This window comes from Pempheris klunzingeri, chromosome 18, assembly GCF_042242105.1.
Source record: "Pempheris klunzingeri isolate RE-2024b chromosome 18, fPemKlu1.hap1, whole genome shotgun sequence".
Lineage (NCBI taxonomy): Eukaryota > Metazoa > Chordata > Actinopteri > Acropomatiformes > Pempheridae > Pempheris > Pempheris klunzingeri.
The window spans coordinates 17,118,636-17,190,724 of NC_092029.1; the positions used below are offsets into that span (position 1 = coordinate 17,118,636).

Here is a 72,089-nt window from a genome sequence, read left to right on the forward strand (position 1 = left end):
ATTTTATTTTATATGATGTTTGAAGATTGTATGAAGATTAAGTAAGGATTAAGTTTAAAGAGTTTAATTGAGAATTAAAAGTAAAGGAGGGAGTTTAATATTAGGATTAACAGATTAAAGTAGATTTATAGGTTTAGAATCAGTACATTTATTTTAGGATTCGGTATAATTTGCGATATTAAGGTCAGTCTTAATTTAGATTTCAGTGTTTCTAATCAAGACTTTATACATTAATCAAAATCATATTCATGATGAGTTGCCTTTGATGCCCTGAGATGCCATTTCCTGCCACGTCTCCCACCCCTGGATGTGGAGTGCGTAGAGCGGCCTCTGATTGGTGAGCTGCTGTTGTTCACCTGGACACCGCCGCGTTTCCTCATTTGCATATTCATCAGATGGCTCATGAATATTGATGAGCTGGCTGCGGGCGCAGTGGGTGCCCAGTGGCTGCAGGGCATTGTGGGAAATTAGCACCATCACTAATTGTGATCCGTCGCCCCTCGAGTGTGTCAATCAAAATCCGGAAGGATGATACTTTTGGGGGCACCTGTAGCTTCCAATATGTATGCATGAAGAGATGGAGAGAGATCGAGGGAGAGAGGAAGAGTGAATACGCGTGTGTGTGTGTGTGTGTGTGTGTGTGTGTGTGTGTGTACATCCCGGGCCACAAGACCACTCCGTTGCTATGGTAACCTCTACCATCAGAGCACATGAGGCTAAGGCCTCAGGATCTCAGAGAGAGTGATGGAGTGAGACAGAGAAATGAAATGAGCTATAGAGACGAGATGCTATCTCTCTATCTATCTATCCATCTATCCATCTATCTATCTATCTATCTATCTATCTATCTATCTATCTATCTATCTATCTATCTATCTATCCATCTATCCATCTATCTATCCATCTATCCATCTAACCATCCTGTTACTCTGAAACAAAGACTGAAGGAGGTGAAGGACATGCTTGCTTTCTCATGTATGTTCAATGCCACCCCCTTCCTTTAATGAAGGTTTCCTCTTGACCTCTCGGACTGCTTGCAGCTCCAGTTCCTACACACATAATACTGATTCAGTACCTGAACTCTCTGGGAACCAAAAGCAACTGGTGGCAATGGCTTTACATGTCTAGATAATAGTAAATATGGAACAGATTCAAATTAGGCCTGCTGTCCAGTGATATTCTATATTTTTCTCAACAAATCACATGAAAGGACCAAAACCAACCATTAAATAATTGTCTGTTTTTGCCTATGAAACCAAATTGGGGCTTATTCCTCTGTGCCTCGCACCTCCACTGTTGTCCAAATGACTGTACATGGTGAGCTAACCGCTAGCATGCTGGCAGGCGAGGAATATGTTAGCATCAGTCAGTAACAAAAGTTCTATTTTCTCTGTAGTGGGTTGGTGTCTGCCCCTGGCACTTTACTCTCAGGACCGCACATCATTCAATTCAATGAAGAGTAACTAAAGAGCTGGCTAGCTTGTTAGCTCAGTCGTTAAGTTAACGCAACATGTTTAAAAGAGGTGTTTGCATAATCAGAACTATCAGACCATTCCTCTTCTGTGAGGCAGGTTACACTCCCGCAGAGGGATGTGGATGTTGTGCAACACAGCTGGTGAGCTTCTCTATTCTTCTATTCTCTATTCACTCAGTGGTCAGCATTGTCCAAGATGGCTTGCTATTGGTGAACGGTGCAATTTGGCATGTAAAAGTTCATCAAAGTTCAACTGAACTTGAAAAATGGATTCACTTCAACCAGATTTTGTTGCAAAATTTGATTGCAATTGAGCGGGCCTTTAGGAAGTTATTTTACCTGTTTTGAAGCATATATTTGATTTCTAAGATTTAGATCTTTAGTAATAATCAACAGGCTTGGGTATGTGTGCCACAAGCAACAGCATTACATATTGATAATAATAATAATATACTGTTAAAAACATAAATCATGAACATCACCAGCTACATCCTTTAATCTAACAGACTCAGTATCATCTTTCAAAACGCTACATTGTTTACACTCCCGCTTTGAAATCTTCAGCAGCAGCGATGAGCGAATTCAAGACCGGATGCAAAGAAAGCCTTCTGAATTAAGAATAGGAGCCTGCTGTTCTGCTTTCCCTGATAAACTGAGTGATTCTCCTGGTGTGAGGATACACAGGGGTTCATATGTGGGGCAGCATGCAGCACTTACACTTAGGTTAAGAATAGACATGCTACAATAAACAATGCGCTTAGATATGCATGTGATAATCCAGCATGCATTCAAAAGCTATGACTAAGAAGATAGTACCATGATATATTTATACCTTGTGTTCAGTGCTTCAGTATTTTCTTGCATGCAAAGTCTTCGCTGTAATATTTACTCCTGAATAACAACATTTGTGATTGCACCATATAAAATCTTAAAAAAGATATACATATGCCAAACTGTTAAAAAAAAATAGCATGACATGTGTTAAAGAAGTGCTAAAATTACATGCCATCTTGCATTTTTACCACTTGATGTGACGCTTTTCGACATGTCTGTGTGTGTGTGTGTGTGTGTTCAGGGACAAAGCATTCAGTGTTATTTCACCACTTCCCTTCTTTTTTGTGTGTGTGGAAGTTTCCAGAACAGTGTCTTGATGAATTGCATGGCCCGGTGTTGGAAGTGCAAGATACAACAGTGTATTGCAGGTGAGTGAAGTCATTAATATTTCCTCTGTATCAATATCACTGGTGGAATGGTGTGTGCAAAAAAATGTGTGTGTGTGTGTGCTTCAGATTGACAGGTGGATGATCTCAGTGAGTAGCGCACCCTGGGATCGACTGCATAATCAGGGAGACAAAGGAGCAGAGGAAGAGACGAAGAGAGGGAGAAAAAGAGAGTGTGTGTGTGTGAGAGAGAGAGAGAGAGAGACCGAGCGAGAGAGAGAGAGAGAGAGAGAACGAGAGAGAGAGAGAGAGGGATGAGAGAAGCAGAGAAGTGCAGAATAGTAAAATTCCCAGAGGGGTGAAGGGGTTGTGTGCTCTCGTCTCTGTTTATTTCCCTGCATTCGTTTGAAATGGTTTGTGTGTGTGTGTGTATATGTGTTTCTCTAGGCCTGTGTGTGTGTGTGTGTGTGTGTGCTGGTATATGTAAACCATCAGCCTCTGAGTGTGTGTGTGTTTGGCAGGTGTTTGATGGTTTGCAGCAGTAAATGGGTTCATTGTGAGAACAGCAAAGGTTCCACATCAGGAGACTTCCCTGGTAATTATACAGGAGCAGTCAAGTAACCACATACACACAGATGCGCACACACACACACACACACACACACACACACACTCATCCCCCCTTATATGCTTGTATCAGTGTTGTTGTGGTGCGTTTCCTGTGTATTGCGGTGTGTGAGTGTGTAATGTGGGTGTTTGTCTTGCCATAAAGCAGCAGGTCTGTGATCTCAGGTGCATGCGTATGCGCTGCGGTTGACATCCACGCTGGTTGTTACACAGTAAACAGGATTTCTCAGGCAGCGGATGACTTAAGAAAACAGCGCAGGAGCTTATGGCCGACCAAAGGCTCAAAGCTGGAGGAGTCTGTTATAATTGACCAACTCTGCTTTCAACTTTTACAGCATCTCTCTCAGTCCTCTCTGCTCGACTTGGGTATTGTTTCATCTCCACTTTTTCTCTTTCAGATGTGCTTCTGTTACATTTAAGGATAAACAAAAGCATTAAAGGCTAGAGAGACAATGTGAGACAGTTGAGTTTGACAGTGTGTGTGTGTAGGGGGGCGGGGATCAATATGGCTAATGGTGGCCTGTGAGGGACAAAATGGAAATCCTTGGTCGTTTCAAAAAAAAAAAAAAAGGCAGGGATTTCAATATATTTTTGGTGTCACTAGCCTGATGAGAATATTGTGTTTGTGTTGCTGATGTTCACTTTACCATCAAACTTTCTGCGCAATAGGACATGACAATAAAAGTGAAAGCTATAAATACTCTAACTTTAATCTGTTCTCTGTTTGGGATATCAGGTATCTGAAGATGCTGACTAGTTTAAGGGAATATTTTGACACCTTTTCACTCTCTTATTGAGATATAGATGAGAGGGTTGATACGTCTCTCATGTCTCAATATGTTGCTTGACCTAGCAGCTGCTTGGCTTAGCTTAGCATAATGGTGAAACATAGTGGGGAGACAGCTAGCCTGGCTCTGGAGCGCAGACATTTTTGTAGCAGACTATTTCCTGGCTCGGCTAAGCTAACCAGCGGCTGCCTGTAGCTTTACATGAATCATACAGACATGAGAGGGGCATCGATATTCAAGCCTAACTCTCTACAAGAAAGCGGCAAACACACTTCCCAAAATGTTGAACTATTCCTTTAAAATGTGGAATTTTTTGGGGGGTGTCAATGCAGCCTAATGATTAAAGCCTGCACCACATAGCCGTGTCTATAATTGGATTCCACCCAGGGACCTTTGCTGCAGGTCGTACACCTGTTTCTCTCCCCCATGCTTCCTATCTTTCTACATTGTTGACTGTCAAGTAAAGGCAAAATGCCTAAAAACCTGCAAACAGTCATAGATATTCATAAGATGACTGTAAAAGGTTTGAAGGTTTGCCCTTCACAGTAATAGCTTGTGGCCGGCTTGTCAATTTTCTGGATTCAAATAGAGAAATATTGGTCAAAATGTAAATAGAAACCGTACAAGCCTCTCCTGCAGCATAATGCACTTTGACTTTGTCCAACAGTATTGCTCGGTATGTTCTGAACAGTACGTTGGGCAACATAGCTAAATGTCTGACTTTTAACCCTCATTCTTTAGTTAGCTTGTGAACAGTAGAACTTTTCCATTGGTCAAGACAGTTGTATCACACCTTGCTGATTGGCCTCCCTGACTTTGGTTTGGCTTCATTCACTCATGATCCCTTATTAATTAATTGGCTCCTTCTGTGGGAGTCAGGCTCTGTAAGGATGAACATGGCAGGTTGTGCTTTAAGCCGTGTAGACTAAGTGTTCAGAGGATACTGAGCAAATGAATGGACAGCTAAGAAGCGGGTCATGCTGCTGAGGTAGTTTGATAAGTTTCTGTGGATGTTTTATACAATTGAATGTGTTGGAAACCACGTGAGAAACTTGGCATCGTTATAATGTTAGCATTAAACAACTCTGAAGTGTCTCAGTGTCATAAGATAAGACTGTACAAAACTGGTTCATGCTGCAGAGTCAAGATTATGTTCAGGTGTCCGTGTGTCAGGAACACTACTCGCCTCATCCTTGTCCTCCTTTCTTGATTTACTATATGTACAATTGCCTTTACTTTACATATTGCATGCTGGGCCTCTCCCTACCACCAGGTTAGAACATATAGTCACAGAAGACAACGGAAAATTACTTTAGACAGTTTCTTTTCATCAACTATCCGCAGTAAAACTTTTTTACAGCCACGTCTACGAAAACATACACAGAAAGACGGAGTATCTTTAAGTCACACTATTGAATTAAAGTAGCTGCCACCTCTTCTTCCTGCAAGATCATTTAATTCTGTGTAATGCTGAGTGAGCACACTAGAATGAATGATTAAATAGAAATTGAATACCACTGTTTTAATAAGCTTTACCAGATAATGCCTTTCCATTTGCCATCACAGGGTAACAATGGCATGCTAAAGTTAAAATTAGATCACTGCAACTGCCGTCAGTCATGATGCAGCAGCAAAGATTTCCACTATATGTAAAGATTTGGATAAATACAGTCGGGTGCAGCTCCCTCAGAGAGAAAGAAAACACATAGAGCTCAGAGGTGAAGTTCTCATGTTCAGGATTTATTTTGTATTTATTCCATATAAACATACATATTGTCTTTATCTTGTAATGCGACAAATAGAAAGAACATCAGTGACGTTCATAACACAGAACTTCATGATAATAGAAAAAGGTCAAAAGGTCAAAGTGTGCAGCCGGGAGGCCTTCGCGGCACCTGAAAACGTTGAGTGTGAAGCCTGCAGTGTCTCCTGTGGACTTCTGAACGCTTCACATATCTGTCTCCGCTCCCGCTTTCAAAGCAAAATATCTGTCCATCTGCCTATCAACACTCAAATCTACACAATGGAAAAAGATGCCCTTGACTGAACACTATAAGATATCTAACTCTGTGAATGTGGAGGCTCCAGCTCGGTCTATGTGGCTGATCAACCCCAGCCTGGATCTGCCCGTTCGTCGCCGTACTGGAGTGAAAATCTGTAAGAGCGACTGACCAGATCATTTGATTCTCAAAGATTTTCTTTTAGCAGCAGTCTCGTCCCCCACTTCATCTTGTTAATCCGATGTACAGTACGCATGCCGTCACACAACTGCAACATACATTCAAACAGCCCTGCTTTAAAAGATTACAGAGATTACGCAGGAATTACACGATCAAAGTCATTGAACCTGCGTCGCCCCCCCTTGCATGTGTATGCTTACTAGCTTTGAAAGGGGAGAGAGGGTGTGGATCTGTCTGAGCATGACTGTGTGCGTGTGTGTGTGTATATATATGTGTGTGTTCCTTTTCCTTTTTCTCAGAGACCTGCAGGTTAATCTCCCCTCAGGCTGCTCTGCCAAAGCGGCGCACTCTGCTGGCCGGGACAAGAACAGCAAACGAGGAAAACTCATAACTGCATAAAAACAACAATGAAACTCTCTAAAATCATTATTTTTTTCATGTTAACAGCAGGGGACCATTACAGATTGTAAAAATACATGAAACATGTCCAGAGGAGGAGTTTGAACTGAAGACAGGCTGTGATAAAAGTGAAAAGTTGTTCTTAGATCTCTTCTTGCCCAGCTGCCCAGAAACAGCTGATCTTTTGTGGTTTTCAGCACAGAACCAACACCAGCACGTGTCGACTGGTCAAACAGAGTCGGCTGTTAACGTGTGCTGAGTTGTGAAGTAACAAAGCCCAAACTAGGGTGAGAAAAAAAAACACTAGAAATTACTAAAGACTGAACGGGAAGGAGTCTGTAAAGCTGAGATGAGCCTTGCAGGTCTGAACGCTGCATTAATAAAAGAAACAAAAAAATTCAGTATGTGTCCTGTACTTTTCCCTCACTGCTGGGTTTTTTTTGCGTTGCACCTGTAAAGATTCTGCACATTATACCCTTTTTGTTGCTTTACTGAGCTATGTAACATAAGTTCCAGGTATATAAATGGCATACCTGTATTTTTATGTGCAAAAGCAAACCTTAGTTGAATCATCTGAGTTCAGGCCATTTAAATATCTACAGTGCAAAGTAGTTAAAGAAGCCCTTACAGCTGTGGTTCAAGGGTTCACAGGATAAACCTGAGAGGTCAGAGGATGGCTACGATGATACAGAAAACAGAAAATACAGCTCTGCTTCATGCGCTCTTCTAATATTTGTTTTCTAAAACATCATCTGTTAGGTTGATGTGGTCACAAGTGGAAGACATGTGCACTAAGTGATGGGGGGGGGGGACCCCAGCCAACAAGGTTGTGAACTACTGCCTCACAGAGAATGATTCTTTAGCAAACTTCCTGATGGATAGAAATTCAGCAGGGTAACTTCACAGCCCCATTCTGGGAACAACTGCAGAAAAGCCATTAAAACACATTGTAGGCAGACTTGTGGGGGGGCACATGGATGTGTTAATATCCCACCAATACTCCCCCAATTACAATTACGAGCAAGAAGCTGCATTCACTGCCAAATCCGACCAGCTGTGGTGGTTCGGTAACTTTTCCTTTATGTGTTGAACCATTTGATTACATCTATACTGTAAATATATGACGGTCTTCCATTGGCTGACATCAAATGAAATTGGCTGCAGTGAGAATAAAGCCAAAAGGCCAAAGGCCCACATAACTGTTGGCAGTGAACTCACCACACAGAAGAAAGCATTAGAGCCTGGAGCCAAATCTAAAGCTATCTAAAGCAATCACAGAGCAGTTTACCATTATTCTATCTGTTTCTAAAGCACGGGCATGTTTGAAATGTCACAGACTCAACCAAGAGACATCATCTATCTAAACATGCAGCATGTAGAAGTTATATAAGTTTGTTTTACTGCCTGTTGCATCTCATGTATAGCTGCTGGATTGAAAAGCTGCAGAATCTCAAAAGCAAGAAAAAAAAAAAAACAGTGAGGAAGAGGAGGAGGGAAAGGAGATGATGAAAATCTGAAAGTACATTTTGCTCTTTCCTCCCATCTGTGCATTACCCCCCCAAAAATTGGATGGGAAATAGTCAAAAGACTTTTAGCTTTCGTGTGATCTGCAGGAGCACTTCAGAAACTCTTGAAAAGAGAAGTTAATGAACATCGATCGACGCGCACACAAACACACACACACACACACACACACACACACACACACACACACACACACACACACTAGGCTTACTGATCCAACAGCTGCTGAAGTTAAGTTTGAGAGATCAATTTTATAGCATCGGTTATGGCCGAGTGATGTCGTCTATTTAAAATATAGAGAATCATTCACGGTAGAGGAACATTAATTGATTGTGTGAACAGAGAAGAAAAAGCTCAACAGACGAGGTTCAGGCCTAACAGCCATTCACTGACTCTGTTTCCAAGGCTTTTACTCTCATCTTTTTAAAGGAAAAATATAATAAGGTGGGTTTTTTGCTTGTTTCACAACTCAGTTCAGAAATCTTACAACCAGAGATCGAAAGAAAATTGCCCCCCCCCCCCCCCTTTTTTTTTTTTGAATTTTCTTTTTTTTTTTGAATTTTCACAATAACACACCAATGGGGTCATGATCCAAAAAACAGAGGGCTTGTTATTTATAATTATTATCGCCATGTAGGCCCACAGGCCGAAGGATTAGGCTATATATACCCAATATGTTGGTGAGTGGCTGTCCGTTGGCAGCAGATTGGCCTTTTCTTTAGTGTTTTCGCAGCAGCTGACACGTGTCTGTCCCGGACTGAACTTCTGAATTGACTTCAGGAGTAATTACGGCAACAAAGAACAACAATTAAACGCGCTAATTGACAACATAAACCGGCGATGATACCCGGTGGCTGCCTGTTATGGCGGGTAGAGGCTCAGCACCGGCGGTATCCCTGCATTCAAAAGCAGAATATAGTCTGCTGGAGAAAACGAGGGTCCTTGAAGTGGCCTAAACGTCTCGCGGCTCTGCGTGTGTGTGTGTGTGTGTGTGTGTGTGTGTGTGTGTGAGGGCGGGTGGGTTGGTTGGTTGGGGTGAGGTGGGGGAGGAGGGTGTCACCCCGGGGCGATAATAATTAAATGATGTAGCCTATGCACTTGACAGGACGTAGATGCATTTTATATGATATTTGTTTTAATCCCTTGGAAGGAGGGTAAATCTGCGAGGGAGGGGGGAAAAAAAAGAAAAGAAGAGAAGTAGGAGAAATAATCCAGATTTCGGATGGTTTTTATTTTCCTCACTGTGGTCTGTTTCTCCCTGACTGTCCATTTACACCAGCGACCACCTGTTTCCTGCCTCACCTCACGCACTGCATGGGGAGAAATTAATTTGCTGCAAATCTTGAAGGCTTAAACGAGGCAGTGACGCCCCGGCCCCTCCCCTCCCCTCCCCCCTCCCCACCCTCCCCTCCGCAAACCGACAAGTAAATCCCCACAATTAGCAGATCCATATTAGCATATTAACCTGTGCTTCCTTCCGAGGCGCATCCTTTATGTAGGTCAGACACCATTTTCTTAATTGCTTCGGCTGTTGATGGAGGACAAACATCTTCTGGGCCGTTTGTTATGGTTGTCTTTATTATGCCAGTCGTTATTTTGGCTGGAAAGGTGCAGGCCTGCACACACACACACACACACACACACACACACACACACGCACAGATCCAGGACCGAGTTAACGGACGCTCTTGGCCATATGAGGTCGGTGTCTGACCGGGGCTGATTAAAAAAGCACAACAGACTCATAAACAAGGCCAACACATGTGCGCATAGGCTGGAAGCAGACAGCGTTGGCAGTCTTTACTTATTTAACTGCTCTTTAACTTCACACCGCAGATGATTAGACGCTAATGAAAATTAAATGTGCAAACAAAACCGCTTTTTGGTCCGTTTACAGGCAACGTTGTGAGCAAAAAAAGGGAAATAAGCGCCAGACTGCGCAGCCTATAGGCCCCATTGTAGCTCTGCGTGGATCCCTGCAGCCACTAAATGCATCATCACTTGCCATAAGTGTTTCAGTCTGACACACACTTACAGAAGCTTTAAAGCCTATAAGGGGATTAAAGTTTGCTCTGGTAGCAATAGGCTAAATGACTGCAGGCTGTATAGTGATCTATTATAGATAAGGTGCTAATAAACCAGTTAAACCAATCAGGGCTGATAGTAAATCCAGCAACAAGAGGGGTGACATCCCGCCCGGTGGCACATGGGAAATGTGGGTTATTAATTTATTTATTTATTGCCATTATTAACTTTTAAGTGAATTAGGATTGAATTAGGATTACTTCCTTCAAACTAAACCCTGAGCTGCATTAACGTCACTTTATTCAATACTTATGTGAAAAATGTGTTTGACAAATCAAGGAACAAATGGCACTAGTGACAGAGGCACTATTTTAATATATATATATATTTTAGAAATGAGTAGAGGTCTTATAGACTAATGTACAGCATTTTGAATTCACAGGGAACTGAGGTCTCGGATTCTCCCCGCTCACACATTTCTTTCAAGCAGATTTCTACGTACCCCCCCAAAAAAGGACACATTTGCCACATAAGGTGCGCAAATGCCACATATGACACATGCCCACATGAGCTCAGCCCTAATCTTCTGCCTCTCCACGCTGTCTCGTTTTCTGACACTGGCTCTGGAAAAAAAAATGACTCCAGGCCCCCTTCCTCGCTGCAGGAGCAGCGGTCCATCCAGAAACCTCGGGGCTGATCTAAATTCTCGCCTCTGGGCTGAACCGTGCGGGGTTTCGGGCCTTTCCCTGCCTCGTCAGGCGGCAGATGGGCTGGCTCCTGTCCGGAGATCAGCGCGCATCTGGTGCGGCGCTCCCAGCCCCGGTAAAGCGGGGCCACTCGTCGGCATTAAGCCCTATTAGGACCGTCTACCGTGCAACTGGTGCCTCGGGTTGGCGGCGACGGTGGCTGCACACCCTGCATACATATACATCTGTCCCAGGCAGCAGCATCCACCAGCAGAACCTCCTGACATAAACAAACTAAATGGGGCTCGGTGATGTTTTACGCAGTGTGCAGATTTTGGGGGCAAACCTTCAGGCTGCATCGCTTCTGGTTGTAAGAAACTCACCAGAATGGCTTTAAAGTCAAATGACAGCGCCAGGTTTCATGTTTTAATGGAGGCTGACTTGGATCTACCCTTTTTCTCCAACCTACAGAGCGATATTCTCCGTTAAACCTCAGCCTTCTGATCCAATCATGATGATGAGGACTGAGAGGCTTGAAGTGCTGAATCCCACTGAAGGCCTGTTTGCCAGAATGATTTCCTGCCCAGAGCTGAAATCAAACCTGCACCCATGTGCCACTCCTGGCGTCATGTTCTGGGTTTCTGCTTTCAAGACATACATTTTTGAAGGTTTTTCTTGATATTTTGGTCCAAAATAAGAAAAATATTAGAAAACCACAATCATATGATCACATTTAGAATCACTTAGGGAACCTTAATTGACACCAAAGCTCTTCCTATCTCTCTCTGCCCGGTGGCCTTCCCATTTATCCCTCCTCCTCCACACACACCCCCCCTCCCTCCCTCCCTCTCTTTCTCTCTCTCTCTTTCCATTTTTTAATACCTGGCGTGCGACAACCGGCCTTCACCGGTCTCGTCGTGCAGAGGTTTCACGTCGCGCCCCGAGGCAAAACAATCGGTAACGGTTAATTAAAATATAAAAGGCCTTGAGAACTTTTTAAAGGAGGCTATTTAAGGTGGCCCCTGCACCGCCTGGGTCTCCACCTGGGCCGTTTGTGTTTGTTAGGAGGAGTTTTTGTGACTCCAGGACTATGGACTGAAGAGTCCTGATGAAGAAGAAAAGGAGGTCTTTTTTGGAATCTGTGATTATTTTTTTTTGTTTTTAGCTCTGTGACCAGTGATGGAGAGGGAAATGTATTTTCAGTTAGAGAAATGGCACCATATGAAGAAAAATCAATAACTACAATAAAAGGAGCAAAGATGACTTCCTTTTGTAATATATTAAAACATTGTATTAATAAGAGCGTTATTGTTGTAATTATCATGTATTATTTTTTATTATTATTCTAACCGACCAGGACACAGAGAGACGCATGCAGTAACAGATGGGAGGGGAAATAGTTGCTTAATTAAAGTGCAGACTGCAGAGTCAATCCCGGCGTCCCGGCGTCAGCACGGTCACAGTCTGCACTTTAATAATATCAGGGAGTCGCTTTGGTTACAGTTAGAGCTGAGCAGGGGAAAAAAAAACATCCAAAACAAGACTGATTAGGGCTTATCTCTGCTCCGGGTTACTGCTACTGTTCCCTCTCTCTCTCCCTCCCTCTCTCCCTCTCTCTCTCTCTCTGTGAGTGTGTTTGTTTTGAATGGCAGGAAATCTGACAGACTCTCCTCTCCTCCTTCAGTTTCCTCTCCTCCCCTCTCCTTTATTTCCCCTCGCTCCTCTTCAGGCTGTGACCACAAGCTTTGGGCTTCTGCGTTTTTGTATCTCTGTTGCTTCCCGGGTGGCCTAAGGGCAAGGCAGCAGTGCTGTGTATTCTGTCTGATAATATATAGGCTGCTCACTCACTGTGTGGCTCCCTCCACCTGTTAGCCTGCCATGTGGACCCTATAAAACATCAACAACAACAAAAACAATAATTAACCTGTGTGCTTTTTTCGCTTGACTGCATTATTTAATTTCTCCCAAAAGCCTGTAAGCTTTAGAATAAAATAGAAACAAACAAACAAACAAAAAAAAAACCCTCCTCCTTCATTTTCCTCTACAGCACCACAACGGCTCCGTTCAGCTGGGCAGGACCACCCCGAGGGCGCGTGCTCAGGTGAGTTAGAGCACGAGGAGAAAGGCAGAGAGACAGAGGAAGAGAGAGAGAGAGAGAGAAAGAGAGAGAGAGAGAGACGAAAAGAGACGGGTCACGAGGCTGACCGACTGACCGAAAAAAATAGTCCCAGTTCTGACCTGCCAGCCCAATAATAATAATAATATTATTATTATTAATAATAATAATAATAATATTAATAATAACAATAATATTAATAATAATGATGATAATAATAATAATAATAATGCCAGCAGCATTCGGCATCATCCATTCTTCCATTCAAGCTTGCACGCGCCTCTGGTCACACACACACACACACACACATAATGCTAATTTGAAAAGAGAAAAAAGGTCTCGTGCTTCTGACGGTTCTTCACAAAGGCAACACTCGTAGTAACCCCCCCGCCTCCGCATCCCCACACAAAAAGAAAAAATAATGAAATAATGCTGATCAAAAGCTGTTTTCCATGAATGAGCAAAAAAAAAAAAAAAAAAAATAGCGAAAAGGGAGGAAAAGCTCAGCATTGTCGATTTAATTCAACACATTTGTACAAAGAAAGGAAACAACTGAAAACAGAATTAGCGTTATCTGCTTTTTTTTGTTGTTGTCTGCAATAAAAGCATTTTAATTCCCAACACCGTCCATAAAGGAGAACACCTAATCGATTCCGTTGTGGTTACATCGAATGGATCTTCACTGTAAAATGTGTGCACACGTGTGATTGTTTCACTATGAAATCCGAACACAGCACAGTATTAAAAACAGCCTAAAAGCAGAAATCATGAAAATGCATTTAAAGACATCTAAAGCATGCAGAAAGCATTAAAAAGAAACAGCCCGTTTCCAGGTGAAATTCCTCATCGAAGCTGCCTTAAATTCACGACAGGCTTCTTCTAGAAATCAGAGAAATTCCATTTTTATTGATAATTGTCGAAATTGGCTTTTAGAATATTTCAAAGCAAAACTTACATTTCCGTTGAAAATCCGCACATTTTTTTTTTTTTTTGTAAAACGACTTAGCCGATGCAAATGAAAAATAATAATAATAACACGACGAAACCGAGCAGAGGACCTTGTGAAAATACAAACGGGTCAAAAAGGAAAATGTCCACAAAAAGCGTAGAAAATGTTGAAAGAAGCACTTGGTTCCTTATTAAGGCGAAGATACAATATTTATTCCTTGTCTCCTGGGATGCTCCGCTCCGTCTATTGTCCTCCCATTCCTCAGTGCTGATGCTTAATTTTCAAAACTTCTATATTACCAAGGGACCTACGACATCAGCCGAGAAATACCCTGCAAGTACAAAATCCGTGAGCCAGCCCCGTCCGTGCAGAGGGGAGACGCTCGCGTTCCGCCAGCTTTCTGCCGTTACCGAGAGCGCGCGAGGGGGGACTTTTCCATTTCTCTCGCTTTTTGAGGATTTTAACGCATTTTATTATTATTCGATCGGGCCAGAGAGCGGAGGAAAAAACACGGGTTACTTTGGAGAAAGCACAATGTCAGCGACCTTCCCCGGACTTGTCCACGACGCAGAGGTAGGCTGATTTATTTACTTAACGCCCTTTTTTTTTTTTTAATTCGTGAAATTACAGAAGGTGTGTGGAAGAATAGATATTGTTTGGTTTTTTTAAAAAAAAAGAGAGTTACGGAGCCCCGTTTCGAGGCAGCTCTCAGGAAGAGTCTCCTACTGGAATATACTGAAGCGCACGGATAAGGGGGGGAAAAAAAATAATACTCATGGATGGAGAAATGAGTCGTGCATCTCAATGCAGCTGCCGGTAAAAAACGGGGCTTTTTATTAGTGTGTGGAAGCGAACGAGGCTCGTGTGTGTGAGCCGGTAACTGTGTGATTAGAACATGTTTTAGGGCGGAACGCTCCGGCTGTGTCTCACTCTGCTTACCTCCCATCCACAATGAGCGAGAGAGAGCTGGGACAGTAAATTTGCCAGCAGCTCGGTAATAATAATAATATATAACAGCACGCCTTTTAAAAACGCTGCGAGGAGAGTGACAGGCATGCCAAAGGGAGGAGAGAAAAAAAATACCGATGGCTCCTGTTGCCGTGCGTTCGTTCCCCTCCCGGGCGTGTGGAAATGACATCTCCTTCAGGTGGTTTAAAGTGGGGGGGGGGGAAACGCTTTGAGTGTGTGAGTTGTGTTTTTGAGTGTGTTTGGGAGGCAGAGAGAGGAGACACCGGCTGATGCTAAATGACACGGCTCATATATTTCCCCGTCTCTTTATTATCTTGTAGATACGTCACGACGGATCAAACAGCTACCGGCTCATGCAGCTCGGTTGCCTGGAGTCCGTGGCCAACTCCTCGGTCGCCTACTCCTCCTCATCCCCGCTCACCTACCCGGCGCCGGCGGGGACGGAGTTCGCCTCGCCCTATTTCTCGGCCAACCACCAGTACACGCCCCTCCACCACCAGTCCTTCCACTACGAGTTCCAGCACTCCCACCCGGCCGTGGCCCCGGAGGCCTACGGGCTCAACTCGTTGCACTCGGGCCAGTACTACCAGCAGATCCACCACGGAGAGCCCGCAGACTTCATCAACCTGCACAACGCGCGCTCGGCCCTCAAGTCCTCCTGCCTGGACGAGCAGCAGCGGCGCGAGCTCGGCTGCCTCGACGCTTACCGGCGCCATGACCTGTCGCTGATGACGTCACACGGCTCCCAGGCCTACGGCGTCGGCATGCACCACCCGGACCAGAGGCTGCTGCCCGGCGCCGGCCTGGGTCTCTCTACGCCCGCGTCAGACGACCTGCAGGTACCGGCGGCCTCCACCACTCTCTCACAGTCTCCCCCCGTCACCCCGGGGCCTCAGATCCGACACCCTGCACCCTGCGCTCTGCCCCCTCTCCTCTCCTCTCCTCTCCTCACCCACGGCTTCTCACCTGCGTTTTATCAAGCCTGCTCCTCCACAACATAGGATCACATAACAGAACCGTATAGCAGCCATCAGGCCCAGTATCCCTGCCCCACTGGCCTATTATTGACCCCCCCCTCCTCCTCCTCCTCCTTCTCCTCCTCCTCCTCCCTCTCCTCCTCCTCCTCCTCCTCTCTCTCTATTGTACCAGCAACACAGCTATTCCAAAATATTGAACAGAAAGACAGCGCCAGATGTCTGTCTGTCTGCCTGTCTGCTTCATCTGTGTGCTGTCTGTGACACTGACAGGCCTGTAGGTTATCAGCAGCCACCGACTCCGTCAGTAAATAATGTTGGGGATCATCTTGAGATGATTTTGTTGCCAAACCAAACGTGACTGTACAGCAGGCTAAGTAAATGTCAAGTGTGCGCGGCGCCTCTGCTGTGAAAGGCCGGCCTGTTTCTAAAGGTTAATTGACTGGCAGTCTATACAATCCTATTGTGAAGTCCGCCCTTTATTTTTCCAGAAACACACGTGACCCATATTTTACATAATTCTTTTCGATGTAAAGAAATGGGCGAGATGAAAACGGATTCGCACGGTTCTTGCGTGTGTGTGTGTGTGTGTGTGTGTGTGTGTGTGTGTGTGTGTGTGTGTGTGTGTGTGTGTGTGTCCGGCTGTCTGTTGAGGCAAAGAAAAGCCGCTGGTTGCTCTATTCTCCGGTAAAGGGCGGATTAACGGATCGGGGTTCAGGGCACAATGCCCAGCTCCTGCACCATAAAGCACCGTAGTTTATCCAATTACCGACTTAACGTCAATCAACTTTGTTACTTATGCAGCGACATCTGAGCTGGTTAAAACGCGTCTCTAGTTAAACACAATTTTAAGACAGCGACACATCATTTCAGCCACGTTAACTATTTACCAGCTGCGCTCAAGTTCAGACACTTGGAAAGTGTCGCTTTTATCGACATTTCTAGACTTCGTTACACGCGCCCTTAATGTTTATGCTATGATTTAATAATATCAATAACAATATTATTTTAATGACGATAAATAATTACACCTGAAGGTTAATCTGGTTTATTTATTATTTTCACAACAATAATTCAGTTTTCCCTGTAATTAATTTATTTGACTTTATCTGAAGGGTGTGGCCGTGTTGCCCCAAGATGATGATGTGTATTAAATTTAAAGTAACGTGAACTTGTCCTTTAATATTTGAGCGAGTTTAGGGATTTATTGATTTTAAAATATATATATATATATATATATATATAATATATATATGTGTGTGTGTGTGTGTGTGTGTGTGTGTGTGTATTGCTAATACTCTTTCTGTCATCATGGACTATTTTTAATGAGATTCCTGCGCGACAATAAGGAATTTATTTTACAGAATATTTATTATTAAATTAGATAAGCATACATTTAATGGGCCAGCGTGTGGAAATAACGTTGCCTGTATTTTATTTTTATTTTTTTTTTTTTTTATTTCAGACCTACAGCCTTATAGCTGATCATTGTTACGGCAAATGCTATATTTATCCAAAGCCTGTGGCACATGAAAAGAGCTCAGGTCTGACCCCCTTTTCACTGAGCCAAAGAAAGAAACGGCCCGTGAACCTGAGCTCGCGCGGGGCGGATGTATGAACCGAACAGATGCGCCCGTGGCCTCGTGCAGCCCGGTCGCATCTTTGAGCGCGTTAAAGAGATTTTCATGGTGAACAAAAGCAGCTGCCACACCTTTCTCCCGTCACTAAGCTAATTCATGCAAGACCTCTGCGTTTTGTATATTGATTTTATAATCACTTTAGCTTCGCAGTGGAAGAAAAGAAACAGAGCAGGAGCTGGTTAAGAAAGAGCTCCGACAAGCTCCTTTTTTCCACTTTTATTTTAATCAGGGAGCTTCTGCGTGGGCCAGGCCTCGAGGCTCGCACGGGGGATTAAGTGTTTTCTGAATAAAAAAGCGCGTGTTCTCCTTTCTTGATGACATTGTTGATAGCACGCGAGTGTGATCCGGGCCAAAATGGCGGCGGTAACAGGTTTCCATACATTGCAGGTCTATAAGGCTGCTCGCTGTGCGCGTCAGGAGAGATCCCCTCCCCTCCATCCTCCATCCTCCCTCCTCCATCCATCCTCCTCCCCCCCAACAGGTTGGTGGCTGCAGCAAACTCTGGCCACTTTGGGCTCATTCCTCAGTCAGGATGAGTCGTGCTGTCCTCGCTTATAGCCCGAAGCCTTTCAAATTAAGCTCGTTTCTGGCTGAGCCGTGAGCTGCATCCTTTATTTCCACTCTGCCCTCAATTTTACTCAAAGCCTGCTAAGTGACGCACACTTTCTAACAAAAAGGCTTCCACTACTAGAGAACTGCTCAAAGAGGGGCCGCTTCTTTTTTTTTAATTTTTTTATAGAAGCTATAAGGTGGACTGTGTGAGCTTTTTATGGCCAAACTTTAAAGAAAAGCTCAACCTGTGGGTCGAGGTCCTCCAAAGGGGTCGGAGGCTACATCTGATGGGGTCATAAGATGATAAAGAACATCAGAGATGTCAAAATATTTTGTTTGTTTTTTTTCATAACGTTTTCTTGTGAGATCCTGAATGTGATCAATTGGAGCTTCTAATATTCAAACACTAGTGGAGCAAATAATTCAAACTTGAATAAAAATGATCAGAGTTTTAAGTGGACACAAACCAAATAAGGATCCACTCATCTATAAGCAGTGGGTATAAATGGGGTTGTTGGGTTGATCTAGATCAGCCATAATACGGCTTTTATCATGAAATATATTAATAAAAATCTTTATTATATAGTTCATGTTATAGTTTCAGCTTCACTAGAGGAAAGTTTCTTTTCTGTGTGGGGCGCTTAATAATAATAATAATAATAAAAACAAGAAAAAAAACACAAAACTTCACATCTGGCCAGAAAACTGCGGTGATTTCACCCGTTCCTGGAGCCTGACAGCTGGGTAAAATGTGCTCCAGCAGTGTGGAAAACCCGGGTGAAGTGATTTCACCCTCCTGCTCGTCCTAATGAGTGCGTGTCTCCGCAGGGCTCCGTGGAGGCGCAGTGTGGGCTCGTGCTGAACGGCCAGGGGGGCGTCATCCGGAGAGGTAAGGCCCCGTTTCTTCTTCTCCTTCTTCTTCTTGTCTGTTGTTGTCGCACCGGAGGCCGTGAACAACTCACGGCTCGACACGACAAGACAGCGAGCCGACAGACAAACAGGCGGAACGCTCCCGTCTTGTCTGCTGTCAACACGCCGGAGCAGCAGCGGCCCCATCTTGTCGCCTGTTTAAACGCTAACACACACTGTACAGGCGCAGAGACGCTGCTCCGCGTTTCCGCCATGAAATGGACTGTCACTCAACACCCACGGCTCCCTTTTAACCTCCTCCTCCTCCTCCTCCTCCTCCAAAGTCCTGGCTCGGAGTTTAATCCAGAAAATTAAAATGTCAACAAAGTGGTGAATTAACGCGGCACTGATCTGATTGTTTCGCACATGTTACACTCAAAAAAATAAATAAAATAAGTGCATTTGACATTATTATAGCCTGTCACGTGTTCCCTTTTAGCATGTCACACCTGTCGGCGATGTTTCAGCAGTAGTGTGGTTTAAGAAGGGACATAAATACGCTGTTTTAATGGAATAATTATATTTATGTGGCGGCCATAAATCCATCAGAATCACTGCTGCTGATGAGCTGTGATAATAAAAAAAAAAGAAACAGGAAAGCACGGATGCTATCACAAGGAATAAGGCAACTTTTATTATCACTCGCCTACATCTACTATATATAATCTATATATACAATCTATAATTCTGCAGACTAAAATATTTTATTATGTCACATAAGGATTAAATTATAAGAGTATAATGTTTGCTGTGAAATTAGTCATTCAGTTTAATATGTAGGCTAACAGAAAATATCAGAGGCTTATATATATATATATACATTCATGTATTAAAAAAATATTTGACACTGATTAGTTGAAATTAAAAGGGGCAATCACGGATATAATTGTATTTTACTCTTATTTTACCACGCATATCTGATCGCTCTTGAGCAAATTCTATTTCATGTTGTTGGGGTGATTATTTCTCCTTTGTATATTCCTTTGTGGCAGGAGGAACTCTGCCTTTTGGGTGCAGCAATTGCTTGTTTCCTGGATGTTTAAATCAGACACGGTAGAGTCAGTCCCAGGTTTTACAGGCTGTCTGGTGCAGGCGGCTCAGGTTGACTCTTCAGGGGGGGGGGGTGTGGATGTGGACTCGGCCTGCACCAACACATCGCAGGCCGGCAGATTTCCTCCTGAGTCTGGGCTTTTTTTTTTTACATTTTATTTTATTTTTACGCGCCGCGGGTCTGCTTCTGGTCCATCAAAGCCTGCTTTGCGTTTTTTTTTTTTAGTCGGGACTATGTGTAGTTTTCCATATAGGCTACAGGGAGGAAGGCTGTGTCTCGGGTTTAATTTTTCATCAGCTCTGCCTAGGTGTTGGGGCTTTTCTCTCGGATTGACGCGGGAATCCCTTCGCTATCACTTTCGGTTAATGGTGCGCCGTATTTGGCCCTGAGCTCAGCCGCTGCAACCATCACAACCAATAATCTTTGCTTTACCTCCCGCTCCCGTATCGATAGCTTCTCTCGCCTCGGGCGGACGCTTTGATATGCTAATGCCGAGCGGGGCCCGGATTCAGCCGAGATCATATTAATGTTGTTCTTTCTGACTGCGGCTTTGGCGGCATGAATATTCACATAACCTTTTTCAAAAGAAAATCACTCAAGAAACGCGGATCCTACTTAGGAGGAGTCGTCTGTGTTTTTAATCACCCTGCTATCCCTCTTCCAGTTCAGCTCTAACAGCAGCCTTCGCAGATCAAGCTGATCTCGCCAGGCGCGCGTCCCCCGCCACCACAGCCCCGTGCACGCGCATCTCTCTCTCTCTCTCTCTTTCCTGTCAAGACATTGGCTGCTTTTTTTTTTTTTCTTTTTCTTTTTTTTTTTTCTGGAGCTATAAACATTGTTGTTAAAATATGAGGAGAATGACATTTGGCCCGTGTCTCTTTTTCTTTAATTTTCGTGGCAAACTCGTAAAAGGCGCTTGATTCCGCGTGTGATCCCGCCCGCCGCTCGCGCCGCAGCCCGAGGCTACTCTCCGTTGCTTAAATACCGTTATCGCCTCTGGGCCCGCGCGCTCCACTGACTGCACTACCGGCAATAGCTCTTTTCGATTGCCCTTGGCAACATAAAATACAAACTACTTTGAATCAAAACATTTTTAGGGGAATTAATATGATGTGAACCCGCGGCTTTCAGAGACGCGCGCCCTTGTCAGAGCGCGTGTGTCTGACAGACAGGTCTGCCCGGTTTGTGTCACACAGGCCTGCAGACACACAGGAGCCGGACTTCACACGCGCACACCACACACGTGCACACACACACACACACACACACACACACACACAGGAGCCCAAGCTTAACCAATAGTATCAATCGATTCCCCCCCCCCCGACCTGCCACCTTCCGATCATGACAGCCTGAGTGAAATACAAGTCCCATGCAGCCTTGTACAAAGCGCTGCCCTGCTGGACTACAACAGGCTCTATGATGTCACGGTCGCAGGTGCGAGGCCGCTGTCCGGGTGCTGCAGTGAAACGCGGAAGCCTCTGTCCACGGTGCTGAACCCGGACGACACGCTTTTCAAGCCGCAGGTCTCACACTGCCTTCCTGCGGCCAGAAACAAGCGCCACGAAACTAGCACACACTTCCGCTGATTGTGAATAATAGATTTCTCAGAGCGAAAATATATAGGTTACAGTTGGCCACAAATAAGGCTGAGCGGGTGGCCACGTTGTCCACATGGCCCCGGAACGGTTGGCGCGCGTAGCCAATCTGCAAATGCCTGCAGCGTTATTCTGTTCGGCCTAAATGGCATCCTTCTCTTCATTCCATCATATCCAGCACGGCCCAATAACAAAGCGACACGCCCTGCTGTTAGATTTGATAATGAGGCAGATGAATAATAGAATATAGCCTACAGTACATCAGACAGAAACCTTGCGTTTCAGCTGCTTGGGACGTTAGTTCAAGTGAAAGTTTAATAATAATAGGCCTACTCAGAGCAGTCGATATATTCCAGGAGGACCCAGCAACACTGAATCAGATGCAATTAATAATGTGAAAGAGCCTTCAGTATCACAACCACAATCATTTATTCACACACTCAGGAGCATCAAGTCCACTTGGTGTTTGGTGGAAGGTGATTAAAAGGAAGGTTTTGTTTCCCCCTCCTGGGATTCGACTTTTCTTACTAACAGACAAACACAAGATCTGAAAAAGAAATATAAATATATGTACCTTGTGAAATGTATATGTAATATTTAACTAGTAAAAAAAGGAGTAGAGCGAATCTCATTGATCTTGCCAGTGGTGATTGAAGATATTTTACCATATGTAGGCCTATGCACTGGGTGTGCTTTTATTCACACAATCTTTTGATGGAAATGATATTTAAACATGTATTATGTAACACACATTGTATTTACAGCCCCACTAAATAAATGTGGATAAAGAAGCCATTTAAAAAAAAAACTATCTGAAAAATGCAGCGTCCCAAAAGTGGCTCACGAAAAGGCGACATTTTGGAGATGCACAGATTTTCAGTGATGATTTAAAAAAAAAAAAAAAATCAAGTTTAATAAGTTTAATAGATGACTTTGTTGTTCTAACACAAGTGCACGTGCTTGAGTGGTGAGCAAAGACACCTCAGGCCTGCTCTGCTCACAGATATGAGGTGAGGTTTTCTAACTTGGATCATGTCCTGATTTGTGGGATTTCTTTCAAATAAAAGCGAACGAGACCCCATTCAGAGTGTGTACACAGCTAAAGTCACTAAAAACGCAGTGCTAACACCTGCACCCCGAGGTGGGTCTCAAATGAAGGAGCATTTTCCAGCAGTTTCTACAAAAGAGCATGGTTTCAAACTGTTAATAGGTTTGTGTATTTCCAGAGTTGAAGCTGCTCTTTCAAGGCTCTGAATGGCTTTTTCATTGGACACAGTCAGTACAGGGGTAAAAGCACCTGCACTAAAAGTAAAGTAAAGGTCTCTTGTACTTTAAAAAGAATCCTCGTGTTAATTTCAGCATTCATTGCAATAAAGTATCCCTCAAAATAAAAATACACAACACTTTCCAGTGCCTTTTTGTTTTGGCGCAGCATGCATTAGTTTCTCATGTGACTCTTAGATTGATATTATATAATAATAATAATGGATTTTAGTCCATCTATTAGCCTATAGAACTTTCAAAATGCGGTTGGCTATAGATTTTATACATTTTCAGGAAAGTGGACAGAAGTTTGGTGTAGTGTGAGCATGTTTAAATACAAACACAATGGACCTGGACATGAAGAATACCTGGATCTTGGTTGTTGGCCTATTGCTTCTATTTTAATATACTTTAAAATCAGTATTACTAAATACGCTCAGGTGATATCGGCATAATGCAGCTAAATATTTATTTTAAAAACCTGCACAATTCCCCCTAAATATTCAAAGCTTGTGTCTTCTCAAAATAACACAACAAGTTTGTTGCATTATAATCTGTGCCCTGTGTGAATTATTATCAACACTCAGTCACATGTGCCTAAAGTTGTGTGAGCATCTCCATGTTAAATGATGATGGTTAAACCCTGCAGTAGTGCACAGAGGTACAAAGGGTGCTACATGCAGCACCTAAACATAGATGATAGTGATTTCACCATTCGTTCCTAAAAAGCATTTACCCAGGCAGCTGTCTCCAAGGCAAACTGAAGTGACTGGGAAGTCTGAATTTTACTGTCCTGTGAAACACTTGTGGACTTCTTCATATTAACACTCAATTAGATTATCTGAAAAACTAACAGGGCTTTTTTTTTTAATCTTAGCTCAAGAAAAGGTGACATTTTGGAGATACGTGGTTTTTATGGGACAGAGATGAAGATCAAACTAGGCTGCAGCTTTAATGTGTGTTAGGTTTAGAGGCAGTGTGATTAGAAATGTGACCTGTGTGTGACAAGAGAAAGAAATATCAAGCTTGATAAATGATGTTGCATTATACAGTTGTATTATGCAGCACTAATCATATGCAGTAATTTGATGGCCACTTTTTTGCCAGTTGAATGATTTTAAAAGCTTTTTTTCTTTTTTTTTTTAAAGCTGACTGCTGTTCGTCCGAGCCGAACCTCGTTGTAACGTGTGTACTGTGCTTGTGTTTGCAGGGGGGACATGTGTGGTGAATCCTACAGATCTGTTCTGCTCGGTACCGGGCCGACTGTCGCTGCTCAGCTCCACCTCCAAGTACAAAGTCACCATCGCCGAGGTGAAACGAAGACTGTCCCCACCAGAGTGCCTCAACGCCTCCCTACTGGGCGGCATACTGCGCAGGTCAGTACGAACCACCTGAGTGAAACGAGGGTCAGTCGCAGCTTCTTTACTGGATCTAAATGCAGCCACGGTGATTCCAGAGAGCAGACTGATCTGTTGGCTTAAAGACAAATCCAACTATATGTTATCTAACCCTATTGCAGCATCAAGGCTCCAACAGAGAACCTTACTGAGTTGTTCATGCACTATCGACAGCATCCCCGGAGAATGAAAGATAATAAAGACAAAACAAAGCCTCATAAATGAACAACTTGCGGACGAACTCATGACAAATGTGAGAGATGTGTATTCACTGCAGGGCTGTGGCTTCTGGATTACCAACCATTTCTGTTACTTTGTCCACTCCCTGTATACCTCTTAGCAAAAAAATATTGAAGTAAAAGAGGAGAGAGGGAGAGTAGAGAGGGATTCTGAAAGTGAAAATGTTTTTAAAGTGTGGCTGGCGAACATTGGAGAGCGCAGCCTGAGTCTGTGTAGCCCTCAGATGAAACAGAGGATATAGAGGAGCGCCCACAAAGACTATTGTAGGCGAACGAGGGCCGGGGCTGCACGCGCCGCCATGCCCAGGGAGCCAGAGGGAGGCGAGACCAGGCCAAAGCATGCCAGGATCAGAGGAACCAGAGGAAAGCAAGAGTTGCCAGCACTGTATTATTGATGAGGCGGAGAGAAAGGGAAGGGGGGAAGAGGAGAGAGAGAGAGAGAGAGAGAGCAGAGAGAATATGGCTGGTCCTACAAGATGAGGCATCTACAAAGTAAAAACAAAGCATGTGCAAATAGAGGCGCTGATCCTCATCTGAGGTAGAATAAATCACATAAACAACACAGAAATTATTCCCTGTGTTGGTACTGTGTCACTAGCCAGAGACGCCATCACTTCAGTGTACAGTAGCTCGTGCAGGTGCCTCTTCTGGACACTGGTTTGTTACTCAGTCATTTCAAATCCAAATATCCCAAAAGGATTTTTTAAAAGTTTTATCAGACAGGAATTAAGCATGTGTTTTTAAAATTTCACATAAAAGATGAAGCAATGACAGCGAGCACTGCGCCTCTGTTTTCCAAAATAGATCTTCTCACTTTGAGTGTAGAAAGGGACAAATGCTCGAACAATGAAAGAGGACACTCCAGGGGCCACGTAGCCACGTCTGTGTGTAAAGAAAGGCGTGTTTCTCATACTATGTAATGAGTTGACATGTTTTAATTTGATACTCTTTGATTTTATGCTTCATTATATGCCTTTGTCAAAACAAAGCACGTCTAATATTCTTCCATCCTGACTTTGCAAGACTTAATTAAAAAGATGAGAATAATGAGGCCAGATGGTTTTATTTGTAGTTTGGTTCTATGAAAAATGATTGGATGAGCTGCTGGTTTGTGATGATATGTGATACAGACATTCAGCCTTTTTGTTTCATGTGGAATGTGTACTCTAACAAAGTTATTTCACTCTTCCACAGAGCGAAGTCTAAGAACGGAGGCCGGTGTCTTCGTGAGAAACTAGACCGTCTAGGCCTCAACCTGCCGGCAGGACGGAGGAAAGCTGCCAACGTCACGCTGCTCACCTCCCTGGTGGAAGGTAAGGGGCTTTTTTTTTTTTTTGTCCAAAATACTCCCCAATAACCTCCACAATGTTTTAGTCACACCTTTAGATGTGATATTCCGCTTGCTTCATCAGTCTTTTTCCTGCTGTTGTGCTCAGGTGAGGCGCTCCACCTGGCGAGGGATTTTGGCTACACCTGCGAGACAGAGTTTCCCAGCAAGGCGGTGGGGGAACACTTGGCGAGGCAGCACAGCGAGCCGAAAGAGACCAGCGCACGCAAGAAAATGGTTCTGGCCACAAAGTGAGAACAGAAACGAACTCATGCACGCACAGACACACACATGGACAAAGTAGCGTAGACACACTGGAACAGTCTACAGCTTAGTTTGTTTTTGCAACTTATCTGCAAAATACATGACGTTTCATTCCCCTGATGCCAGTGATTTCATCTCATGGCCGTGATGGATCCATCGGGTCAAAATGTTCAGATTTAACTGTGTTTGTGTCCAGGTTTATTGGTGTAGGTGAAAATTCGCGATCAATCCCAGAGTTGCAGCAGGGCCCAAGAAAAATTGATCATTTTAAAACCAATTCTTTGATAAGAAGTGTTTGGACCAACATGTTCAACAAGAAGAAAGCTTGTGGTTCTGTCGGGTTATGTGAGAGTCAGAAAGCTGAGAAAATGTAGTGAAGGCTTAGGGAAGGTTATATAAAAATTCTAAACGTCTCGGACAATAGGGAAAAAAAAGTGTTGTTCCGAGTTTGGACACCCTCCCACTCCTCGCCACGCACACTTTCCATGCATGGAGCATCTTCTATATTTGAATTCTTAGATACTGTGTCCCACAGATTTTAGGCCATCAGGTATGAGCTGCACTCACAGTAAAGTCTTACAAGCACTATTTCACATCCACTGCTGAATGTGCTGCAGGCAGAGAGCTCCCACTCTTTTCCAGCCATGATAGCTGATTTTGTGTTTCCACCAAAGTCATCCCAACAATGATTTTGACACTGAATGGAATCGGCCAGGACCGTTGTTGAAACAAATCTTCTTTGGCTCTACATTTGCAGAATTTTTGATATCATGTTGCGAAAGTGTTTTGCTTGTTTTGTGATTGACATTGAACTTGTCTTTCACCTGCATGTATTCCTTCAATTGTTTCCTTGGGAGGAATTTACGTGGGGGGTTGATCCAAAATGATAAGGATGGATGCAAGAACAAAAAAATTGCAATGGCTGTATTGGAGACAGATGGTAAACCCCCATTCCCTCCCTCCCTTCTGTCTGTCAGGCAAATCTGTAAGGAGTTCCAGGACTTATTGAGCCAAGATCGTTCCCCTCTGGGCTCCTCCAGACCAACCCCCATCCTGGACCTGGACATCCAGAGACACCTCACACACTTCAGGTAACATACACTCACTGCCCAAACAGTAAAAATGTACTTTTTCATAGCAATATTTCCAATCTGGAGTCACTTAACAATTAAAACTACTGAGTGTAGACAGTTTTCTTGCAGGAGCAGGCTGCTCTCTGTTTTGGCTCTGACCGCTTTGCCATTTTCGAAAGATGCAGCTGTGCAGTTTTGTTATTTGGCACAAATGACAGAGGAGGAGGGAACAGCGGCTTGTTAGCAGAAATGTCACATCCATGGCGTCATCCTTTGCAGAATGTACAAAGTTTTATCAAATCCCTAAAGGGAGGTGCACCGTAGAGTGCTGGGCAGAGAAATAAGACGTGAGCTCGGCCATGTAAACACAGTAATGACAGCTTAAAGGTCTGGGCTGACAGGTGACCAATAATCTACCTGAAATGTTATAGGACAGACAAACCAGTATATTGTAAAATGGATTTTATGGCCATTTATCTTTAACCTTAACTCATACATCCCCCTGCAGTCTTGTGTTGCTTTTAAATCTTTACTGGCTTTAATTTAAGTCACGATTGTGATGCGTGCGATTGTTGGATTGTGGGGTGAACATGACTAATATAGAAAGATGTAGAATTAAAAGAGCGTTCTGGTAGATTTAGGTGTGCAAAACCCTTTAGGAGAGTCAGACAAATATTTTCACTTGTCAATGCTGATACGTGACCACTATAAACACCCACATGAGATGTTCAAGACCCGTACAGCTGCCGTGTGTTTTAAAGCCATCATATATAATGATATCTGTATCAAGGCTGCATCCAAAGACTGCAGACCAGTTATTAAGTCTATACTATGTCAGAAAATAGCATAAAGCACATGCCAAGTCCTGTCCCGTAGCTGAAAACATATAGTTTACTATCACATTAGATATAGAAAAGCAGCAATTCCGCAGAATGGTGAACGTAAAACGAGGGACTATTTGGAATTACTACAGCAAAAATTAAACAATTATCAAAATAGTTGCAAGTTATTTTTCTAACCCAATTGACTCGTCCTGTCAGATGTACTCTGTATGTAAATTGTTCAACCCTGACAATATTCAGGCCTTGAATTTGCTAAGTCACTTGTAGAATTCAGTGTTTCCCCGTAACTTATTGTAGAAGCGGGGTGGAAACAGCATTTAGAACATCACAGGACATTAAAACTCTGCTCTGACAGGGGTTAGCCCGACTAAAGAAACTCTTTTAGGAGGATTAGAAGCTCCATAATGCAGGGAGAGGAAAGTTTCTCTGCAGGTGTAAAACTGAGGAGAAAAAGAGAAAATCTGCTCTCCTCCAGTGAGCCGTGCAAAACCTTAACTGTACCACTACGTCTTTCTTCTTCTTGCTCCTGAATGAACTAGTCTTTGTCATCGCTCTCATGATTGTTTCTGTCTCCTTCTTGACAGTCTGATCACTCACGGGTTCGGCACGCCGGCAGTTTGTGCAGCTCTGAGCACCTTCCAGACGGTCCTGAGTGAGATGCTCAATTACCTGGACAAAAACTCAAGCGGGAAAACAAGCGGACCCAACGACCAACAGATCAACAGCAGCTCAGAAAAGACGCAGCTCCGGAAAACAGCCGAGCCCCAGAGCAAAGACGGGAAAACAGAAAAGACTGAGTAGCCCCCACCCAACCGGTCCCCGTGCCTTGGAGCTCTGCATTTAGGAGTGTGTGTGTGTGTGTGTATGTGTGTGTGCACCTCAGAAAGGATTTGATCATTCTCATGCATAACTGTGTCTTCTTTGGGACAATTCATATTTATTGTTATTTATATATCTTATGTTGAAACGTAACACCAACCTGAACTGTCCCGAACAAGACGTCCTGATGTGTGAGTGAAAGTAACAGGTCCTGTTTAGGTGCATAGTGTGTGTGTGTGTGTGTGTGTGTGTGTGTGTGTGTCATGACAAGGAGGAGCCTCGCCATGGAGACGGCTGTGACTCATCCAAGACTTTTATTTCTTTATTTATTAATTCTGAAAACAGGAAGTAATCATGGACATGCTGGCATCAGTGTTCCAGGGCAGGGGTGGTAACATAACACACACACACACACACACACACACACACACACACACATTAAGGCATCTCAATTCAGTACAATTTGTATTCAACTCAGTTTGTATTAAATTATTAGGAGAAATCTCTGTCATCAAGTTTGAGTGTTGCTTAAATTCTCAGTAGACTGAACTGAAATATTTTCATTTTTCAACAGATTACATTGAGAAAAAGGACCCTGACTCAAACTCTCACACACACACACTCAGAAACACACAAAGCCTATTTTACAACCCCCCCCTGAACCTGTAAGAGCACTTGAACCCCATTGAGCAAACTAATTTTAATTTTTACGCCGTACAATCAGTGCCATAGCAGCCAGTGTGTTTACCATGTGGGCGACAGAGTGGATGTGAGACTGACGCCACTGCCTGGGTAGGCTTCACTGTGGTGTGTCTGTGAATGTGTGTGTGTGTGTGTGGGATAGAGGGAGAGAGAGGGAGAGAGAGAGAGAGAGAGAGAGAGAGAGAGAGAGAGAGAGAGAGAAGGGTCCAACTCAGCCATTTTGTAAAAGGTGACTTTGCGGTTGCCGTCGTTACTCTTCCCTGTGCATGTCTATCTTTGTACACTCCCCAGATCGCAAGTTTAGCCGACACAAGCTCTCTGACTCGCTCATGAACATTTGTAAAGATATATATAAATATTTAAATTACTTTTCTTGTAGGCTTTCAACTATATATATGTTAAATCCCTACCTTCTAAAATGCCGGTGTTCAATAAAGACAGTTGCTACGTGTTCTACTATTTACTCTTGTTTTAAGATGCTCTACACACACACACACACACACACACACACAGATGAACACGCAGCACATACAAACATATATATACAGAGAATAAGAGGTAAAACAGCAAGCAGAGACTAAACAGAGGCAGTATAGATCAAAGACGGCGAGTGTGAATTATCCATATGAGTTCACAGTGTTAAAAGTATTTTAAAAAGTCAGAGTTCCTCTGTAATATTGTGAAAAAAGGCAATACCTGCCGAAAAGTTCAAAAGCCTCCTTTGTGTGCATGAGCATGTGCGTTTTCTTTCAGTTTGAGCGACTTCTGTCAGGTTTTTCTGCTTATTTATATTTCAAAAAAAAAAAAATGTGATGATAAAACAGAGAAAGGAGCAGCTGCCTGCTGGCGTCTCCATCCTCTGTAGGTTCTGTTTACTCTTTAAAAATTCCAGTCATTTAAAAGGAGGTCACGTTCACTGCATAATACAAAAATACATAATCAGACAGGATGCATTTACAGTGATGCCTGCGCTGGTTTGTCACCCCGAATCAATGCAAGTGAAGCCTCAGGTGGAAAAAACAGTGGTAGAGACAGTGATACAAAGGGAGGAAGAGACATGGGTGCAGAATACTCCAGTATCTTCCCAGTCTGCTGTTATTGTTTGGTCTGTATTTGACAGATGGTGTTATCCCCCAAATATACACACATGCAGTCAATGTTTTATGACGCTGGGACAAAGCTAAACCATTGATAATGCATCGCAAAATGTTAGAAAGAATGCACAATGACAATTGGTAAATCATGGTTTTTCCCCTTAAGTGTTCTTTAGTTTTTACAGCGATCTATTATTGCACAAGGGCACCTCTGTCATCTGCAGCCTCTAATGATGGAGGCATTCGTCACACCTGCAGTATACGTTTCAATCCACTTCAACAACAGTCCGTCTACCCAATAGAAATGAAAAAAATAAAGCATCAAAGCAAATCTGCAGCGGTTTAAACCAAAAATGATTCAAACACATCCTCTGCGAGGCAAACAAACGTAGCTTTGCATAGCTGCCCACATCTGTAGAGCCGAAACAATCGCTCCGTTATTTGACTTGTCAGACAAATTTTGTCAACAAATTTTGACGATTGTTCAAAAATATCAGACGTTACGCTTTTGCAGCTTCTCAAATGTGAGGATGTGCTGCTTTTCTCTCTTTCACGTCATTGTGATTCAGTTTTGCACAAAACAAGCACGGTGAAGAAGTTTCCTCTGCTGTTGAAATGTAGAAAATTGGGATTTTTCACTATTTTCTGGCATTTCGTAGACTAAGGAAGCAATGAAAAACCAAATCAAATGATTAACTGACAGTTATGCCTAGAATAATGCACAGGCCTTGTTCATCTACTTTGTGTCTTTACCACAATCACTGTTCTGGCACCAGCAGCAGAAGAACTTGTTTCAGGGATTTACTCATCAGAACTTCTTGATCCAAAATCACCTCTTAAAATCCAAACAAACAAACCTCAGCGTAGCTTTCGAAAGCTTTTTCCAAGTACGACCGGATTCAACATCACATTTACAGCTTAGAACACTCATAGTTAGCACCTTTCGCTCTTGGCTTGGGTGCTTCCACAGATTTGCTGCATGCACACAACCCACTGTTTATCACCAGGAGGTTGATTTGAAATGTTTACACACTCAGCAGTCTAAAGACAGAAAGTCCAACATGATCTGAACCCAGATGTTAACTTTATGTGAGCTAAACTAGCGCACCAGCTGCTAGGCTACACAGTTAGATGTAAGCAGATCCTCTTATTTTGCTTTTGTTTTTAAAATCACATGTTTCACTCATGTTTTTGAGTCAACTGCTGGGAGGGACCTTCCACCACCATCATCATCATCATCATCATCAGTGGCTAATATGGACGAACCACACTGATATATAGGCTCATGCATCTCCCCCCCGTGTGTGGAGATGTTACAGAGCGACGTGTGTGAGGCAAAGCAGCTTTCTAAATTGGCTCTTTGATGGTTGCTGCATCTCACTGGAGGGTATGAGCAAGCAACAAATAACATACATACTGTATACACCCACACACACACACACACACACACACGCAGAGCTACATATATGCAAACAAACACTCAGAGAAAGTAACTTAATCACACATTTGTTTGTTATTACTTGTGATAAACATGTAATCCCGTGAAAGACGTCCCCGCTGACCCCGCATCAGAATAATGAGCGGCTTGATCAAAATGAGCTAGAAAATGAAATCGATTCATTGCCTGCGCCGGAGTTTCTGTAAATTGACAAACGGACAAGAATGAATCACAAGTTTGACATCAGCAGTGTATAATGTGATGGGGCGGCCGATGCATTATTCACACAGCCTATTGATTGCATTACAACGCGGCACTCTGTTATCACCACATTAAGCATCGGAGTATATTTTCAATTCCACCATTCTCCTGTTCAGCCTTCGGTATGCAATAGTGCGTATTAGTGTTTATATGCAATTAAACCCATGAATCATTTCAGTGCAGCGCAGGTGTTTATACACAGAAGTGAGGTTTCTCTGCCAGAACACACTCTAGAAATGTACATCTTCAAGCCACAAATGCATGCAATGAATACTGCCATTTATATAGAAGTGAATTAAACAGTCTGAGGTCTCAGAGGGACTATAGCTCCTGCTAACTGAGCCCCACAGTCATGAATACCAAACTGTGTTAACTTCTAAGCCCCATGTCTCCAGTCTCTCCCCTCTGAAGCTATAACCCTCCTCCTCCTCCTCCCCTGCGTCTCTGCTAAAACCTCTTCCTCCTCTGTCCTGATCCCGGGAACATCAGTCAGTCACATTTTCTCCTCAGCTGCCCTCCCCACTGTCCCCATCACTCTCTGTCAAATGTCACACACACACACACACACACACACACACGATACTGCAATTCACCCAAACCAGCAAAACTCGCCCACATCCAGGAAGAAGACAGGAACGCCCTGTTCTCCATGTAATGCTGAAGCTACATTATGTTTGATAATGAATCCTAATGGAGTTTTATTGGCATGTTAGCATGGACACCACTCTCGTCTCAGGCTTTATCGACGCCACTCTACTGTTTTGTTCACGAGTGCATCCAGAAATTTTTTATTTTTTTATTTATTATTTAAGTTTTTATTAACCTGAAAAAATCATGCAGATGTCACATGTGATCTGACGAGATGAAAACAGTATTTTGTGGTGTCTTCAGCCTCTAAGTGCTTACTGGGCCTTTTTCACTGCAGATGTGTTACTAATAACTTTAGTCCGTTTTACTCAAGTGTCCCGGTAAACCATGATAGTGTGACAGTCAGCCAGCATGCTAAATATCAGGACCCTGAAACTGCACCTCAATGGATGTCAGCCATAATTAACTGTACCATTTACACCTATGATTTGGATATTTTCTGTTGGAAATGGCCTATTTTAAATTTGAAACTTTTCAAAAATATATAATTTGGGAATTAAAACTGCTTACTGCTGATATTTTCTTGAGCTGGGACTGGTGACTCACGCTGACAGGTTGAAGACACAGTTCCAGGCTGATGGACAGATCCAGTCAGTGTTGAACTCAGGTCTCCATGTTGTTGCCTCATCTCTTCTGTGGTGCTCTAGTGCGACCTAGCGGCCGACGGCTGAACTGCAACGGGAGGCCGCATCAGACTGGATGGGGACAGAGAAGAAAGTCCTATTGAGCATGAAAGAGGTTGTTAAGGTGTTGTAATTAATGGCTCCATTGCTTCTTTTCCAGGCGTTTGAGACAGTTAGTGAGCGGCTGTAAACACATACAAAGCGTCCTGCTATTCCACTGTTCTGTTGCAGGAGTTTCATTTGTGAAACTAATAAATTAAACCAGACCACAAACACACAGTTCTCTTTGAAAAGACAGAAAGTAACGTTACTTAAAAACTAATTTAGTGTGGTATTTTCCTCTGTTTCCATGGCCCACGATTAAAGGATCACTCCACTGTTTTTTCAGCCTTACATCCAGTTATTACCACACTTATTGTGCTAAAAAAAACAACAATAGCCTTAATTATGATGCACTGTGGAGATCCTAGGTGTGAAAATGAGCGATTGCATGAAGGTTAATCAAAGCGTGTCAGAAGGCATACAGGTTGAAAATCTTGAAAATAAAAATCTTTACAGACGTACAACAGGCAGTGCTACCAAAAGGGACTAAACAGGTGGAATCAAAACTACAACCCCCCCCCCCACCCCCCACCCCCCTCCTGACTGAAATCCCAGTCAGAGTGAAGGTGAAGATGAATGTGGCTCTTTTGTAGTGACGGCTGCAAACAAAAGGCAGGGAGCAGATAGAGGAGTATTAGTGTGACATGTGTGTAATGTATGCTGATACATCGTGTGTCAAAGCCCTACAGGACAACCACCACAACCATGCCTCCAGACTCACAGACTGTCAGGACATCTGTCATTGCTGACAGTCATATGCCCTGCCTTGTGTGTGTGTCTGTGTGTGTGTGTGTGTGTGATTGGAGAGAGAGAGAGAGAGGATGGGTGGATCTTTGGCACTGGGTCATTCCAGAGAACATGGGAACAGCCGTGCTTCTTAAACATTCATGTCTGGTATCCTCAGTGGCAGGTTTTTTTTTTGGTTTTTTTGCATCAAACATCAAAAGGAGGCAGCCATGTTGGAGAAAACATGCACACACACACACACACACACACACAGCGTATAGATGCACATTCACTACTGCTAACTGTGTGAGGGCTTTACGTGGGATTGATACATTTGAACTCAGTCCATGTCTGAACTGAACAGCTTTTTGATCAAGTCATTTTCTGGCTTAAATGCAAAGTTTTGACTGAACTGCACACACACACACCCACACACACACACAAAACGTGTGTATTTCCTGTTAAAGAGATCCTCTTTTATATATATATATATATATATATGTATAAGTAAATAACATAAAAAATAACATTTTGGCTTGTTGAGACCAAAATCTATCAACTCCATAACTGCTGCTGCTCAAGTCTGTAGAGCCAAGTCATTAAAATAAAGAAAAGTTCCCCTTTAAATCAACTTTACTTCAACTTTTTGAATTAGAAACGTGACAAGAAGACCTGACACATTTCTCTCACAGGAAACGGGCAGGTCTGATGAATGCTTGCATGTACACTGTCGTGGCGCTAGAGGGAGCAGTGCACACACACTTGGACAAGTTGTCACAGGGAGGAGCTGCTGTGGAGAGATGCCATGGTTCTGACACTCTTGTGCTCTGCAGAGGGTTAGAATGTGATTTTTGTGTTAAATTTAACAATAATACTGAGGCTGAGGAGAGGTGCAGCAGATAAAAAAAAGGCATCTAGTCTTCCTGCTGAATAGGATACAGAGCCAACAACCCCCTGTGAGGCTAAGTGACGGCAGACACAACTTCATTAAAAATGATGTAAATTACAAGGATGCTTACAGAAATATTCTTAAGCTTTGAAACAATGAGGAAACTCAGTAAGAAGAATGTAGGTCAGTTGTATAGTATACATGGTTGTATACTGTATATGTATACACTCTGTAGATCTGGAGGATGCAGGCAGGCAAATTTAAAGGGAAGTCAGACAAGTTTCTTTGCCATCCTTCTCTTGTAAGGTCGTGTGATGCATGCAGTTCTTAAGTAAAAGTGGCGTCACCATTTTTCCCCTCTGTTAAAAGTCCTGCATTCAAAATCTAACTAAAAGTATCAGAATCATATATTTTACTTCACTTAATTAGAATACGTGTTTCATTAACATGTGTTTCACTTTGATATTGCAGCTGGTTAAAATCAAGCTAATCTAATACCTTGTTCGTTTACTTGTATTGCACTTGTGCTACTTTGTGTGCTGCTATGTAGCTCAACCTACAATAAATCATGATTTATGAGTTGAGTTATATTTAGAATGAATCAGAATCTGCAAAGTCAATTGTGAAGTTATCAATTAAATGTGGTGGAGTAAAAAGTGAAATATTTGCCTCTAAAATGAAGCGGCGTAGAAGCATAAAATAGAAATATTCAAGTAAAGTACAAGTAGACATAAAAGACATTATGGAATTCTGAGTACTTGAGGAGATATATTTCTAAATTTATTTTTTTATTTCAGTCAAATATTTGGCTTTCTGGGATAACAACATATTTATAAATGCAACCACATGTTAATATTGAAATAATACTTACTGCAATATTTATTCTATATCCCCCTCATCTTTATAATATGGTGCAAAGTGATGTGATGACAAACCAGTGATGTTTTGATGCTGAAATTCAAGTCCAGCACAACCAACAAGCGGTTGAACAGATTGCTGCAGCACAATCACGGTGCATTATCATGTATCTTACTCTGGCCTACATGACATTAAGTGTGGGATGGTGTGGCATTACTGAGAAGTGGAACGAGCACTGCTAGTCACACTTCCAGATAAGTCAGTAATAGGTGGGTGTACCGTCTCTCCACCAACCTGTATTCTGCTGATAGTTATGACAAGAGATCAATTAATTATCACTCCATTAATCCACCTATACCCTCCTCAGACCTTGCTAAAGTGTGCTTGTTGCTAACACAGGCGGCCGGTCTGCATGGACTTAGTTTTGGCCTTATCATTACAATGCATGCAAAAAATATACAGACAAACCTGAACACAGAGGTTCATGATGAGAGAATATCTGGCTGCTCATACCTCCAGTAAAGATAGACAGACTGGCCAAGGAGGACTGACACTGGTCTGAAGGCAGTGGACCTATGTGGCACTATTGGCTTGATGTGGTTTAATGAAAAAAACATTATATATAAATCTGATGTAACATATGAGATTTGCTAAGCCCCTAAATAGATAAATAAATGAATAAATAAATGGTCCTGGACATCTTTTGCCCATGGTCTTTACATAGTCCACCAGCCTTTATCAAGACAGAGGCAGACTACAAACATGGCACCACAAATCTATAAATATAACCTAACTATGTAAAACGGTTTGGTTTGGTTTGTGTTTGTGTTCTCAGGTGCCCCCTTGTCAGGTATATGCACCAGACATCAGTGTGAACAATACATGACAGAGTTTTGTTAACAGGTTGTGCTTTTATTTTGGAAATTACATAGATGTGTGATGCTTTCTTTGTTTTTATTTGCCTTGTTCCTCATGCCCATACACGGAGCTGCTGTCAGCCCCCCCCCCCCCCCCCCCCCCAGTAGCTCTTCTTAACAGTAGTAGAGTCTTTACAGGGGTTCCCCAAGAGCCTGCCTGCCTGACTTTACCGAGGGCGGAGAGGAGAGAGAGAGAGAGAGAGAGAGAGAGAGAGAGAGAGAGAGAGAGATGAGACATCCCTTCCTCACTTGGCTGCATTCGGTTTACCGACACCGGAGAAGCGACCATGCTGTGGAAACTAGTTGAGAATGTCAAGTATGAAGATATTTATGAGGTAACGTTGCCGTCCATGTGTGTGTGACATGCTGTTAGGGAGGAATGAGGCGGGAGACGGAGGGGAGATGAGTGAGGTGTTTTGCAGGAGGCTTTAGGGCCTGTTATTCTGTGATGTGGTGACTGTGAATATGAACTGGAGGACATTTTACTACGTGGCAATTCCTGTTAGATGGAAATTTGGGCCAATTTACGCGCAAATATTTTTGTTTGCTTATTATCTAAGTGTAAATAGAATTATATGTTATGTCTATTGTGGCTATGCTGCAGGTCCATTTGAACTTTCTGGGCTACGGTGTGTGACGGGGAAAAAATGTGACACTGGATAAAAAATAATTTCTATTTAATATTTTCTTGAATTTTCTGATGTTGGATACATTTTAAATGTGGCTTTTTGGGGCTAAATTCGTGCTTAAAACATGTCTTAAAATCCCCCTAAACAGATGTGTAGAAACAGGCCGGCGATGCTGCAAAAAAAAAAAAATGCGCGTTCAAAAATAGTCCGCTGGATGAGTTATTTCAGAATAAACTTCAGAAATCACAGCTAAAATAAAGATAAGTTGGAGACGCGCTCCGCGAGGGGAGGCTGATAATGAATGTAAATCATTTGGCTTTGATCCCAGAACAATCATCTTTTTAAAAAAAAAAAAAACGGGTGAGGGGAAGGGTGAGAATGGGGGGAGGGGGGGGAGAAGGGGAGAAAATGCATGCCGCCGCGCGCGGGGCCGAAACGCTGCTCCGGCTCGCGCTGAATGGGCTGGAGCACAAAGCCCACGAAGAAAGGGCAGCTCGCGAGGCCCCTCGGCTCAGCCCGGTGGGAAACCCTTGTGTCTCGTGCCGCACATGGCTTTTCTCCCACGGCGCGAGGGAGGGGAGGCTGTAATGTTGTTAAACAAGTCATCCAAGAGAGGGCGAAGAGGGGTCTGCAATCTAAAGTTTAATCGCTTCTTTTGACTCGTGACACTATTCACGCGAGCCCTCCGTGCGCCCCGTGGTGTCTCGGGTGGGTTTTTTTCAGCGGGCTAATAAAAAGGCAGCTGCGGCACAACACGAGCAACCCTTTATTTTTCCTGGAGTTGTCTTTCGGCAGGCTGAACTTTGGGGAGAATATCTTGGAGTGGTTTGAGGAGAAGTCTGAATAAGTGCAGGTGTGTTTTGGGTCTGTGCGTAAAAGTGGATGGATTCTACTTTTGTGGGGAGCTGTTCTGCATCGTTGGCACGAGGCTGAGTTTGTCTGTACGAGCACAATCCTGGACCCTGGTGGAAACAGCGCCGTGGCTGACCCGGCTGTTTATGTTGTTATCCACCAACTTGACTTATATTGGTTTTTAGAACCTCAAAGTCTGCGCAAAAACTGTTTGCGCAAAAGCGTCTCCAAAGGCAGGAAAGTGTGTTTTCCCTTGTCAGGTTTTTGCCTATAAAGAAGCCCCCCCCCACCCCTATAAAGAGCGTATATTTGATGGTGGGGAATTCCTCACGGCTCTGGTCACCGTGTTCGCTTCCTCCTGAGAGAGAAAGTCCTTTTTCTATCTCCTGCTGTTCGCGCGTCGTCTCGGCTCTCCACGGAATTTAAACGTCACTCACGGTTGCGCGAGAGGCTTCACGCTCCATGTGTCGCCAGTCCCCTGCCTCGCGCACATTAATATTCCTGTAAGTCTCAGTCATGAATAACAATTACACCGAATACCGGGGGTAGAGGCGGGCGCTCGGTGCTCACAGTCAGAGAGGAGGCAGCTCCGGGCGCAGGAAGGTTCTGCGTGGAGCTGTAGACCAGGCCGTGCCCGCAGACACAAGCGCGCTGCTTTTACCTGGAATGAGTTTGGTTATCTCGACCCAGCACGGTCTTTACTATCCCGTTCTACCCTGAGTCCGCTGGTGACAGCTACAGAGGGGTTCACAGATGTTAGTTCACTCCTACTCCACTGCGGTGAGTTTTCTTCCCTCACTATCTATTTCAGAATTTGCGGTGACTGCGTAGATTTCGTTGTAAGACGTTTTTAAATTAGGCTAGAATATTTTTCCTCCGGGCTCTTATGTGCTTTTTGTTCAGGAGATTCAATGCCAGTCGGGGCACTTCATCACCAGGGGCAATATCCTCTAATAAAGGCATCATGATCCTGGGCCTCCGTGCAGGTTCATTTCGTTCAAATGTGGTTCCAACTCTGCGAGTAGTTGATTTCTCCTGTTCTTTTCTGCACCCCTCCTTCAAGGACCGGCATGACGGTGTCTCGAGCCACAGCTCGCGCCTGTCCCAGCTGGGCTCGGTATCGCACGCGGGACCCTACTCCAGCGCGCCGCCGCTGTCTCATGCGCCCTCGTCGGACTTCCAGCCTCCGTACTTTCCGCCGCCGTACCAGCCGCTCGCTCACTACCAGAGCCAGGACCCGTACTCCCACGTCAGCGATCCGTACTCCCTGAACTCCCTGCACCAGAGCCAGCAGGGCGCATGGGGGTCGCGGCAGCGGCAGGACGTCGCCGGGGAGCGGATGGATAGCTCCGCTCTGCTGGCGCAGCCTCGGGCCTCGCTGCCACAGCTGTCCGGGCTGGACCCACGGCGGGACTACGGCGGCGTGCGGCGGCCTGATGTGCTGCTGCACTCCGCTCACCCGGGCCTGGAGCCCGGCATGGACGGACTGCTGCACGGGCTGCACGGCATGGACGACACTCAGGTGAGTCACAGACCGCAGCTGAGATTTACGAGGGTAAAGACAACCTTTTCAGTTCCAGTTATGGATTTTGTTTTTTTGTGTGTTTTTGTTTATTTCTTACTTTGAGGACATTGGGATCATTTTAGCCGAGAAAAGTAAAGCGCAGACCTGCAAGCCAGAGACCACCGGTCCTGCTGGAATATTATACTGCAATTTGAAAAAATATTTTTTGTACATTATCTAAAATGTAAAAATAGAACATAGGTGTAGCTATTATGAATTTAACCTTTCCTTTTACCGAAAAGCCTGTTTTATGTTAAACATATTTACTCCAGGCAGCCTCTGCATAGCAGAATGTAACTAACGAGCAGCTCAGTCCTCTATTGGATGGCAGCTATGAAACTCTACCACTAAATTAGAGTTAATACATAAATAAAATGCGGTGAAATAGCAGATTGGTGACCGCTGACAGTTGTCCTCTTCATTGTCTCCGCATGTTTGCCGAGCCTTTAGAGTTGAGGTCAGTGAATTTGGAGCAGCTCCCTCAGGGCTGGACTCTCTCAGCAGCTGTAGCCTGAACGCAAACGGCCCACAGCCAAACAAACTGTCTTCACAGACCTGAGACATCTCCTTTGATGAGGAGATGCTGATATGTGGAATGAGTGGGGCTTCAGCAGTAGCTGCGTGGAGCTCAAATGTTGCTCATGTGTATTTGAATGTATCTGCTTTTGCTGCCACAATGATTCATTCTTATTTAAAGCAGAAAAAAGTCTGAAAATGCTGAAATATTTTATTAATAATTAACTGTAATTTATTTTTTAAATATATATATATAGCATATGCATCCATTTATGAGTGAACATTTTTTTAAATCGGAAAATTGTTCTATTATTTCTATTGTTCTTGGATCCACGTTCACACTGTTGTTGTCGTTGAATTTATCATTTAAAGGCTGATTTTTTTCTTTTACTGGTTATTATGAATTGTGAGCATTGTTGCTGCTGAGGTGTGAAATATACAAAGCCTACGACCAAAGCCTTGGTGAAATAGACTTTCTAGTCAGCTGTGTAGGATTTCATCTTCCCCTCGTTCCCCCTCAGGGCACAACCAACACGAATTGTTTGCCATTTAACCTCCACAATAGATTCTCATTTCTGGCTTCTCGTATTTGTGTCACGCATTTATTAACCCCATATAAATTTGTTTTACCAAATTCTTTGCTTTGCTTTTTTTTTATACGAGCGTGCAGCAACATCAGGTCTATTTAACAAGGAATTCATCTCGCAGGGTGATGAATGAGGCTTCTTCTGGCCCACATGAGCCAGACACAATGAATAACAGACGAGATGAATTAGAAGCCGGATTTTGTCTGCTCTGTGGACACAAACAATCTAAAGAAGCTACTTTTACTGCTTTTTAGGACCTAAAATGTGAATCTTGCAGCGTGTGTGTGTGTGTGTGTGTGTGTGTGTGTGTGTGTGTGTGTGTTGGAGTTAAAAATGATGATTGAATTGAAAATAAGTTTCACGTGCTTTGTAAGCGGGGTTGTTACAGCATGGATCTTTTCTGTAACAATTTAGTGTCTATCTTGGTTCCAACAGACCATTGAGGACACCAACGGAACCAACATCCTGGATCAATCAGTAATTAAGAAAGGTAGACACACACACACACACACACACACACACACACACACACACACACACACACCGGTCTATACTCTGAGTAATGTTGCCTACTAGCTTTTTTGAGATTGTTGGTATGGCTAGTGGAGGGGAAACAGAGTTGCCACCTTATCTTGGGGTTCCTTTTATACAATTTATTTTCTGCTGTGCGTCATTAATTATGATGATTTATGATGAATGCAGCCTCGCTCATATAAAAAAGGTAAATCTGGGCAGATATGGACCCTAAACCGGACCAGGCGCTGCATATCTGCATGATTTGTGCTGCTAAAGGTCGATCCCGGGGCCATGCAGGCACATCCAGGTTTTTTGGGGGGGTCCAAGATGAGGGGGTTGAACGCCGGGTTAACGGTCCCGGATTATTGACTAGCAGGCAGTGTGTCGCTGACAGGCTGCCATGCTGCAGCTCTGATGATGTGAGGTGATTTAGTTACGGGATGTTGAGTGACTGAGCTCCCCGCGGGGCATTTAAGCCTCTGATGTAATAAATGGCACCGCTCACGGAGATCTCGTGAGCTCGTTTAGAGCTAATCTGCGGTATTATCCCCCGTGGAGCCATCAAAACCCCCTCGCACTGGCCCCTCCGCACGCACGTACGAGGCTGGCTGGCTGGCTGATTTCTTCTTACGCCATTAGTGCGCGCATTAACGCGCGGGATGAAGGAGCATCCACGTGCTGCTGGTGGGAGTTAAACCGGCCGCGGAGAAAAGACGGGGGGGTGGTTAATGTGATTTGGGAGCGCGAGCCAATCAACAATCGATAATTTTGTAATGAGAATGTCGCGCGACATTAAATAACAGCAAATGCCCGGCGCGTGGGCGCTTCATTAGGCCACGGCCGCCCTCTGCGCGCGTGGTCTGGAAGTTTGACAGAAAAGGGGGGGTGGGGGGTTAAAAGTTGAGTGTCAGGATGCAGCTCCTTTTATTCTAACTGCTTCTGATGTAACACCCATGTCGCCTCTGACCTTCCCCCCTCCAGTCCCCATGCCCCCCAAGAACATGGGCTCCCTGATGCTCGGCAAGGACGGCCTGATCGGAGGAGTGACCGTCAACATTAACGAGGTGTTCTGCTCGGTACCGGGCCGCCTGTCGCTGCTCAGCTCCACCTCCAAGTACAAAGTGACCGTAGGGGAGGTGCAGAGGAGACTTTCCCCGCCCGAGTGCCTCAACGCCTCTTTGCTGGGGGGCGTGCTGAGAAGGTACGACTGCAGCCTCGGAGCATGTTGACGCTGGCGTGGATGTATAAAAGCTTGGGGCTCGTTAAGTACGCAGGAGCATCTATTAATTAAAGCCTGAGCTGTGCGAGCAGGCCTCTGTATCTGTGCCATTTACCACCCAGAGTCTACTTAACATGAACTAAACCTCTGGAGACACACTGGAGCACAAGCTGAGAACTTCAGTTTAATAAAATTCCCAAACTCTGAAGTGAATATTGGTCATTAATTATTATTTCTAAATATCTATACCCTGTGTGGATTTCTTTAAATATTGCAATATTACATCTTTTTTTGGTTTTTGTTTGTTTCTACAGAGCAAAGTCCAAAAACGGTGGGAAATGTCTGAGAGAAAAGCTGGAGAAGATTGGACTCAATTTACCTGCTGGAAGACGCAAAGCTGCCAATGTCACATTACTAACATCTCTAGTAGAAGGTGATTCATTTACTGCTTTTAACTCCATAAATACACAAAGCACAGACATCTGCTCTTTCCTCTGAGATCCTCTGTAATTGTGCAAACAGACCATATAAACCGAACCTTTTATTTGCACCTAGGCCTTCCCATGGCAACGATTTGAAAGTGTAGAAATCAAATAGACTCCAGTTGCAACATAGCTAAAGAAATATGGCAGTGCAAAGGTCATGACCTCACAATGCTTGACAAATGAAGAAGCCCCTGTGTTCAGAGAATGTCTGCAAGAATTTATTACTGGGAAAATAAATGTGTGACACTGGGCAAGTGGAGAGAGAGAGAGAGGGGGGGGGGGGTAGAGGTTACTAAATTAAATGATAAATTAGCCTAATTGACTAAAGGCTGCAGTTTGGGCCTAAAGGTTGTGGGATTTTCTCAATAAATGTGGTCAACTGCTCATTCTATTCATGGCAACACTGTCCTGTATAAACAGTTATTTTAAATATATTTTTGTCATGTAATTCAAATTTTTTTTATCCAAACTGGATTTTCTAATTTATCCCAAAAGTTGTGTAAACCAAGTGAATTATCAGACTTTCTAAAAAATGCTGCTTGGTTGGCAGTTTGCGCTCTGAAGTGTGAACGTTGTCTGCAAACAGCGTAATAAAATAGCTTTTTTTTTTTTTTTAAATATACACGAAAACCAGGTAATTGGTAATTGTTTTTCAGAATAAAAGGTGAGGAATGTTTTACGTCCTACTGGTGTTACGTTAACTGAGCGGAAGGAAAGTAGTGCGTAAAAGGACAACGTCTCATTTTTAACGAATACCGGTTTATATCATGGGACAAGCAGGAAATATGGGATTTTATGAGAATTAATTATGATTAATAAAAACAGATACACGTGTTTTTTGTGAGATGGGGGAGGTCAAAGAATTTCTGCAGTGAGGAGAGGTGGAGGATATAGTGATGTATCTGAGTCACATATTCTCCGTATCTTATTGTCTGTCTGGATTATATTTACACTGACTGTATGATGCACCTATGTCGCCCCCCCCCCCCCTCCTCTCAGGTGAAGCGGTCCATCTGGCCCGGGATTTCGGCTACATCTGCGAGACGGAGTTTCCCACCAAAGCCGTGAGCGAGTACCTCAACCGACAGCACGCGGACCCCAACGAGCTGCACACGCGGAAAAACATGCTGCTGGCGACAAAGTGAGTTTGATGGACCGTTTGATTAGATTCTGCTCCCTCACAGTCTTTATAGGGTGTTTTCTGTCATAGAATATATAATAGGTGTCTGCACTGTAACACATAGTGGTAATGAGATTATGCTCCCCTATGTGACCAGCTGTTGTTGGATCATTTCAGTGAACTGAGGGTATTTAGACACATTAAACCAGAGCAGAGTACTATGGGGAAAAAAGGGGAGTGCAGAGGTCGTGGCCCTGATACTTTGAACAGAGGTATGTGAGAGCAAAGTGCTTGGAAAAGACAAAAACAAGCAGAAAATGCAGCTTTACAAAAAAAAAATGTTCAATCAATGTCAACATAGTTCAGTTCATACTGTCATACTACAGCAAATATCCACTTATTCATGTTCCAGAGATCCAAAAACAGTCATGTTTAGGGCTCAGAATCTCCCAAATGTGATTCGTTTGGAGGGATTTTTGTTGCACATTTTTAGTGCATTCTCCTTCTATATTTCTGATGAATTAAATTATTGTGAAATGATACTCTCTCACTTTCCCCGGGGGCCCTTGTGGCCCTACTTTAAGATCCCCGAGGGTGCAAACCTCTCATATCCTCTGTGCCGTCCTCTATAACACGCTCAGTCCATCCTTCCATAGCGAACATAGAGCTGACATTTGAAAGAAGAGTGAGATTTTCCTAATAGAAACACGTTGAACTCGATATGGATCTAACCTGTAATGAAACGGCTGACTGAAAATTGCCACACAGAAAAAATTAAGGCAGTTAGATTGAATTAAACCTTTTAGGAAATGAGCATTAAAGTCAAGAGTCATCTACTAAACAGAAGTGGCAAGCATTCACTTTCACCTTTTGCTCATTAAATACTCTTTTAGGACAATATTAGGGCATGGTGTGAAATGCATGCAATGCGATTTCGTCACTGTGTGTGCAACTGCACAAGTTAGCGTCCTTACAAGTGGTTCATTTCACAGAATAACCTTTAGCTCAAGTATAAATGAACCTTATTGGATGCTGGACACTTTAATGTGGCCTATACAGCTCACAGACATTATAAAATAGGAGCTCTGAGGTTGCTAGGAGTACAGCTGACCTCTGCTTCTGGTCTTCGAGGCGATCCATTTCACTGGTACTCCAAGCAAAGTTACTTATATTAATCCATTTTTATGGCCGTTAAACTGTGGAGTTGAATCCAGGATCTTCTGATTACCTTTAGCAAGCGAGCTACATAGATTTCTTCAAAGAAACCAGGGTAGCAGGGGTGATGTGGATTTATAAATGTGGATTAAATCACAGAGCCACTTTGGAGTTTTGCCTATTTTTACATTGCCCAGAGAGGCATTCTGCCAATTAATGAGTGGTCCAACTCTATGTCCATTTATTCCCTTGAACATGGGTTTTCTGGGCAAAAAAGGTTGCAAGCAGAGCTGTAAACCATCTAACAAAGATCCCTCCAGGAAGCTTGTATTTTTAGCTTGCATAAATAGTGCTGTCTGTTGGCCTGCACTGCATAAACCATCTGCCTGCCTGCCTGCGTGTGTGTGAGTGTGTGTGTGTGTATCCATGCTGTACTCAGTATGTACGGTGTGTTCAGTGGTTTGATGCTCAGATTCAAACCTGTTCCAATACTGTGTGTCGGTGCTGCCTGTTAGAAATTCATTATTTAGCAGTGAAGTGTTTCAAGTCGTCAGAAAACAACAGCGAGAGCCTTGAGTGTAGCCCGGGGTGGCGGCTTCTCCTCTCTACTCCCCTAACCCCAGCTGGGCTCGGCCTGCACAGCCTGTCACTCATTTGCTGGAGCTCTGCCCTCAGGCCGCTTGCAGGGTGTGTGTCTATGTGTGTGTGTGTGTGTGTGTGTGCATGGGGCATGCAAGTACAAATCAGAGAGAGGGAGAAAGAGAGAGGTCTCTTGAATATAAAATGTGGGCCTAAAACCAGAGGATGATTTACTGAAATTTAACAAGGTGAAGACATCATTTTCTTTTACCGGTGCATTTTTCACATTAAATCCACTGAGAGGAATGAAGATCTATTTGATGACCTAAACTCACATTACTCATATTAATAGTTGAAGATTTTGCTCTTAATGTGAAGGCCTCAAACCATACAACTTTCTTGGTCTGGCATTAGTTTCACCTCATATTCCAGACATGAAGGGCTTGTGTTTGAGTACAATATTCAAATATGCGCTCCTGGCATTAGTCTCGTATTTCTAGCTGCATTTTTTCTTGTTTAGGTAATGTGGTAAAGTATTTTTCTCCTCCTTAAAGATAATTTGTAGAACGTAAATGATGTGACATAATAGGTGTTTAGGGTTGAGAGGGTGTCCAATTGAGTCAAGCTGGGAAAAAAAAAAAAAATCACTTATTTAAAGCATCAACGATAAAGAGTTTTTTAGTGTCAGGCCTGAGGAAACAAAGTAGAAGCTTTGTCACCAAAAACCTTTTTCTTCACAGATTCAGAGGCAGTAGCTTTCAGCATGCCAGAGTACAATTAAGCCAGAAGATGTGTTTTTATGCAATTAAATACTTGCATTTGGAAAATTCTTGATCTCTCCGTAGTGCCAGTCCGTCTAAGTAGAAATACACTGTAGCAGATGATTGCATCAAGTTCTTGTTTTATAAAAGCATCTTGGGACATAAAATGAAACAGAGGTAAATAGAGGAAGGCTGAAAGCAAAGTGTGCCACACCTCATTGCAAAATAAGCCTAGGGAAACACCGAGCATCATGTAAAGGGGTTAGAAAGGAAAAATATCAGGGGAAATATTTCCCTTTGGGATAGATTATGTCATACAGGCTGATACAGGGGAGGAAGATATTTGAGAGAGGCCGCAGTGTTCTGCTTTTGGAATGATCCTAGCAGAGGGAAGGCGCTTTTCCACCATGTGACTGAGGGAGGTTTTTTTTTTTTTTTTTTTTTTTTTAAACCACAGATCCCTGGTTTAACATCTTCCATCTTGTCATAATTACCACAGCACTGGTGCACTGAGCTTTTGCATTACTGTCCCCTCCCAAGAATAAGTGGGTGGGGTCATGCTCGTCTTCAGGAGTCGCTGAACCATCTGCAAGAATTTCATCAGTCTGTTTCAGTGACGGTCCTAACGCCGCTTTGGCTTTCTGATGCATTAAACTACAGCGAGCAGAATTTTACACGTGCAGTGTTACATTAAGACAGCAGTGTACAGGGGACGCAGCAATACACTACCTCATTCTAACACACTGCACTGAAACATTACTGACGCCGCGATCGTGTCTGCACTGTTGAGTTGATTCTCCACAGGATATGAAATTCCAAAAATAAGTGATACACTGAGAAGCAGCTGAAAGTGAATTTGCTTCTTTTTTTTCCTCAGTGCAGTTAAAGCACAACCGAACTGTGAGGTTGAAACATATGTTTCCCTGCTCTGTACGCTTTTTTCTTTTTTTTTCAAATAATAGGTTGTATTGAGTTTCAGGCAGGATTGCAGGGACATCTGCAACCAATGCTTCAAAATACCCTCAGTGTCATCCCATGACACTGTTTCACCACAGAGGAATCTCAGTACGATGTTTTCAGCCAGGCAGGGGTAGCTGTGTACTGTTTTTGGTCAGTATTAATAGGGAGTTTTAGTATTTATTAGATATTGGCCACTCAATTCTGCGATTTTATCTTTTACATACTGACCACAAGCAACTTTAGGAGATGTTTTGATCGTATTACACACAAGTATGTATGATAAAATTACAGATACTGAATATTGCCAGCAATGTCGCTAGTCCACTATCACCAGTGGAATTACTATTTTGGAGAAATCCTAAGATGAGACAGAGTTCCCTCCTGACATCTTGTTGTGTTTTCCTCCCTGCAGACAACTGTGTAAGGAGTTCACAGACCTGCTGGCCCAGGACAGGACTCCCCTGGGCAACTCGAGGCCCAGCCCCATCCTGGAGCCCGGCATCCAGAGCTGCCTCTCCCACTTCTCCTTTATCACGCACGGCTTCGGCTCGCCCGCCATCTGCGCCGCGCTCACCACCCTCCAGAACTACCTCACCGAGGCTCTCAAAGGACTCGACAAGATGTTTCTCAACAACCCTCCCAACAACCGGCACGGGGACGGCGGCAACAAGACCGGCGACAAAGAGGAGAAGCAACGAAAATGAAGCAGGGGAAGAGAGGGGGTGATGGCGGAGACCTGAGCGGGGGGCAGACACACAGACAGAGGCGTTACACCGTTACTTCTATCTAGCTTTACACCACTGCCACTGACCTGCCACACACAGGGCTGAGGAGGAGGAGGAGGAGGAGGAAGGCTTGGAAGAGAGAAAAAGGCAGAGGAAGACCCCCGTGGGCCAGTGTCAGAGACCACAGAGGGATTTTTCATCTGTGTTACGTTCTTTTCATTCCCCTGAGGACATGGTGGTTACTGTGTTACATCAATTTCGCTCCCCCTGCCTGCATCCTGTGACACTGAGAAGCTGTGAGCAGCCAACAAACAACATTGTGTGTGTGTGTGTGTGTTGAGTGAGTGAGCGAGTGAGCGTGTGTGCGTGTGTGTGTGTGCTTGTGTTTGTCCTCACACAGAAAAAGCATTGTGGGTATGAAGTTTGGGTGATGAGCATTCTATCTGTGAAACAGGTTTTGTTACTTCACACGAGTACGAGGAGGGAGGGTGTTAATTTATGTGTGTAAATATTTATTTATATTAATTTAAATGGATGGTTGTGTAAATAGGTGCACCAGCTATTTTGGAGTAGGCCTATTTATCTGTGATTCGACCTTTGTGAGCCGGTGGGGGGAGGACAGGACTCATCCAGTGTTTTTCTGTTCTTATAGAGCTGTTGTCATGGTGCTGATGATGGGTAGACATGCTTCTAATTGTCCAGTGATTTCATTTCTATCACATTGATAATAAACCATGTGTTTTATTATGCGAGGTGTGCAGCCAGCGCCTTTTCTCCAGGGAAACTCTCCGAATGAGTCCCACTAAGGTTTGGGGGTCAATGTCACTTTCGATTTAATCCATTCAACAATGTGAAATATGGCATTCATCAGCTGCTATCAGGGAGTTTTCCTTTCTTATTTCATTAAATATCACCAAACAGGTGTCGGTGAAAGTGTTTATGTTTGGGGATTTAAAGGAAATTCTGACTGACTGAAGCAGGATTTGGATTGACCCCAACATTAATATCGTTATTGACTGCGATTTTCAATGTGATGGGTCAAATTCACAGGTCAGGCACCTTCAGGACTAGATGTGTAAGTGTAAAACCATTAACCAATCAACAAATATTTAATTTCGTTTTATATTTCATTTCAACTCGTGCCAGTTACTGACTGCAGCAGACAGGACATTTGTCACCATTGAGAAGACGTGAGTGATAACAAACCAGAACTAAAAGTTAGATTTATTTTTCTCAGATTTTATTTATTTATTCTTTTAAACTAAGCTCAGCTAAAACCAGCCTACTTTGCTGCAATGAAGTAGATGCTGAACCAAAATCAACCCGCAGGGAGGAAAATATGTGCAAGCGGCTAGAAAATGTGATATTTGAAGGCACAGAGATGCAAATAAAAAAACAGAATCGGAGTCACTCGCACTGATTAACCAAACAGCACGTGGACAAATTGGAATGTTTTCTGATGCTGTTGAGACTCATTTTAAAACTGCCCTTATATTCAATGATGACCAATGACTATGTTCCATTTGTATCCATGTTACAAGTCCTAATTTTCAGTTGTACTTCACCACACTTGCAGTTCAATATGGTATAAAAACATATAAATGGTCCTTTAAACACACCTATATTTTTTTATTTCTGACATGAGGATTAAAGATAGATATATATAGTCCAAGATCATAATAATACTATTGTTTAAATACTTTGTAAGGTTGTAAGGTTTCAAATTTCAGCAGTCTGGAGTCTATATGCTGCAAAGGCTCTGAGACGCACACACCAACACCATGATGGATACCATCTTATTCCAGGGAGATAATTGGCTGGATTTTGCGGCCAGTGAGGCGCTCGGCGCAGAGAGACGCTTCTCTGTCTCCCTCCCACCCACCCGCACGCGCGCTGGGGGAGTAGAATCGTGCCTCGCGGGCCCGCTTCTGCGGTGGGATCCACCGGCGGTGCGCTAATGACGGGAGAGCGCAAGACGCACACAGGAAAGTGGAGAGCGAGGAGCACAGAAAGAAAGCTAATGAGAAAAAGGGACTGGGAGAAGGAAGATGGGGGGAGGAGAGAAAGGGTGGTGGGTGGGGGGGAGATAGAGAGAATGCGTGTCCCGCGGGCGCACTGTGACCCGTGGAGTGGAACGCCGCGTGACGCAGGTGCGGGGTTCAGCACCCGCATGTCCGCGAGCGATTCCCGTTCAACAAAGACAGGAAGCTGCTGAGCATCAGCGGCCACAGCAACGACAGGTTGGCTGGAACAATACACACACACACACACACACACACAAGCCAGAGAAAACAACATCAGCAAACACACCAGGAGAAACACCACGTTTTAATAAATGAACCAAAGTATCCGTTCATCAAGAGCACAAGTGACACCATCAATTTAAACATCAGGAGGAACTCAATCTAAATGAAACTTTAATGTTAGCCTACATCTGTCTCCTTTGGATTAATCAAAATGAATATTGAATATTTCCTAAAAGATAGAACAGTATAGTGCTTATATACTATAATGTTTTCTGCCTTAGGAATTAAAACCAAAGTATTTATAAGTAAATAAGTAAAAGTATAAGTAAAATGGAAACAAAAAAAAAGTAGATCTCAGTGACTGAGCTGCAGTGTGAGCTTGTAATTCTGAAGAGAAATAACGTGATGTCGTTTGTCCAGGATTTATTCTATCCAACTTTGAACAACAAGAACAAACCAACTCATCGTCTAATTTAGATTTAACCAAAATAAAAGGATAAACTTTTTTTTAATTTTTTTTTTTTTAAACCAAACATGAAATGAAAATGCGAAAATCATGCTATCAGTATGTGTTTCACTCCTCAAAATGAGAACTGGAAGTAGTGACAGTGGTTCTGAGTTTTGTCTTTGTCTGTATCAAGCCTGAGGCCCCTTAAAAAATGTTCCAGTCAAGAGTCTATTAACTACCTGCTGTTCAAAACTAAGTCTGCAAGGTCATGCAAATATTATTAATGACTGTATACATATCTTGTTCCTTTATGGAATATTTCACTGACTGAAATTAGACATTTTCATTTTTAAAAGTCCCAAAATGCTGCATGTTTGGAGGGTGAAATACACAGAAAAATGCTGTTAAAGCTCTTTATTCCTCAAAAATGTAGGAAATATTCATTATCTAGAATTTTATACCATTTGATGCTGGCTTACGTTTTTTTTTTCTTTCTTTTTTTTTTAAATTTTGTGGCATTGATTCTTCATAGGTGACATTCCACTGTTGACTAACCCTGGAAGATGATAATGAGCAGCCAACACATGATTGTAGCTGCTGCATCGCTTCATACTCAGTAAATATCTGCCTGTGGTTTGTAAACCGTCCTAAACATTATGTGTCACGTATGATATGGCTTTAATCCATCTTCACACAAGATGCAGTATTTTGTCACATACGCGACATAAAGAATCCGACAAAGACTTAAAGCGAATGCCACCAGTTCATAATAACAGATAACATGTTCTGAGTTAACTTCCACGTTTCAGCTTTGCACTATTTTTTTTTAAATAGCTGATTTGAGTTTAAATACAATACAAAACTTGACCTGTGGAATTTGACATTGAGCTGAAAAGCTTGTTTTGTTTTGTGTGAATATACAGCAATGTGAAACTCAAATTAAGAGCTTGTTAAATCAATACTGATTCCAGATAATCGACGCAAACCACAGGAATCGTTATCTGAAACCACAGAAAACTAAAAGCTGCATGATGTGCCAGTAACCCTGGTCGCCGCTCAGGCACGTTTAAATGCTCATCTGCTCCCCCTCAAACTCTCCATTTAACAAATCCAAGTTTAACACACAGCATTAAACGAACAAGGCTCACACAGGACTGCAGTTATCCAGTTCCTTTGACATGGAGAAATCATTCACAATTTTCCCACTAAGACCAACAACAAAATATCAGCATTGGCGAAAGATGAATCATGATGCTGTGATATTCATCTTAGAGGAGGCTCGAAAATCAAGCTCAGAGAAACCAGAAGTGTGGGCAGGATGTGGAGAAAAGGTTAGGAGGTATAGCCTCTGGGGGTCCCCTGACATTAGTTCTAGTAGCACTTCTATAACAGTGATCGTAACAGGGAGCCATGATGGAATATCTACCTATGGACTATTACAGGTGTGCCTCTAAAAGTGTTATTACGTAATTTCCTCTTCTTTTGGATCACATAACTTGTGCACCGTTTTGATTCTGTTGGTCCAATCTGGCCCATCGCATCACTTCCTGTGCAACAGAGACAGATCCACCAGCAGCAGACTGTTTAAAATGGCAAATAAACATTCAGGAGCTGGGTATAATATGTTTTAGTTGGGCTTGATGAATTGGTGATAAATGTATTTTTATGAAAACGTCACAGGTTGTTACTTTAATGAGAGCACCAGTGGAGAGTAAATCCAGTTATGAGCATGGACTGAGCTCATGGAGGCTTTGGTAATATTTGATATATATATAAGTATGAGGGCACCATTGACAGTCTCTTCCATATGCAGTTATGTCTGCATCTCTGTCAGCCTGTCTGTCGTTTTGCCAGGAAGTGAGAGAGCGGGCCCCCATCAGCAAAGCCCCTCAGCGTTCTGTCACGCAATGGGCTGTAAAAATGCTTATCCAACACACACACACACACACACACACACACACACAGGTTATCCAGCATGCAGACAGCCGAGTGCCGGTCGGGAGTAATTCCTGCTCGGGGCACTGTGCTCCAGGCAAGGCAGGCGCGTGCTGGATATTTCATTATTCATTAATTTACTGTTTAACAAATCCTGTCATTACTGAGCCCAAGCCGAGTTCACACACACACACAAAACACACACTCGCAGCAGTGGGTGTCAGGCGTGGCAAATCGGCCTGTTTGATCCCGGCCTTCTCAACAAACGGGGAGAGAGCCATGAATAATAAGAAACGCGAAGCCTCGCCGGAACGAGGGAGCGTGACACTGTCTCACAAAAAGCCCTTTAGCATGGAGCAAAGCTCCGCCGAGGCCTCACCGAGGGCCCAGGGTTCATTATATGAAAAGACAAAACAAACAGTTGGCACAACCGTGATCGATATGAAAGGCAAAGCTCCCACACACACAAAAGGAAAAAGTGAATCAGTCATGTTTGACAAAAGACATTGTACTGTTTCCTTTCTGCACATGGAGGAGTCTTGCATCGCTGCTGTTTACTATTTTCACAACTGAGTCCACTAATGGGATAAGGATTAAAGCTGTGAATATGTTTAACTCCATCCCTGTTTTGGCTCAAATCCCTACCAAAACAAAAGGGTATCTACTTGAGTTTACCATGAAACAGTTGAATATATATAGAGAATGATGAACTCAAACACTAGAATAATGACTTTTACTTTCCCTTTTCAGTCTAGTTCACTTAATTAATTAACAGAGGAAACCTCCAGGCTACAAATATTCATTATTTCACAGGAAGAAAAACATGTATCATAAATATTATAATGATATATTTGTGGTGTACAAATAAATTCTATTCTAAATCACTGTGTGACCAAACCCACTGTGACAGACTGCATGGTTTGTGGCAGGAGAAGGTGGAGAAAGGTGACCAGGGACGTGACAGCAGACCTGCGGTGAAGTGAGGGGGTTAAAGCCCTCAAGTCTTGGCACTGAATGCCACAGCGAGAGGATAAGACTGGCATTCCAAGGAGAAACGACTTTATTTCTCAATGTGCTGCCCTCAAGTACGCCGCTGTCTGTGGGTGGCCACAGACTTGATGTCATTAACATGTGACATATGTAGAGCTGACTGGAAGTGGCTGGAGGCCAGTGTTTGTCTCTGCCGCTGTTCCTGTGTCTACGGGGCCGGGCAGGCTGAGTCTGGGCTTTGTCAGCAGCCAAGCAGCCAGCCAGCCAGCCAAGCCACTGTCTGCTGCTGTTGATAGTGAACACGTGCATCAGTATGCATGACGGACAGTCTGCATGAATGTGTGTTAGCTGGTAGCTCAGGGCAGGACAGGGGAAGGAGGGTGTGGGGAGGGGAGTGGGTACGGCTGGGTGTTCTATCAGGGGGGTCCTTGGATGTGGATGTGTGGGCAGGGACACGGGCAGTCCGGTCCCTTAAGGTTGGACTCAAGACGCTGAGTTGAAGTGACACAGCTGCTGCTGCTGCTGCTGCTGAGGCAAGGCTGCCTCTCCACACGGGTCAAGGTTACACAGAGGAGAATCCACTTCTGCCACACAGCTTCTTGCACTCACTCACTCACACACTCACACACACGGACGGACGCGCCTGCATATAAACACAGGAATGCAAAGCCACTCTTCCTGAGCCTTCAACATCTACTTACCTGTGCCTATCATAAGGAGAGATCTCATCATCCTAAAAGCTTATAGTCTAGGGTCTTAAGATTTTTAAAAAGTGTGTTAATAAGATGGATTTCGCCATTTTAGCAGGTCTATGTTGATTGATGCTTCCATGCTACCGGCTGAGCCATGCCTACACTGTCATAAAGTGGTCATGTGGCCTCTTAAATGGCTTTTGCCTCCGCTCAGGTTTTGGCCGTACGAGCCTGTCACGTCACCTGGCTGTGATGTACGGTACAGTTGACGGTCCAGGCCAGACTGACCACCTGAAGCCTATCAAACTTTAAAAGATTTAACATTTTGGGAGTATACGTATTCACGTTTTTTTTGCCCAGAGTTAAAAGAGAGATCAATGCCATCCTCACATCTGCCCGTTGAATATGAAACTGTAGCCAGGAGATGGAAACAGGTAACCTGGCTCTGAAATCCACCTGCCAGCACCTCTAAAGCTCACTAATTAACACATTATATGTTGGGGAATGTGTTCAAACACCAAAGTGTAGCTGCGGCTTTATGGGGGCGGTATTTTCAGTTTGCTTCCTGGCCAGGAGCAGTAACTTCCTGCAGTCGGCACAGGCAGTCTGGCATTGGAAGCATAACGTTTACATTTCTCCACCAATTTCAATGAGTCATTTTTATAGTCAAGGGTTCATGATCTATGTGGAGTAGACAGTTTTTTTTTTGTTACTTTTTTCCCTTACTGCATCATGAATCAGAGAAAACACAGCTCTCCCATTTACCTATATGTGTTTACAGGTCAGTCTTCTCTGGTCCAATATGGCGGCCACATTGACCAGCAGCCATTGCAGCATCTACGTATATATGTCTACGACGTCTTTTCACCATGAGGACAATATTCTTTCTCTAACCTTTACCAAGCAGTGTTAGCTGCTTTGACGTAACTATACCTTTATCATAACTGATTTTCCACGACCACAAGCTTTCCCTAAACGTAGCCTGGTAGTTTAAGTTGCCACAACGAAATAAATGCTACTGCTGGCGAGTCTTCCTCCTACTGATCGGGGACGTCAGATCAACAGAATGCTCACACCAGTAATCATGTGAATGCACTCGTTCTGTGTTTTCATTGCAACCAAACAACAGTCGTAGCTGAGACGACAATTCTTGTATAAGGGGGTTAAGGTTCCAAACAATTGAAACAGATCTTTCCCCATTTCGCGAAATTATGCTTGTTAAAGTGGATTTGGTACCAATGGATAAGAAGAAACAGCCATTCAATCCACTCCAAAGGGAGAATGTAGGTATCAGCTATGGAGAATGAGTTAGAAATCACTGGCAGGATGGTTCGGTGGTTTCACGATTACTAAATGTTCAAGATCACTATTGAACTCCAGCCTACGTGTGCGTGTGTTATTAACTCCCCGTTTACCCAACCCCCAACACACTCATATATACACACACAGTCCTGTGAGAGCCAGTTGTTATTAGCTGCGTTTAATGTTGGAGGCATGCTTGGGTCATACCACTTACACATACAGCAAACAGACAGGCAGGACCTGTGAATGGGAGGAGGAGCGTCACAGCAGGAGGTCAGGACATGAGAACATCGATTGCAGACATGAGGAGTTTTCCGCTCAAAAGGAGGGAGATGATGCAAGTGGATGCATTTTCAAAACTGGTCAATCCGGAGAGCACAAAGTGACCGAGGAAGAGGGTGATGATGACAGGAGGAGAAATAAGGCAACTGATGAGTATATTAAAAGGCTACTTTTTCTCCAACTCTACTTTTCTAACTCTTTTTAAATAACGGACCAGCTCTGACACATAAATGGCTGCTACATCCAGCCATGTTTTGGGTCACTGATTTGGGATGTCAAATTCAGGTCGAGAAGCAGCTCCGCTTCGCAGCATGTACGCTGGGTTCAGGCCAGTTTTTTGTCACCAAACATGATATAGCTGCAGTATTTATACACTCATGTGATGTGACATTGTGTACGTTTGGACAGTTATGTTTCCTGACTAAGACGTTCACTGCCAAGAAGCAAAATTAACCCAGTGAGGTAGATCACAAATAGCTCTTAACATGCTCAGAAGGGCTTTTTTTTGTTTTGTTATAAGAGCATTCTATCTTCATGCAATCATCATCAAATTTCACCCAAGGAATAATATCCTGGTGGCCAAAATACAGGATAGCAGCAGACCTTATAGTGTGCACTGCAGGATGGCATGTGAGCCTGGCCAGGCTTACAAAAATGCATATTAAACCACCTGTTTAAGCAGTACTCAGTGATGGTCTTCTGGCCACCTCAACACTGAATTGTGTTGGGTGCTTGAACCCCCGTATACCTGCTGCAGGTCTAGTTGAGTAATGACTAGCCGCGTGTCAAATTCTTATTTTGATCTGGAAATCACATCTGGTCAACAGGAAAAACATCAGCCATTCAGACTCATCCTGATATGTAGCTACATCATGTCAACGCATTGCAAACACAAAAGGAGAGATCAAAGATAAAATAAGAAGTCTGGAGGAAGATAAAATGAGGGAGGATAATGATGTATTTCAGAGGAGGATGATGGTGAAAAATGTGCATGGTCTGTTTGTTATACGAGATAAAGAAATTCAGCTTTGGCTCAGAGAAAGAGAGAGAGAGAGAGAGACACAGCAAGAGAGAGAGAGAGATTGGCCTCGGGGCGTTTGAGGTCTCTGTTCAGTGTCTGAACAAAATGCCCAGTCTGATCGAGTGAGCAAGGCCATGAACCAACCTCCACCCCTATAGCATCCAGCCCACCCTCACAACACTTCTAACACTGTGTGGAGAGACAGAGTGTGTGTGTGTGTGTGTGTGTGTGTGTGTGTGTGTGTGTGTGTGTGTGTGTGTGTGTGTGTGTGTGTGTGTGTGTGTGTGTGTGTGTGTGCACACACAAGTGATGCATGCGTGTGCGTGTGAAGACTTGACAGATAGATATAGCCATCATTCCGATTTCAGATATGACGTTTATGGAGCAGTTTGTCCGAACACACAACTTAATGTAGAATACTTCAGTAACAGCCCCTGTTTGTTGAAGCAAACACTTTTATTACTATAATGAAAATAAATGAGCATAGGGCTAATCGCTTTTGTTGTTTTGTTGTTGTTGTTGTGTCAGTGTGTATTTTGAAAATCAAAAAGTGGTTGAAAATCCAATTTTACAAATAAGTTGATTCCAGTGTCGACCCCCTCAGTACATGTAACATATTTTCCCCTTCAAGCAGATTTGAGGTTGAATAAACTCCTATTCTGTACTGTCTAGCAGTATCACACGTGTTGTAGATCAGCTTGTGTTAATCACTCAAAACTTTAGGATCTACTCTTGAATTTAAACTAAAGCTCAGCTAAGATAACCGGCTAATGGTTGGAGCTTCTTATTTTCTCCTACAGTCATGAAAGTGGCATCAATCTTCTCATCTAAAACCGTTTATTGTATTTTTCCTTATACCAAGAGGGACATGAGCAGCAACTGAGCAACTTTATGAGCTAAAGTTGTGCAAGAATCATGTTTACTATAAAGTGTGGTGAGCAATGATTTCTTGGAGGAGGAGATGTCCACTCTGGGTGAAGATTTATAGATAAAAACTAAATGGCAATTCTTAATTATTGAATATCAGCACAAGCATCAGCTACTTCAGTCCCAACAATACAATATTAGCTCTTGCATACACATATTAGTTGAACCAACAGTAACTGTGAGAAAGGGACAAGGAGACAAAGGGGACACTGGTGTGGCCGATGGGCTGCTCGGGTTAGTTTGGACAGGAGCAGCAGGGCTTTTCTTGATGCTGAACCAAGGGGACAGGAGGAGGCCCGGCCATGACGCTCATCACATCTGAAGCCCCCATCTGTACTGGTGTCTCCCCACCAGTCAACCAGCCAGCACACGCACACACACACCCCAACACACACGGCTCTAATCTCTTCTGACAGTGCTCACATTCAGTTAGGCCCCACAGTGCTTGTGCATGTCACTGACCATAAACAAAACATACACTCCTCTGCAGGAGACACACCACAGGACACGGGGCGTGGATACCCGAGAAATACTAAAAGACAGGGGTGTGGGGAGTGTGTGTTGCAGACGTGTGTGTGATGCCTATGATGGGTGTCTGTGTGTGTATGTATGTGAAGCTCCTCGGGAAGGAGAACAGATGCCTGCAGGTCATGTCATATTCTCTGACATTAGGGCAAAGTCAATGGCAGCCGAGCCAATGGAAACAAAGAGACGCCGGTTAGCAAGCGGCGGGGTTGGGCGCTGGATGAGGCCGAAACATCACATTACCACGTGCTTCTGGTTTTCTTTTCAATAATTGGTATTTGCAGTACAAATAACTTCATGGGAATGTCTTGAATGTGTCCTGAATCTTAAAGGGCGGCGCCAAAAAAAGTTGTTTTTCATGGCTGTAACGCTACCCTGAGGTCCAGGAAGAGGTAAGAGGGGACAGTGCAAATATTAAGCCGAATAATCTTTTCATTAACTGAAAATATGATCCAGCCTTAAGTTATCTATTTAGTTCATTCAGTTCCAGCTCCATGTTTGAGCTAACCTTGAATAATTATTGACGAATATTCGATCATTCATTGACAGATTTTTTATGTATATTTCATCATCTTTGACATTGAATCAGTTAGCAATCAGGAAAGTTGAACTAAAACAGATCTCATTTTCATGCAGAGTTATCATTCATGGACACAAACATGGCAGGAAAAAGAATCAAGGTAAAAAAATAAACCACAGACGCAGATTAAAGGCTAAAATATAGATTCAGGCTCATTTTGGTTTGAAAATGTTTCGTCTCCATGAGAAAGTGAGAAAGAATCAAACAGGAGGTTTCCATCAGATGTCTGTGTCCACAGTCTGAAGCTACACAATGCAGTAGTAGATAAAAGTTCTCATTTAGATGATGTGTGTCTCTCCTCTTGTTCAAAAGTTAAGAAAAATGACATTTTAAAACTATAGGAAAAGCAAATCTTTTTTTTTTTTTTTTCTGTTAAGAAAAAATATTGACACACTCCCCCCTGGGGTTGTTTCTCATATTTTTAGCTACTGTCAAAAATTATTACTTTAGATTTTGGTGTTTTGGGTAGATGAGCTTCCAGTGTGGGTCCCTGGAGAAAAAGTTTGAATCCCACTGTGCCATCTCTTTGGCTGCTGGCTGCTTAGCGAATGGAAACACAGTGAGACGTTCCCACCAGAGAAACTGTGCTGTTTGCAGACAGTTTTAAAGAGATCCTAGTTGTACTAAGCGATACGTGGTGCAGTGTCGAGAGAGAGAAAGACGGAAGAGAGCAAAGATGGCACAAACAAAAGATCCAAGTGGATGTGAACCAACAGCGTCATGTAGCTGACACGCACCCTTAGATCAGTTATTCAGTCCAACAAGTTCTCACGCCTTGACAACAAAGTAGATCATTTGTCAGTGTATTCCAAAGCACATGAGAGCACCAACGGTGACATTTTCTGTTCTGCTGCACCTGTGGTTAAGTTACAGTGAAGTTTTAGGCAACTGAAACTAGTTGGTTAGGCTTTCAGAGAGATCACCGCCTTTAGTGGAAACATACGATGAATGTTAGGACGAGACGGGAAGCAGACTCCAGGCTCTTGGGTTGTTCAGACTGAGAAGGGAACAATGTTAAAACACTGGCTGAATCTACCGCTGTAGTTTCCTCACATTTATACCTGAATCTAAGTTGTTCTGGCCCCTGATAGGTTAGTTCGGTCACATGCGAGTTTAGTAACAAGGAAGTGTGTGGTAATGAAGTGGAGAGGGCATTAAAGTGCTGCCTGAGACAGTTATCTGCCATCTCTTTTCATTAAGAGTGATCCAACCTCCACATATCGAACCCTCACGTTACACTGAAAACAGTGTTTCTGTGTGGAGCATTAACTGTTCTTTCACAGCAAAGATGTTATTTTACATGCACACAACACGATGTCATCTCTGCATCAAAAGTGCACGTACGTTTTGATGACAGGTGGCCGCTTCAGCACTTCTTTCAGTGGGAAGAGGGGGAAAAAAAAAAAGGCCCGTCTGTCACTGTGACCACATCTAGACTCTTCACTGCACTTATACCTCACAGGACGTGTGAGGAAAGTCCTGCAGCGCTAATGGACAGAGGAGAAACTTTTCTAGCACTTACTGCTGAATCTGGTTTTCAGTTACTCTTATGAGTCATTACACACACACACACACACACACACACACACACACACACACACACACACACACACACACACACACACACACACACACACACACACACACACACACACACACACACACACACACACACACACACACACACACACACACACACAGGGCATGATTGACAGCTCTGACCTGAATGTGCACATGGCTCCTTTCCCTCAAGCTACAAGCAAGGATGCACACACATATTGCTATACGCAGCGATACACATAAATTCTAGTGTGTATGCATTCATATGCACAATGACAAAACCATTAACTGTTCTATCTGTGTGTGCATATATGTATGTGTAGATATGTGTAGATATGTATGCATGTATACACGCATAGATGGATGTAATGTATATTTTAGCAATTCCTTTTTTTCGATGCCTTTCTGACGCTGGCTACTGCACCAGTAAAATAGTTTGGTTTTGATGCCTGGTGTCGTTGCATTTAGAAGTCTTTAACGGATAAAGCTGGTGATATTCAACATTTATTTAACTGTCAACAAATTCTACGAAAAGACCAAACCAACAGAGCGTTAAGTCCAAGTCCCAGTACTTTCCAATTTCCCAGCCCTGTCCACGGCACCCAGCAAGCCCTTTCATTGCTTCTGAAAATGTACATATCTAAAAACAGGTCTCATATTATTGTATTTCTTTAAGGCAAAGGAGTGTCTTCACTTCAAACATCACTCAAACTAGAGGACAGTGTGTGTGTTCATTGTAAGGAAGGAACATGTCCCCCTGTGTGGCTCATTGATGTGTTTTGAATAGTTTTTGGACAACAATGAAGCTCTATGGCTCAGAAGACTGAGCTATACGAGGCTATGTAAGTTTGATCAGTTCAATGTTGGTTTATGGTCTTTTCATGGGGCTTGAGAATAACAAAAAATGGAGAAGAATGTCATCAGATCCTTTTTTTTTTACATTTATGCGTGCTGTATAAGGCCATACTGTGCCAGGACTGAGGGTTGTTGTGCAGTTGGAGCATTGTTTTCTCTCAGATCTTGCCTAAAATGAGCCACAGGCGAGTCAAAGTGAGTGTTAACAAGAGGGATACCAGCCGCTCCCAGCAGTGAGCCCCAACCCTGCCGCCGGAGCCAACAGTGGGCGAATATTCATCCCTGCTCATGAAATCATTTTGACTTCAGTGTGGTAGATCCGAGGGGTTGTTCTTATGACCTGCAGGGCTTCAGAGGAGCTACACATGCTTGTTTGGATCATGTGAGCTGGAGGGATGAGGAAGCTTGATTGTTTTTTTTTTTCCCTAATTCTCCTCCTTTCTAATGGAGAGAATATTTGCTGTGTCCTTGATGACGTTATGCTTTTAAACTTCAGCTTCAAGTTGTTTGAGAACAACAATGTTTTTATTTCTTAAATTAGCACTTTTATCCCGTAAACATCCAAGTTTAGGGGAGTTGAAGGGGAACAGATGCAAGCATTCACTCCGAGTGCATCCCTGTTATTTCAGGCTAAAACCGAGAAAATTACTGCCTCATTATCCTGAAATCACTTTTTAATTTAAATGAATTGACTTAGGCATAAAAATATTACATACCATGTTGCGACTGTGTCATGCAAAGTAGTGATAAAGTGTAATAAAGCAGACGTGTCCTATTTCTAACTTTTAAAAAACTGTTTTGTGTAGCTCTGCAAGTGCACACACACACACACACACACACACACACACACACACTCTGATAGCAAAGGCGGAGCAGAGTGTAGCAAAGCAGAAAGCGAGAGGAGGGCTCACCATCTTCTCCGTTAAGCCTGGCTGACTAATTCTTGCTGCTAATTTGCGTTTGGTTAATTAACTAATTACTGAGGATGTCTGAGGGCGAGGCTGTCTGTCAGCCTGTATCAGTAATTATTTTCATCGTTTTAATTAGACTCACACTCCCAGACTCGATTTCTTCCCTCCTACCACACACACAGATAGACATATACATTCTAACATCCTGCACTCTAAACAGCCAGAGAGTATAGAGCCCTATAAGGTCTATATATATATATCTCTGGTCTGCTGATGTTTAAGATATACAATTAAGATAATCTGCGTTACAGAAAGAGGAGAACTTTTTACTTCTTTGCTGATGGGATATTATTATCATCTTGGAGCGGGCAGTCAGTTAGCTCAGTTTAGCATTAGACTGGACTCGGGGAAACAGCTAGCCTGTCTGAAGGTAACAAAATCCATCTAAACCTCTGAAGCTCACTAATTAACACATATCTCATTTGTTTAATCCATAAAAATTAAAACTTTATGTCCACGACTATTTCTTGGATGGGCTCAGTAACTTTATGGAGTCTCTGGCAAACTCACAATGACGATGAATCCTTGACAATGTATCCTTAATTTTGAATTCTTGAATCATTGGGTCTCTCTTAGTTCAAGAGTTTGGTTTTCACCTGGTCTTTAATGGAAAGTGTCTTGAGATGATTTTTGTTATCAATTGCCGCCATATAAATAATGATTGATTGATTGACTACATGAGGAAGCCACTGCACCCAGACATGAAGTAGTCTCCCATATAACCCCTCCCATTAGATAGAAATAACTACTGCCGTTTGCTGCACATGGCCACGGCAGCGTGTTACAGGTGAGAGGGTGAAATACCATCAAGGAAGTCCAGTTTGAGTAACCTTTGGTTTGAAGCTTTATCTGAAAGAGAAACACTGCACAGCGGCACTCTGAGACAGGATTTTATCATCCACCTCAACGACCTCAAACCATAAAGCAGCAGCCACAGCCTCAATGAACTGGATGAGGAGGCAGCAGTTTTTCCACATACTGTTAAAGGTCCCATACTGTGCTCATTTTAAAGTTCATTCTTGTATTTAGAAGTCCTACTACAACAACTAATGTTTAAAAATTAATGTTTAAAAATTACATTTTCCTCGTAGCGGACATTGCTGCTGCAGCCGTATTCAGCTTCAGTCTGAACACTCCGTTTTAGAAGAACAGAACAATCTGCATGCTTTACTCTGGTCTAGACATCTAGGTGTTACAGAGAGCCGGTCTTAGTGTGGAAAAACAACAAGGTGGATTCCGTAGGTTTTCAGGGGATGGAGACAGTCGGCCTGCTGAAGGGCTGGAGGAGATCACATGTTCACCCTGATGACATCATAAGGGGAGCCAATTCCAAACGGTGTGTTTTCACAAACATTCACCGAAAGATGGAGCAGAGGAAAAAGAGAGAGGACTGTCTTTTCTCTTAGTTTGGCGGTCTGTAAGCACACTGCAGACACTATTTTATGTTTAAAAGACATTTTAAAAGTGCATTTAGCATTGTATGGGACTGTTAATGTCAAACTGTCAATTGGGAAATTGGACAGTCTGTTTCCGAGGCATTTCCCAAATGATAAGAAGCACCACTGTGGGGTGGCGCAAGGTTTCCTCATATCATTTGAGGATCTATGAAACATAGCTTTGAGCTAAAGCTCATGGGCAGTCATCTATCATAGGTGGGAAAATCACTATACATGGATAATTCCTTTGCAATATAGAATATTATTAATAATACAATGTAAAAATCTTGTAAAGAAAACTATTTTCTGTAGATGTCTACATTTGCTCGTTGCTTTGCTGTTGAAACAGCATTGTGGTTGTTTTTTTGACGTATTGTTGTTGTCTCGAAGTTTAATGCCCAGGATAAGATGCCTCATCAGCTTTCTGCTGGGTCAGACCCTGGCAGGGAGAGAGAGGGTTGTAAATGGTGAGCAGATCTCTGGCAGAGCGGCCGCACAGCAGATTTCATCCCAAGAAGCCAACTTTAGTAAACAGGCAGAACTAATGAGGACACTGAACACACACACACACACACACACATATACACAGAGACAGGCAGACATCTACACCCACAAACATGCACGCACACACACACACACACACACACACACAACTCAGTGTCTGAGCATTTGGAGGCCCCGAGGCCCCGGGGCCAGAGCAGCCCAGATACCTGATGGGAGCAGGGACATCAAAGCTGCAGGATTAGAGAGAGGAGAGAGGAGAGAGCGCCGCAGGGAGGAAATGCTAACTTATTATCCGCTTCCCAGCTAATCCTGTTATCTACAGAATATAGCTGTGTTTAACCCCCCAACACACCTCCCTCTGACAACACACACACATACGGTGTACACACACAGAATTCAGTGTTCAGGGGTTCAACAGCCTCCCAGAGCACCCCCTGGTTCCACACTGAACCCCTTAAAAACCATCTGCTTGTGCATCTTAGTTTAAGATAATGTAGATGCGGTTGTACCTTCACCACATGTTCACGTCCCAGTACCCCCTTTTAGATCCTTCTCAGGTTCCCCAGTTAGGCTCATAACTTGGTCCTGAAGTCCACTTCAATATTTCGTGGCCTTTTCAGGTGATGTAACGCACCCTCTGGCAGACATATTGGAGGTCCACAGATCAGGGTTGCCCCAGGCTGAGCGAGGCACCAAAGCTGAATATGATTTAGTTCCCTGAATCCATTTTCACTTATGTGCCTACATTTGAAAACTAGATTAAATACAGATTTGTCCTTAAAACTATATGTAAGTAAGTGAATTTGTATTTGCTAAAATGATATGCGCCATATTTAGTTAAAATAATTGAAAACGATCTCTGAAAATCTAAAATAAAATATTGCTTTGCTTCCAACCCTCATATGAAAAGAACAAATAGTGCAAAGCTAACACAGATTAAACCAGAAGTTTGTCAGGTTTTTAAACTAATATGCATTATTATTATTATCAATTTCACTATGTTTTGTCACAGGCATTTTTCCCCAAGATCAAGAATGAACATCTAAACGCTCCATATATTGTCATAGACTCTTGTATGGTGGACTCTGGTCAAGCACTAAAGCTCAGATGTTCATGGTGGGAGAGGCTCTTGAAATATTGACGTCCAACTTCATCACTTATGAGATATTTATGCTCAGCTTTATACGATTCTTGAAAGAAATTGTCCACACACACAAACAGTGAGTTGCAACAGCTTCACAAAGGTAACATCATTGTTTTAAATTTTGTAAAAACAAAATGCAGATCACATATTTAGGATTTGAGCCTAGATCAACGCGTGATTTATTCCTAATGAACGCGCAATGAACGTTACTTTGACATCACCTGCTCTGTTGTACTGAAAATGTTTTAGCTGGTTTTATAACTAATGGAGGGGTTAATATTACATGAGGACTAGTAGTTCCCACTAGAAAGCAAGTTAGCTGGCTAGTTAGCTATGGTCTGCAGATAAAACCGATAAAAATAGATAAAATCAACTATTTATGCTGGATTAACTGGATTTATCTTAAAGTCATCTTAAACTAAAATTTCAGTTCTACACTGATGATGCCATTAAATCAAAGTCAAATGTCAGTCAAATATAGCTTTAGAGCCTCACCTACATGTCTGATTCTTTATTTTTATCAGGCTAACTATAACTAGCTTATATTTATTTGTCATGTACAGACTTGAGTTACAAACATAGCTGGTAATTCTGTAGACAGATACATGAGCCGGCTGGACCAAAGGTTGAGATTAGTGCTACCTTCATGTGCTCTTCACAAGCTCCTCTATTTCAGATCGACTGTAAAACTGACTTGTTGCGCATTCAGCTGTCTGCTCAGTTTGGAGATAAAACTTTCAGACACAATATGCCTACTGTTTCTGTTGAGAAATGTAGACACACATAGCTTCCTGATTTGCAGTAACCAAATAAAATGAAGAGATATGAATTGATTTGGGTAATGGGCAACAAAGTCATTATATTTCTGACAGCATGTAGGCAGCATATGAACCGCTAATTCCCCCTGATTAAACTGCAGCATAATGTGGTATGACAGACGATTAGCTGGCAAGTAAACAAACTTTTGATTATGGGTTTTATTGCCCTTGATATAAATCATGATAAAATAATTATATACCAAAACAACAACTTATTTTAGCGCCACAGCATCGCTGCAAGAAGCAAAGGTGTAATGCTGAATGGTCCTCCTGAGCAGCAATTTACCTCAGGTACAAGAGTTTACTTCTAGCCATAATTAGCTCATGGTCCTTTCTGACCATAACACCTGTAAAATAAAGAGGAAGGGAAAAAAAAGAGAGGGAGAAGTTGAAAGAGAACGTTCCTTGCAGATAATGTTTATGTGAACAGAAGTAGTAAAAGAATATGGTGCGCTAATACATGTAGATGAAGTGAAATTGTCATTAGGCTAATCAGCACTAAACTAATTGGGAGTCATGGACCCTCCTATCTGCTAATTCTAACCCTAAACCCCAGCCCATATCTGCAAGCAAATGGAGGAAGAGAGAGAGGAAGAAAAGTGGAGGGAAAGAGCTGAAAATGAGAGTGAGGTAAAGAGAGGAAGAGAGAGATGAAGCCTAATTAAGAGTGCTGGGATTTATGCAAATGAGACGGTGCTGATATGGTAATCAGAGCCTGCAGGGCCGTAACAGGCTGTGCACTGTGTGTGTGTGTGTGTGTGTGTGTGTGTGTGTGTATATGTGTGTGTGTGTATCTAAGAGGCTGACAGCTGGCTGTGAGGAAGGTCAGAGCCAATCAGGCTCTTACTCTAATGCACACTGCCCTCTGGCCACTCTGCCATCTCTCTCTCTCTCTCTCGTGCTCGCTTGCCCTCTTTTTTGGTGTCTCTCTACCCCTCGCTGTTATCCTAACCCTTTCCACTCGTTCTCTCCCCCTCTCTCTCCCTCTCCTTTACATTTCAGTGGTTGTCTGTCATGATGCATCTTGACACTGCACACAAACTCAAACCTACGCACAACAATTGTTTTCACACATTTACTGACAATTGGACCTCAATACGCATTTGTCACTTCCACCCACTATCCTATATGATAAATGGCAGGATCAGGAGTTTTTCTGTCTTAATAAAATAGCCTACCAACATGCCCATAAGTATGTTTAAATCTAATGGTTGCAGTAATTATTCTTTAACATGATGCGACCCCCCCCCTTCTTAACGAGATTAAAGTGTCAGAAATAAGGAACAAAACTCAGTCAAACTCAGAGGTTCAGTCGATGCTAATTAGAGGCTTCAGCAGTCGGAGTTAGACAAATCATCGTTCAAAGTTGTGCTCTTTTTAGTGTCATCTTTGTGCTTCCCTGATTACAGACAACACATTCGAAGCATGATCCGTTCATTCACAACGCCTCCGCTGCCTCACTTGAGGGACAAGCTGACATTACTGCCAAGGTCCCTAACACTTTTAATGGCACTGTACCAACATCACACTGCTTCAACCTTTGCTACTGAATGTACTCATAGCACAGCAGCACAGCGGTTAGCGGTTTGAATCTGGGTCCTTGCTGTGTGGAGTTGCATGTTCTTCCCGTGCTTGTGTGGGTTCCCTCTCAGTGCTCCGGCTAAAGACGGTTAGGTTAATTGGTGACTCTAAATTACCCATAGGTGTGAGCGTGAATGGCTGACTCAGCAAAGAGATTCACATTTATCATTTAAGTTTCCGTCAAAATTATTCTAAAGAAAACAAACTGTCTTTATGTGATAAAATAACAGGTATTCATGTATGGATAAATCTTAATTGCTCAGCATAGTGTATGTTAAAGTAGCACCGAGTACCACAGCCAATGATCTTCCTGGTTCCAGACCTCTGAATCTCCTCTATCTCCCATTTGTTCGGTGATTCATCGGTTCTGGTGTTTTGGTCATGAACGGCTGAATCAGAGCTTCATCTTTCAACATAGCTAAGTATAACCCCCGGAAAATAGCATGGCAAGCTTAACAAGCGTGGATGACACACAGCTGTACAGGTTGTTAAAAGTTGGCTTACAGACATAACAACTCTTAAATTGGTGCATTTCTTCAACCTGCATGAAAGCATCCAGCAGTTAGAGCATCTTTAGCTTCAGTAATGTGACGTACAGAGAGATTTAATATAAATCTTTGAAATGTAATTGGATTACGAATACTGTGCTGACTTAACAAATATGGGGCAATAAGGAGCTGTGAAGAGATCACTCCTCCTTTACCTGTGTTGTTACATCACGAGGAGGAGTGTAAGGGTTAAATGAACAGATTTAAACCCTAACCAAATTATTTGGAGGTGTAAATAAAGTTTTGCCAGCTGAGATCCAAACCGTCCTGTCACTGTGACATTGCTCTTATAGCTACCCATATTAGTATAGCGCTCTAATGTGGTTGTATATGATGGGTGAGGTTGGCTAGTCACCCTACAACCACATTTGATTAGATACATACAGCAGTAAGTCAGCAAAAACATTTTTATACTTTACAGGAAGTGAAAAGGGGGGATTTTGAATGAAAAATACTCAAACATGACGACATATTAGTAGGTAACAAGAAGAACTTGGAAAATGTACTTTTCATTTCACTGTGTTTCTAAGTTAACTGCTCCTATAGAAACTGAATGTGGACACATGAATGACTTTGAAAAACTGTCTCATCACATAAGAGGTCGGTCACTTAGCAGAACAACCTCTTCAGCTCCGTCATATTTAAAGCAGCTCCCTTCCTCCATCAGTCAGAGCGTCTTCACATGTCAGCGTTGGATTTCTGGACCTCACAAGTGGAATTAAATGCAGAGCTTCTCGATAATTGTTAAATGCACGAATATGTGCACGAACAAGAACACAGACAGAACCCAGGGCCATGTGGCCATATCAACACATCTGAGTGTAATCCAGTTAACAGAGTATCCCAAATGACTAAATTAATCAGAGAAATACTATCTGGCTCATCTCTCTGTACTGCTTTGATGTGTGCACACACAAAAACACACACATGCATACACATATAGAGGAGGAATTAGTGTGGAACACTGGTCTAACTGAGAAATTACTTTACCTGCTCTGATAATAAGGCCTCAAACCCATGGAGAGGCCTGTGAGATACTATCATTATAGCTGCACCCCCCGGGGGCATGGAAACACACACACACACACACACCTCTGTTGTATACATGGGAGTGAGAGAAATCAAAAAGATGCATTGATTCACGATTCCAGATAGAGAGTACAATAGCACAGAAAAGATCATTACTGTGATGCTGTTGCGCCAACGAAGCGCAAGCCTTCAACCAGTGACATTTTTCTTAATTGACAAATTTTGCTTTGTAGATACAGTTGAGGTTATTGTACTGTTAACAGAGCTCTGACTTCCTTATCATCTTTCCTCCAGATGCTACAGCTGCCAACAGCAGAACAAAGGTGACTTGATTCTGAGACTGAAAATCTGAAATTTCAGACATTTAACTCATATAACAGTTAATAATTTGACATTTCACCACATGCTCAACTCTGCAGTGAGAGAAAAGCTGTTATTTGAAGAATAAGAAATGTGAGAGAATTAACATGTCGGAGATGAGGCTAATCCGAGCATCATGTCAGCATCGCGCTTGTGAATGTCTGTAGCGGTTCCATCTCGTCATTGCATCGAGCAGCAAAGGCGAAGCCAAAGTTTCTGTTCAGCATGCAGCAGCGTGCATCCTTGATATTTGTCTGATCTATTCTTCCCATCACCACTGATGTATGTGTTTGACACTTAGTTGAATCAAAATGTTACACTGAAAGTGCTTTTTTAGAAGATAAAGATCACACAATGCAGAATAAACAGCTAGAAAGGAGAAAACACGCCCTCAGAAACAATAAAATCAAAGAACAAGGTCGGACAATAAAAAGCAAATATGATAAAGTTGTTGATTTCACTTCTTTTAATCTTATCCTAAATACAGGGATTTCCAAAGTAAGTTGATTGAGACAGAGTAGGAAATGTATCAACATAAACTCATCCAACACCTGATTTAATTAGTGTGTCACTTTTTAAAACTGAAAAAAAATAATGGCAGAGGTTCAGAAAATATGAGATGTCTCATGAGCTATCCACAAAAAACAAATCTCAGCCAAAAAAGAGGCCATCTATTTATAAAACCAACCCATTTATAACACTTAAGATTTGGTTGTTTAGGTGGTTTGAGAGTTTCATGCTAAGTCCCATCAGTTTCTAAAGATATCCAAAGTAGTTTGAGCCAACAAATGTGGTCCTACCCAGTTTCTGCTGGACTCAGTTGATTCTTGGTGCAAAAACGGAGTTTGTGAAATGTGTTGCAGCTTTGCAAAGTTAGTGCGACAGTTTACACATGGCTGGATCGATGATAAGTTAACAAATAGGTATAAATCACCGAAACAGTCCAAATAAAAAAAATAAATAAATAACATGGATTTATTTATCTCACGTACAAAATGTAAGCAGCTTTTCTTTCATCAATCAGTACATAGATGGGACTTTAATTGACACATTGAAGTGCATGTCTGTGAAATCATTTGATAACCATCTGTGTAAAAGGAGAATCTCTGCTTCACTTTGCTTTGAATGTTGCTGCAGAGGTATTTCCCATTTCGCCAGTAAACATTTTCTGGTAGGTACTGTATGACTGTGTAGCATTATTAGCATGTAGCCACGATCCAGCATCTCTGGACCATTTTGGGGTTTTTGCGTTGATTAAAAAGGAGCATGTTAGCAGAACCAGGTGGCTTTGAGCTAAACCAATGCTCAGGAGCAGAACCCTCCATTAAAATAATGAAAGCAATAAAAGCAACAACAACAACAACAACAATAATAAAACCTTTGGAAAACATTTCATAAACCATCAGCAGCCAATTAGAGGAGCCGGCACAGGCTGTGCTGTGCTTTGTGTGTGTATATACATGTGTGTGTGTGTTGGGTATTAGAGCGTTACAGCGCCCAGCCTGGCTGTGCCCTGCAGGCCCGACCTTCTAATCATTATCTGTCTGTCTTATTACGCTCCAAA

The 72,089-nt window shown here is 43.0% G+C and overlaps 2 protein-coding genes across 9 annotated transcripts; both read left to right on the plus strand.

Moving 5' to 3' along the window:
- The first annotated feature begins 14,462 nt into the window (after window positions 1-14,462).
- Window positions 14,463-28,827, plus strand: tfap2d (transcription factor AP-2 delta (activating enhancer binding protein 2 delta)). The gene is made up of 8 exons (XM_070849735.1): window positions 14,463-14,501; window positions 15,218-15,736; window positions 18,892-18,952; window positions 24,095-24,260; window positions 25,715-25,833; window positions 25,957-26,098; window positions 27,089-27,202; window positions 28,611-28,827. Exons 1-8 carry the CDS (start codon window positions 14,463-14,465, stop codon window positions 28,825-28,827), a joined length of 1,377 nt encoding a protein of 458 aa, XP_070705836.1.
- Window positions 28,828-37,362: 8,535 nt separating this feature from the next.
- On the plus strand, window positions 37,363-48,750 carry tfap2b (transcription factor AP-2 beta). Of its 8 annotated transcripts, none has more exons than XM_070849133.1 (8): window positions 37,391-37,438; window positions 39,648-40,106; window positions 41,687-41,741; window positions 42,144-42,175; window positions 42,766-42,968; window positions 43,301-43,419; window positions 44,471-44,612; window positions 48,459-48,750. In XM_070849133.1, the coding sequence occupies exons 1-8, from the start codon at window positions 37,391-37,393 to the stop codon at window positions 48,748-48,750; spliced, it is 1,350 nt and encodes a 449-aa protein (XP_070705234.1). The 8 variants fall into 8 exon arrangements, with proteins under 8 accessions (XP_070705240.1, XP_070705234.1, XP_070705235.1 ...); XM_070849134.1 differs by lacking the exon at window positions 42,144-42,175 and adding an exon at window positions 42,686-42,711; XM_070849137.1 differs by lacking the exon at window positions 37,391-37,438 and adding an exon at window positions 39,338-39,364.
- Window positions 48,751-72,089: the final 23,339 nt, after the last annotated feature.

Bases quoted from the DNA above. Each gene is read 5' to 3' on its own strand.
- tfap2b (XM_070849131.1), top strand. From the start codon at position 39,338: ATGTTAGTTCACTCCTACTCCACTGCGGTGAGTTTT. The intron at 41,745-42,718 runs GACACACACACA...CTGATGTAACAC, and splicing joins ATCAGTAATTAAGAAAGGTA to CCATGTCGCCTCTGACCTTC. The intron at 42,969-43,300 runs GTACGACTGCAG...TTGTTTCTACAG, and splicing joins CTGGGGGGCGTGCTGAGAAG to AGCAAAGTCCAAAAACGGTG.
- tfap2d (XM_070849735.1), top strand. From the start codon at position 14,463: ATGTCAGCGACCTTCCCCGGACTTGTCCACGACGCAGAG. The intron at 18,953-24,094 runs GTAAGGCCCCGT...TTGTGTTTGCAG, and splicing joins GGGGGGCGTCATCCGGAGAG to GGGGGACATGTGTGGTGAAT. The intron at 25,834-25,956 runs GTAAGGGGCTTT...TGTTGTGCTCAG, and splicing joins GCTCACCTCCCTGGTGGAAG to GTGAGGCGCTCCACCTGGCG.